The sequence below is a fragment of the Plectropomus leopardus genome, chromosome 12 (genome assembly GCF_008729295.1).
Source record: "Plectropomus leopardus isolate mb chromosome 12, YSFRI_Pleo_2.0, whole genome shotgun sequence".
In the NCBI taxonomy this organism is placed as follows: domain Eukaryota; kingdom Metazoa; phylum Chordata; class Actinopteri; order Perciformes; family Serranidae; genus Plectropomus; species Plectropomus leopardus.
The window spans coordinates 30,695,889-30,767,977 of NC_056474.1; the positions used below are offsets into that span (position 1 = coordinate 30,695,889).

Below are 72,089 nucleotides of genomic sequence, written 5' to 3' on the forward strand. Positions count from 1 at the left end.
GTGAGACTATAAAGACATGTCCACCAGCCCAGACACTTTTCTCAAGCTGCAGTTGTCCTTCCCACAGCACTCTACCCTTTGCCCCACAGATACTGCACCCAAGCCCGATCCATCACTGAGCAGATATGAACACACAAAGTAATAAACCTGTGCTGCTTTAAGCTTCCTAACTGATCTAAGGCTGTTTACACCAGCTGTTATCATGCATCCTTGGTGATGTGATCACAGGAGGACAGCTCTTACTCTGTCTGTTCACACCTGGAACTATATGCGTCTTCACATGCTTCTTGAGTGACCACTTGTGATCGGATCTCACTTCCTGCTCCACATGCAAATACACAAACATCATTTACATTTACCAAATGTTGTTTTTAAATGGCATGAAGTTCTATTGTGTTAAACTGCTGCATCAGTGTGAGCTCCACTCTGGGGACAGCTGGTGAGAGTTCCCTTCACACACACAGTGGGCGCATCCCAAGTCTCGGAAATTGCATCCACGTTTCCTTCACCTGTGTCTTTACCTTGCTCCCTGGGCCACGTTTAGACAAGAATGGCACCATTAGATATGGAAAAGTCTTTCCTACGTTTAAAAAACAAAATCTGTGTTCATATCATAACATTGTGCACATTTACAGGCTGACAAGGGGTGGAGTTTTCCAAAAATTACACTCTGGAACCCACGTTTCAAAAGATTGCGTTTTCGGGCCCCCAAATGGTGTGGTGGTGTGAATGAGAGGCCAAACCACAGCAAAAGTTTAATGTTCTGTGAAGAAATGTTGCCATGTATTGTGTTCCTAATTCACACCTGTACTTCACAGCTGTCCATGTCTGACCTGATCACAGAAGACACATGTTAATGCCAGGTGTAAACAGGCCCTGTGGGTCACAACACAAATGGCTGTTTATCTGCACACAGTGTTATCAGCAGGAGTGTGTGCGTTCTGTCTGTGCTCTGTAGTTACTGTGTCCGTGTTACATCACAGTTCATAGATAAATGCAGGAAGCCTCTACGCTATTACAACATTTTTAGAACATTTCAAAAGCAATCACATATTTAGTTAATGGCAAAAAGGTTGATAATTAAAATAAAAATTAGTTTAATCCAAAAATAATTAAAAAGTCAGTGCTGACTTAAAGCGTGTGCTGGGATGCAAGCAGTTATTGATGTTAAGGTTGAGCTTGCATTGTCATTATCATGTGCAATGACCTGAGTGTTTCACCAGTGTGTTGGTTTCATTAACATTAACATGAAGTTAAAATTATTGTTAGTCAAACTAAAACTGGACTTTTAATACAATGATAACAGGGACATCGGAGGGTTTCTGGTTATAAAATCAACAACCTGAAATCCTCCTTAATGCTTTCCATGCGTTCGACACTTTAGAACAGTGGATACTTTTGATTATTTATGCATCCATATTGTTCCTGAATTAGAAGATATAGCAAATGTCAACTATAGTCCAATGATGGCATCTATTTATAAAGCAGCTAAGAAATTGGTCAAGTCTGCCGATATCCCTGATTGGTAGGAATAATATACTTAAAATGAATATCCTCCCCAAGCTTTTATACCAGAATATACCCTTGCAGCCTCCACCAGATTTTTTTCCCTAGAATGAAGGAAATGTTTAGTCATTTCTTATGGAATAATAGATGCTCAAGGCTTAGTTTGTCTCTCCTATACCAGCCTTATGACAGGGGAGGGCTATAGTGCCCTAATATGTTGTTATATTACTGGGAAGCCCAATTAAGAACATTAATGTTTTATCACTCTACAGACGAGTCCTTAACATGGAGGGATATTGAATTACACTCTTTAATGCTCCCATTTCCCACTTATTTATACTCAGATGAACCCAACAAACTCAAAAGGATCTCATCTAATCCTTTAGTCAAAAATATGATTGAGATCTGGCTTAAAGTTTTTCTCCTGCTTCAGCCCAATTTGGGATAATATTTTTTTAAGCCACGCAGAGCTGATGCTGGTTTTAAATTATGGGCCAATAGAGTGGTTAAACAAATAAAAGATGTCTTTGGTAGGAATGGGAATATCTTAGCATTGAGGAGCTGATAAATAAGCTCAGCATCCCCCGTAAACATTTTTTTTTTTTTTTTTTTAAATATCTTCAATTAAGGAGCTGTGTTAGGGCTAACAGAGATCAGTCCATGTTGTGTCCCCCAATGTCTCTTTTAGAAAAAAGTCTTTAAAAAATGCATTTGGTAGAGGTATCGTTTTTTAATTTTATGCCCTGTTGTCGGCTCATTCCCTGGACTCCTCTGACTCTAAACTTTCATGGAAAACAGACCTGCAGGAGGAACTAACATGGGATCAGTGGCGTAGAGCATGCAAAGCAGCCCAAACACAGACAGGTGATACTCGCTTAAAACTTTTACAGTTCAGTTATTTGATGAGAGTGTATATCACACGTGAAAAACACACCTGATTTATGCACCAGATGCAGTGAAGATACGGGTACACTTTTCCATAGCTTTTGGTCCTGTCCAAGAGTTGGGGAGTTTTGGGAAGAGGTTAAATCAACAATTTAAATCAACAGGAGAATTTATCAATTAGACTAGAATGGGAGCCATTTTTTTTTACTTGGTCTTAACCCGGAGGGGCACAACATAAAACATCAGGAAGGAATTTTTCTGAACATGTGCTTACTACAGGCAAAGAGGGTGATTGCCTTAACATGGAAAACGATGGGCAAACCGTGTATTGCACAGTGGTTTAAGGAATTAGCTCTGTGCCTACCCCTGGAAAGAATTACATGCACTGTTAAGAATATATAAGAGGTGTTTCAAAAAGTATGGGGATGTTATATACACTACATTTAGAACAATGATTTGTCTCACCTAATGAGCAAACCTGGAGCAGAATAATTATACCCTCGACATGATCATGTCCATCTACTGCACATTCATGGACTTATTTGCATTATTCGAGTGAGCGCTCATGGACTCATGCTTTTGTTGAATGTGATCCTTTGGCCGCCATGTTTGTTGTGTTTGTGTGTCAATTCAATAAACATATTGATGAAAAAAAAACTGGACTTTTAAATCTAATTTCTCGAAACCGCGCTAACACACCCAGATAATCTTAACGGAAGTCGAGCTGTTCAATCATGTACACACCTCAGTCAGACTATCTGGACTTGTTGTTCTGCGTGTGCTCCTAGTCGCTGCACTGGCGTCTCTGAGTGGTTAGGGATAAGGACTGTTCATTATGAGGGGGTAAGTGGTGGTGCAAAACAGGCCAGTTTTTTTGGTTTTTTTTAAGCACTGAGGAGGGACTTTTGGCTTAGGTGAAGGACATACAACTTGAAAAGGTAGTATTGTATATTTATTTAAATATTTATTTTAAATTTGAAAAAGTCACACCCCAGCCACCCCACATAAATAAAGTACAGTCCCTAAGCAATGTCCTGCTGTGGACAGCAGCAAGACATATTTTAGCCAGCAAAAAAAAAATCAATATCATTTTAAGTGTGCACTATATTTGAATATTGGCCTTCCACAGCAGCTGCAACAGCTCAGCTGTTCAGTGGAGTAAAATGATTCTCAGTGGAGTCTGCTGTTTTTGATATAACTGTGATATATAAGTGATGAAAATATTCTAAATATAGCATAACATTAAATGGATATTAACTTTTTTGGTGGCTTGAAACTAATCAATGAAGGCAGAGTTTGCTCAGGCTGTTTGATCATATGTACATAACGCAGTGGTTTTATATCTTGAAATTATTGTAAATAAACTGTTATGATTGTGGTTCATTATATATATACTTATATATATACACATATATGTATAATGAATCACAATCATAGCAGTTTATTAACAATAATTCAAAGATATAAAAACAGAAAGAGAAAGGCCCATATACAGTATATATATGCACATCACCGGCACTGCTGCTGGTCATGCGCACATCCACACCATAAAATTGCACTCAAACCTGTATAAATGTGAATTTCAATGTAAATATCAATATATATCTTGCACTCCAACCATTCTTTGTATATACTTTAATTCCATGGTTCTGTTTCTTGTTTCTTGCACTGTTACACTGTTACTTGTGTTACTTGTTTTGTTTTGCACTGTAAGACTCGTACTTTTTATATTTTATATTTTATATTTTATATTTGTATCTTCTATTTTATCTGTTTTCTTTTTCTATATTTATGTTGCACCAACCCACCAGAACAAATTCCTCGTATTGTGTTAACTATACCTGGCAATAAATCTTTTTCTGATTCTGATTCTGATATCATAGACTGTATAAATAATTTGGCTTATAGCAACTAGCTGAAAGGGAGCATTTCTGCACCTGCTATGGTGGAGTCAGACATAAATCTGTCAATAAATGTATTCTCCCCCAGCGCTTGTATACTAGGACAAGGACAGGAATCCAGTTAAATGGCTAAATCGAGCTGTAACCATAGTTCAGCTTAACTGTGCATGGACATGTAACAACAGTGGTACCAGAACATCCTGTATTAAAAAAAGCCATTACATTTCCTCTTAAACATAAAACCCAAACTGATCATTGAGTATTATTTAAACTATAGGAGACAAAATACAATCATGGCATTTGTAACTCCCTAAAATAAAGCCAGTACAGGAGGCAGGCAGGGGTTTCTATCATCACAGTCAACTTGTGAGTGAAACTACATACACTCCTTACAAACATCCACACCCAACAATCATGCAAATGAATTTCTATTCAGGTGATTAGATCAGTCACAATTAAAAAGCCCTACTCCATACAGCGATTGGGTTAATTCACAGCTCTCCTTATTCACTCAACCACACACACAGTATGTGAGAACAGCACACACCCTTCTCCAAACACACACCCTGGGGGCTGTGATGTTTACGGGCTGACCAAATGTGAGATACCTCTGTGAGATAATCAGATGGTCAGTGCTCTGCAGGAGGGCACGTGGTGTGGAGAGTTTTGCAGCTAGTGGTGAATTTTGTAAAAGAGCAAACAATTTCACCTTTGCTTATATATAATAGGCCTACATATATGCTGTTAGTCTTAAGGGCCTAATTACGATGATGTTGGTTTTGATGGCTGGTCAGCAGGTCGTCAGCATACTGTATTGTATTGTCTGTTTGAAGGTACGTCAGTGAATCAACATTAACAAAATCATTGTATAGTACCGGCTTTCTAAGCCTTTTCCATTTGTTGTTATGTTGCACATTGCCATCTTCCCATGTTTTTTAAAGAAATCAAGCATATTTGCTCATGTATCAAAAGGTTAACCAATAAAATAGAGTTTGGCTGCTGAATAAGGATATGATCAACAGCAGATTACAGATGTCTCATGTGTCTCATTGTCGCGGTAGGAAAAGCACAGATGCAAATACTTTATTTTTGCAGAGTTTTCATTTCCAGGTTCGGTTTCAGGGTTCTTTCATCATGCATCACTCATGATATAATTAACACATGTCAGTCCAATGATGAGAGTTCAACATACGTGCAATGAAAAGACCTACTGGCTACATATTTTAGTTCATCCAGTACATGGCACATGAATTCATGAAATAACCCTTTAAAACCTGAGTAAACAAGCTGGATTTCTTTCAAAGGTATGGGAAGAGGGCAGCAAGCACAAGGAATTGCTAAAACAAACTGCGTAAAAAACAGTAAAAAGTTGCTTTAAATTAACCTGAAAATAATAATTTCAAGCCCATAGTTATTGAAGTATAGAAGAAGTCTAACTATATAACTATAAAGATCTACAGTTTTTAAGCCATTTTTGCAATTAGCAATTATGTTTTGCTTCTCCCCCATCTTTTTTTTCCTTTATAAGATATCAAACCAAGTTTCTTTCTGGTTTAGAAGGTTAAATTCTCATCTGAGCATCTGAATGCAACACAGCAAAACTGATGTCAAGCCAGATGTAAAGGGCTAAAAGTCCATGCATGCAATAATAGAAACTGAAGTAGTTCTGACAGTAAATTCTGCACTTACAGGAAAACTTTTCAAACTTGTTTTTACTCTGTTTTTGAATGCAAATTCAATGCAACGTTGTGTATTATTCAGATTTTGGTTATTTATATGCATACCCATATCCCAAAAGAAAATTAACGGATATTTGAAAGCATTTTTTTGACTGTATTACATTTCTGTCAGTTGTGTCTGAGTTGAGAATTTTGGGATTTAAATAGCAGGAGGTGTGGATGGGGCAGCAGCACGTTGTCAGGTCTACCATCTTGCCACGTTCCAGAGGAGCGGAGGGGGCGGGGCAAAGATAAGACTATCCACACGGTTGAATAAGCTCAACGCCTCTCGAATTCCATTGGTCTGACACTCCTTCTGCTCCGCCTTTGTTTGTGTGACGCGTCTCTCATTGGTTCAGATGGCTGTCAGTCCGAAGGTGGACGGGGTGTTTCTGAGTTTTATCAGGCAGGAGAGAAAATTTGATTTCTTTTCACTGGTAGAAGTACAGTGTCCGGCCGCTGCTCTTTACTCTTCTGTCAGAGCTCTACCAGCCCTCCTGACTCGCCATGGCTTCAAAGAAAAATGCGAAAGTGCACGTGAAATCCAAAGGTGCGTAGCCGCTTTTGTTTTCTGTCTCTTTCTGTGCTGGGTTTGCAGTGGCGGGATGATGCGTCGCAGATTTCACTGGCAGGCCTTTCAAAGTTAATCGGGTGTCAAGCTGTTACTTCATTCAGGGCCCTGCTCCTGGGTACGAACTAGCGTTAGCTTATTTTAGCTTTAAAATGTTGTCGACGTTGCTCGTGCAAGTGACGGGGTTTAACCGTGGGTTTGTAGGGCACGTGAACACGTATTTTAACACATTATTCGTCGTATAAATGCGTCAACACTACGTCGCGTTGGTCTTTTAAAGCACAGGGCTTACGACGTCGTCACAAACGATAGTTACCAAGGCTAGCTCTGCCATTTTAAATATTTATTTACCATACGCAATAAAAGCTCGCGACGTTTCTCGCAACACCACGTAATGTTTCCCTCAGCATCGTTGCGCTAATATTGCAGGGTAGGCACACACCAGCTGTTTATCCGGTGTCCAGGCTGGTTGGCCATGGCGACTCCCACTCGTGGGATTACGGTGAACACCGGCTTGCACGAGAGGGATAACGCTAGCTTCTCGTGCGGGTTTAAAGCTCTTTCCCCCCAGCCTTTAGGCTACATAGCTTAGCACAGAAATGTAGGCCCAGATTCTTTGGTTAGAGAAGCAGAGTTGTGCCAGCTTTGCGAGTTATTGTGTGCACCCTGGGGCGCCACGCACCCCGCCCCCATTTCAGTCGAGTCACCCTTCCAAATGCTCACGTGTCAATGTGAGAAGCTGGGGGGTGGGGTCATACGTGGCTCGTGGGGGTCTCCATCGCACCCCATACTCAAAACTCTTACTCGGCGTTGTTGTGTTGGCTCTCGAGTAGAACAGCGCGCGCGGTTCCTTTTTAAATGTCGAGTAATACTGCATGGATATTTGACGAAATGGCACGCGACGTTACTTTTTTTTAAATAATTAAATAAATTGCTTGTTTGTTAAAAATACTCAAAAACGCTATAACGGTGCTAAAGCTAACGGTGAAGAGTACTTTGACTACTTAGATAACGTACAGCGAATTTACGTAATGTTATATAAATTCTCCCCACACTGTACTAAGTGTACTGATGCTCGGGTCAGGAGTAACTTTGATCCCATGTTGTGTATTCATACAAACTATAAGAGGCAAGTAGTGAACTTTGGGTACACTCTGTCCTATACCGACTTCATTGCCCCCATAGTGCATCTGAATAGGATGCTATCCAGAAATACTACATACTATTACTAGTTACCACATTAGTCATAGTTCACATATATGATACGTAAGGTTGTTTGTTAAAGCTTTTCGGCTGCTTTTGTTGAGATGCAGCGTGCGATGTACAACTTTCCACGTGAAACGATGGCAAACAGGAAAAAAAAACAAACACTTCTGCATTGTTCGTGTTGTTTTCCATATGATTGGAGTTTGATCTGAAGAGTTCCTAATATTATGCAGTTGCAGATCAAAGGGCATTTTAGCGTTAGAATAGACCAAGGAACAAAATGTTCAGTTTTCTTTTTTTTTCCTAACCCCGCCCACCACAGTCCCAATGCATGCAGGCTGTATGGCTCAACGGTCTGTGCTGGTGATTACAATGAAACATACTGGCAGTACAAAGGATTTAACATATGCAGGAAGGAATAGATACATTGTCCGAGGTTGTGGTTTATTAAATTAAATTCAGATGATTTAACTCAGTGGTTTCCAACTGGTTGGTCACACATCCATTTTAAATGTACCACAACTGAGTTGTGAATGTGTTGATTTTTTGGTCGAAATTAACTTAGTCTAAGTTCAGCTCTACAAAGGACCCCAATTATCATGTAAACATGTTTTTTTTACCAGTACAGCAACTCTATTATTGCTCCGTTCTTGGGATTACTTGGTCTTTTAACATGATGTGCCTTTTAGTGTTTTGATGTCACTAGACTTGAAGCAGTGATATGCAGATTTGGGGTTGCTGTGCTGTTTATTGACCAATTTTGTAATATGCTCCTGTGTGTACCTTGTGTCTGGACCAGTTGGGAATCACTGATTTAACTTATGAGGCCACCATTCATTCCATTGATGCATGGCCTCTATGGCCAGATGTTTCTTTCTTTCAAAGAAAAAAATGCTACTACACCAAGTGCTTGCAAATGAAAGAGAAAGGCCCATGCACTTGCCTGTATTTATTTGAGTGACATCACATGAGCACACACTGAAAGTGGCTTATCAAATATTGATTTTGGCTTACAGCCAGCATGTTAGGAGAGTGTAAACAGTGAATTTGTCAGGTGTTTTGAACACTCTGCTCAATTGTTCAGAGACATTCAGTCTGAAATATCTCAAGATGTGCTGATCATACTCACTGAACAATTAACGTGGAACGCATGTTAAATAAATGTCCATTGCACATGTGTTTAGACATTTAGATTTGTTTGATTTTAGATGTTAAATTTTGGTAATTCAAGGTTGAAAAGTTTAGTGGATGTCTAATCTTAAAAAAATAAACATTCATTATGTAAACACGGGGATGTGGTACTCTTGTTAATTATTTACAGGGTTTTATGTATTTAAATATATCTTTAATGAATAATTTAATAATTTAAATGGTCTAAATTGGGGATATGTAGCTTATAAAACATGGTCTATGGAGAGTTAAACCTAAGAGACAATGTTTAAATGATGTCTATTGCCCAGTGGGTATGGTGAGTGAATCATGCATCTGTGGGATTACATGTGGGTATTTGTTATCATTTGTTGATATATTTTCACCTCACTGAAATCTTACTTTCATAATCTGTGTACCCCTCGTTCAGTCCTTGTTCATTCATAAACCAGCAAACAGAAGCAACTGCAGTGCTGTTTTAACCTGGTCTTACCTTAGCTAATTGTCAAATATTGTATTAATTAAAGAGCCAGCAGAGGGTGGAACTCTCAGAAGTAACTTTTTTTTTTGTAATTTCTTAACAAAAGCTCTCACTCTGTGGTTAATGAAAAATATAGTAAAATCTCAGAGTAGTAAGAATTTGTGACTCTTCTTCTTTTGATATAAAAAGGAACATTCTTAATTCTGTAAACTGCTTATTTATTACCAAAGCATTTTTATCAGTTATACAGACACAATATGAATGTGTTGACTTTCATGTTTATTTAAATGTGCTGGTGCTCCTGGAATTGTTGGTTGGGTGCACCAGTGCTACTAATGAAAGTCATTGTGGAACCCTGTAATCTGAAGTGCTTTCTTTGTGACTTTTACCCACCTGAATGAATAAATATAAAAACCTAAAAGATGAACAATGAACAAATGAATACACACTTAAGCTCACTGCGTCACATTAACAACAGAAGAATGAAAGCATGTCACGTATTGCTGTGTTTAAAAAGAACAGCTCATAGAAAGGTTACAGAGGAATGCATGTGGATTTTCATTTGGACTGTCGGAAAGTGCATTTCAAAACTCTGTGCAAAAAATGCAAACCAAAAGCATAGAATTAAGATGTACAAATGCCCTTTCCATTCACACATCAAAAACTTGTCCACACATGCCTGCTCCAAACCTGTAAATATAAGAAAGATATTCACTACTTTTACATTTCATTTGTGTGGAAAATAAATGAGTTCACAGATATTTTCTTAATTGGGGTATTTTTTGTATTTGCGGATTTGTTTTTTGAGTTTACAATTCTTTTTTTTCTTCTTATTTTTTAAGATGTTTTATGATTACATATAACACACTTACACATGGATTGTCGATCTAGTCACCTGAATAATAAATCAGAGTTAGGGCTTTTCTTATGACAAGACAAAGAGGTTACTGTCTGAGAGTTCTGGCCCTCCCCTCGCCCTTGTTTATTTGACTGATCTGGGAAGGTAAAAAGAGAAAGCAAAACAAAAAGAAGCACTGCAGTAACTTTGTTTACTGCTTTAAGAAAGAAAAATGATTGAAATTTAGGTTTACAGATTCTTTTTTATTTCACCTAGTCACCTTTTTGTTTTTCCCCTTGTTTGTCATGCGTTCTTCTCACTTTTTCTACATGATGCATCCATTTCAGTCCCTCAGGCCTCCTCCTCCCTTCTCCAAAGGGCTGGGAGTTGATGAAGTATGCCCAGCTGAAAGGGTAAAAGCTACGTCTGTTCCTCTGGGACTGATGTGTGAAGTGTGTTGTGTTCTTTGCATGTGCAGAGTGTGTTAAAAACTAAATCTTTCAGATAGAAACATCGTCATGTTCTGGCCTGGTTCTGCACAAGTTCAGTATCCTCTTCTAACTGTTTCTAGTTATGAAACAGATCTTTATGATTATTTGTGTGAGGATTTGGTGACAATGTGACATACTAGATTAATTCTGTTGTTGTTTTGTAATTGTTGTTGAGCTGTACTGCCATACACCGCTTACAGACTGGGATGGGGGAATTTCTGATACATCTGAGGAGTGCTGATATTTTTTCCTCTAGTTTTTTAAAACGTTTAATAAATTTTAATTTAATACATATAAATACTGTGTTGCAAGACTTGAATACAGTGTGCATGGTGATAGCAAGGTGTGAGATTAATTATTAAATGAAACTCAGTGGCACTGTGATACTTTCCTATAGTTAAAAGTATGGAATGATGGAATGATCCATGTGTCTCATTTAGCATTGCAACCTAATATGTAGCCACCCATTTGCTTTGCTTTAGTGAAATTCTTTTAGAAAAAATCTGGTCCAGTGTTGGAAAGTTGGATAAAATGTAACAAAAAACGACTGAGCTAATGTGTCTCATTTTTCTATGAATGCACAGGTACAGGCTAGGGTTGACTAGAATACTCAGATGAAATGAGTATGGACAGTGTTCTTTATAGGAGTTGCAGTTGATTGAACAGATGCAGATAATTGTGCTGGCCTACTCGCTCATACTAGTACAGAAAGTTACTGGTAATGTGCCAGTATCTTATTCACTATAAAAGTAGAGTGATTCACAGTGGGAATTCTTTTTGTACTTTTAGTATACATAAAGTGCCAGACGTCCTAGCTAAGCCCCTAATTCCCTAAAATCCTTGGAACATCACAAACTCATTGAAATGTTCAAAATCCCATAGCCGTTCTGAAAACCTGGAAACATCATAACATCCTGGAAATATCCTAAAGCCCTGAAATGTCCTTAAATCCCTAAAATGGTCAAAATTCCAAGAATTTACCTAAATTCCTAGAAACGCACCAATGTCCTAGAAATATCCTAACATCTTAGAAATGTTCTAAAATCTTAAAAATGTATGTTGCTGCTTAGACTGGCCCATGGCAAGTAGAGTATCCCTGATCTGCAATGAGTGTTGTTTTAGATTGGTGATCAAACTGCTGCTGGAGCCATTGTTGAAGTGTTCTTATAAAGGCTAGATTTTATTGGATACCTGACAGTAAATCAGAAATTACAATACATCATATTACCCATTAGACATGTTGCATAGTTATCTGAAGTCTAGCAGTCTGCCAAAGCTCGTTCTAAAGTATAATTACTATTCTCTGTGTTTTTGGAAACAGTTTTGAAGTTGTGAACTTTGTGAAAAAGCTGAAACTATTTTGCAGTGAGCCAGTGATGTAATCTTATAAGCTTTACACTAGCTCAACAAACATCAGAGCCAGCTAATGCTGATGATTTTCTAGGGATTTTCACAACAAAGCCTGGCATGGGATTTGTTTCCTGGCTTTTTGTTTCCACCTCCATCACTGGAATGTACCGTGCACTGTCACAGGTCCTGGCACCATGAAACTGAAATCTGCCAGTTTACTGTCAGTAAAGTGCTACACTGAAAAGGTTGGTGTGGATGTCTGTCATGCAGATGTTTGGGTGATGGATTTTGTACCCTGTAGTTGGATGTGTACCTGCTCTGTGTCAGGAGACCTTACTATAATGATTTCACCAACATAAAGGCCCATTAAGTGTGTGCTGATGACATTTGTGAAATAGAGAACTGCTCCAAAGCAGCTGATTTCAAGTTTGCATGAAGTTGCCATGTCTAAGCTTGGTGAAAGTGAGTGTGGGAAATGTCATCAAACCTGCAGTTGTGTGCTTGCACATGCACACTCTTAAATAGCCAGAGGGAAGAGAAGCAAGTTTGAAGGCGGTGCACAGCAGTCCTTACATAAGACTTAAGAGGAGCTGCTGAGACTGAACAATGTGTACTGGGCTCCACAGAGAAGACGCTGTGCAGAGAGCCTTTCCAATTGTTTAAAAAGAAGACTGTGCGTGTTCATGCACGTGCGCGTCTGTGTGTGAGTTAACTGCCGTGCTCCTTTGAGAATGGAGTGTATAGAAGAACAGAGTGGTATGTTTTTGCATGATTTTATCGTTCTGCACAACCAGTTTTTTTGGTGTGTGTGCATGTGTGTGGAGGCGTTCGGTGACTTTTTCTCCATGTGAGATGTGTCCATATTAGACTGTGCCAGTGTTAGTTTATAAGGCTACTCTGATTAACACAGTGGGAGTTTTACATAAGTGATGTAAGCTGTCTTTATGCAGCAGGAGGCTTGTTTTGCATGCTTAAAAACACCTTGTTAAACCACTTTGGCTTTATGAAGTTTCATGTATTTATAAAATGTTTTCTGTTTTAAGTTAAAATGGTTTGGGTGCAGAAGAACTCAGCTCAACCCTGCTTGTGTTCACTCTTCTATTTATTGTGTTGCTATTTCGAATAACAATGATTGCAATGTGCACACAAAAATTTCTTGCTGTGGCAAATATGTCACCATACAGGTAGTACCTTCAGTTACAGAACCAGCCATTCAGTTTATTTTGTAGCTAGAATAACACTGGCATAACATATGGCAGACGAGTGCTCACCAGGAAGGATTGCAGTGCAAACAGTTTTGTTGATCAGACAGGGCACGGCACTTCTGACCTCCCCTCTAGCACATCTGTTCAAGTGAGAAGGGCTGATGCTATTTGAGTTTTATCACACTTTTATCCTACTGAATGCAGTTTGATGTTGCTGCACTTAAAAAGAAATCCTCTTTCCCAAATTGATTCAATCTCTTGTCAAATAGGGACAAGGAACTAGTTTTAGCCCTTTGAAACCCAGAGTGGCATCACTTTTCTTGTGCTACTTTCAGATTCTTGTCACGCAAGTATTTAAAATTTTGAACCTGTATCAAACTGGTGTGTTTTCTTTCAAAAACATGGGAAAAAAGGCAATAAGCAACTAAGTAAGACATGTTCCACAAATGGCAAGAAATAAGTAGATGTAGAAAATTATTACTTTGAAAAGCTAGGGAGAAATGTCTGGAAAAAAGCTTGGGAAAAATGTCTAGGGAAAAAGAGAAACGGTTAAAGAAAACCTTTATTTCTAATTGTCTTAACAGTCAAAATTAAACTTTTTTGCAAAGTCTTGTTTACCATAATTACAAGGTAATTTTCTTTTAATTTTTAAAATTTTGTACTGATTTCACTTCTTTCATTGGCCATTGCTTTCTTCCCATGTCTTTGAAAGAAATCAAACCTTAGGTTCCAAAGGGTGATGTGCAGTCATATTCAGATTGCCAATCTCTCTGGCCTTTGGCTTTGTATGGACTCACTTGTAAAAAAAAAAAAAACAACCCAAAAAACCCATTAACTTAAAGAGGTTTATATTTGGTGGTTTAATCTTATATTTAGAGTGAATTTACCTCTGTGAAATTTAAAGCTCGTGTAAATGGCTATTTTGGCTGTGTGAGCATGTGTGTGAGTTTCACCTGTAGAGCACCAAAATATTCGCTATCACAAGCCTCGCCCTCCCTCTGCAATGTTAATAGCTGAAGCTGTTTGGGGTGGGGGAGTGCCTCAGGCCACAGAAAGAATGTGTAGATTTCTGACATAGCTGTGAGGCTTTGAAGAGGTTTGACTTGTCAAAAGTTTTCTGCAGCTTTCAGTATGTGTATATATTATGCACATTTTATCAATGCAGATGCCCCCTGTTACATATGACAGGGTTCCCAAAAAGTCATCAAGGCATTGGATGAGTCAATTTTAAAAATAAAGCCGAAATTGATCAAAGATTCTTAAGAAACTTGAACATGATATGGAAAGTATGATTTTATTGACCTTTCTTTTCTGACATTTAAAGCAGTAAAAGTCAGTGTGAACATGGCTCGGTGTGTTTTATGCAAAAGGGTTTTTCCAAACTTGGCACAATGGGGATTAAGCCAGTGGAGTCCCACATGTAGAGTAAGAAACAAAATTGCTCTGTTGTATGACTCTGTTTAGAGCTGCAATAATTAGCTTGAACAGTGGATTGATGAAGTAAATTAAAAAGTACATAGGAATTGTCAGCATGCGAGGAATTAATCCTTTTTTTAATTTAAATTTTCACTTGACTTTTAAAAAAAAAGTTGCTGGGAACTAACATTGCAGTTTTGATTAAACATTTGCTAAAGGCATTCTATTCTAAATTTTTTTATACATTTTTATTGTAAATGCTGATTTGTTCCAAATATATCCATCTCATTAACTACTAATAATCAGCTCTGAAAACCAGTATTGGTCAGCCCCTAATTTTCATAATGGATCACAAAGAGGTGTGGTTATGGGCTATTTAGTGAACACGTGCAAATGGCAACTACATCTCCGGTTACCTCTTGTGTACGATTTTGTAAAAAAAACAAGCAAAAAACAACTAATTTGGCGAGTGGACCAACTCTTCAAGGATTCCACCTTTAGAGCTGGCAGTGCCCGCTCAGTCTGTTGTTCTCTCTCTGTGTGTCAGGGCCAGCTGGTCTAACAGCAGCACTATAAATAGCTGTCTTTGACCTCCAGCGCCATATCAGGCTCAGAGAAAAAAGTGACAGAGAGCAAGGATTACTGACAGATGAGCAAGAGAAGAAAGCCAGTCAACAGAGAAAGAGGGGAGGGAAGCAGAGGGAGAGAGACAGAGAGAGAGACGAGACAGAGACAGAGAGAGAGACAGAGACAGAGACAGAGAGAGAGAGAGAGAGAGAGAGAGAGAGAGACAGAGAGAGAGAGAGAGAGAGACAGAGAGAGAGAGACAGAGACGAGAGACAGAGAGAGAGAGACAGAGAGAGAGAGACAGGGGAGGTGAGAGCAGGAGGCAGAGGCACCCTCTCCCCTTAGCTTAGACTGCATGCTGTCTCTGTGGCCAGTACGTCTTTTCTCCGGTTCGTTGGAAAGCCAGTTGGCAGGGATGGGTGATCCAGCGACCCTGGTCGAATCTGTCGCCTCTCCTGTCGTCACGGCGATCCCCACAGTGATAGCTGGGGAAATGCAAGGTGAGGAAAGCCTTCGTTCAAGGGCAACCGAATAGTGCTGCGAAGGACAAAGGAGGGAGTGTGGAGGTCATTGAGTGGGCCTGGTGGGTTGAGTGCAGGCTAAACGAAAGATTAAGTTAGGAAAAAGTAAATATGTCACAAAACTGAGAGAATTTACAGCTTCCTGCGCGCCATTGTCTTTGACGTGGACCCATGGTTTCAACTTTCCGTCTGAGTACTAGTTTTCTGTCTTGTTAGCTTAGTGAGTGCTGTCAGTTGTGCATTACGCTAACTTAAGACCAGACCCAGCTCTGTAATAGAGGTGTAGAAACTAGGCTGATCTGGTTATTCTCACTCTGGGTAAAATGACATAACAAGGTCTTCATGATGCTGGAGAATTCCACAGACTTAAATGTGTTTCAGGTTTCTTTCAGTGGAATTTGAACCTAAAAAAGGTGTTCTTCAAACTTTGATCTCAGTGTGTTGCGTTTATCAAGGAGAGAATCAATGGATGTAGTAATGTGAGCACTCTGAACTATGCTCTTTGACTGTGTGTCTGAATTTGATCTTGCGCCATGTAACAGGCTTCAACACCTGTTCATTCTCTCTGCCACTATTTTCTCCCCTCATTCATTTTGGGATGTCAGCGGCCAGGAAATAGCTGCCTGAAACTAGTTTATTTTTCTGTTTCCATCACCTCTGCTCCTCTGCTCAGAGGGACTGGTGCCAATACAGCAGATGACATGATCCTAACAGATTTGCTTGACATTTTAAAGAATGTTTCTGTTCCTTTGCAGCGTTAATAAGCGCTGTCGACCTGACACTCTGTAGTTCTTTTTAACTATGCAGCAGTTTGAGGAGTTGGAATTAACAAGGTGGATAGTTGTTGCAAATACTTTTACCCAGCTGTTAGAATTACAATCAGGTGATGCCGTCATACATTTGTTATTGGTTGTGTTCGTAAAAACTAACCATAGCAATCCAAAATTAAAACATCCAGTTGACTTTACCCATTCTAGGTTTTCATTTGCGTTTGCCATACTAAGGGCATCGCTGTAATAGCTCTACATCTGTTGGCTTATTCAACTTAGGGTTTCCTGCAGTCATTTGTGACAGTTCACCACAAGTTAAATGTCTGCTGCTTCCAACAGTATTGGAATTAATTTTCTTGTTGGTTATTCATAGCACCACCCTCTTTGAGCACCGAGCCTACTCTGGGTGCAGACTGAGCAGCAGAATGCCTGGCACAATTGAAAGTGAAACTTGCAAGTTTATTGCGCTTGGTCTGATGTGATCAGCTCTGACCCGAGTGACAGATCATTTATCAACTCTGTGACCCCTCAAACGGCTGCTGAGGGGAAAATACTCATGTAGAGTGAAAGGGACACACACAAGATAAACAAGTTTAATTGTTGTGGTTTTGATTGTTTTGTTTATTTTTTCCTAAAATTAGATTTTAGATCCTCCAGCTGAAGAGGTTTTTCAGGTTTAGACTGTGTGTGGTTGATATAATGGGTATGATTATATTCCACTCTAAGGTATGTGATGAGACTGTAACATTAGCTTCCTATCTAGTTCTGACAATTTGGTAATACTTAAATTGGTCATAAAAACTTCCGGCTTCTCAAAGTCCAACCACTGACAGTATTGCTAGTAATGCAACATGCGTGCATGCACATGATGTGTGTGAGTGATGCTTTGCTGAGCTTGTTCTTTGCTGTTCTCTACTTCATAGACATGAACAGCATGACCTCATTTGAGTGTAAAAAAAGAGGATACCTCTAAATGAATTTGACATCATGAATTGTCTTTGCTTTGCAGATGGCACTAAAACCCAGTCAGCCAACAAGAATGGGAAGAAGGCAGACTCTGGGTCCAGCGGCAGCTTCTTCACTTGGTTCATTGTCCTGGCCCTGCTGGGTGTGTGGACGTCTGTAGCTGTGGTCTACTTCGACCTGGTCGACTATCAGGGAGTCCTTGGTGAGTACTTGTGTGTGTGCAGCACACATACACTTGGATGAAAGAGAAGCTCTGTGTATTCTTCCTTTCTATAGCCTTTTTCCACCTTATGTACCTTGCAGAAAAGGTGTGTTAGCAACTAGTTTGGCGTTCACATGGCCTTCACATTTCTGTTAACCCTGAATAACAACCAGCCAACCATTAATATTCACCAAAGTCAGATCACCAGTTGGTAGCCACCTGGCATGAGTCTGTTAAATCTGCCGTCTGAATTATTAGGAAAATAGGATGCAAATCAGCCACCAAGATGGCTGCAGCAGAGTCATTCACATCAAGAACAGCCAAAGAACATCCATTGATTTAAGTAGATAGTCAGTGTTGTGCTGCTGTGCCTCCTGTTACAGACTTTGAAAAATCTTGAGCATTTAACTAATTGTCATAGTGTATATATAATATATTACAAATTGTTTAGGTAAATAGATGGTTACATTTAGTGCAGTACCATTTCTTGAGCAACATACATTTAATAAGGACGGACATTTGAAGTGCCTTCTGTATTTAAGTACTTGCATTGAGTTATAATGGAGTACTCGAGTTTTTGCTAAAAAATCTCTTAGAATCGGAATAGAAATTGGCTGAAAAACGTCAAACAGTGCAGTTTATAATTCATTCGTGGAATCACCAGGCTTGGCCAGTTAAATTGAGAGTAAACATAATAAATCAGCAAACTTTCTGTCATTGCTGTTAAAGTTACAGGTTCAATGCAGCACTGAAGGACTTTCTCCTGAGCCGCTCTCCCCACAGTCAGTTTACCACCTGCCCAACAGGAGCAAACAACAGCTGCAGCAGCAGCTAACACTCAGCTGAGCTGTTTGACAGCTACAGTACACTCACTGACACAGAAACAGCACAATTCTTAACAACTGTCAGCAGTTTTATGCATTTTAAATTTTAAAGAAATTAAAAGTCACTGTCATGTGAGGGAGGATGGCAGCGAGGGCTCTATACTTTGAACGAATACTGACATCCAAACAAGTACTTGAGTTCTCATGCTCAGTGGTGGATGAAGTACCAGACTTTGACTTTGGTAGAGGTTAAAGTCACCTTTTAGAATATTACTTGAATAAAAGTCTTAAAGTATCATTCACTCTACAAAAGTAATTTAATGCTATTAGAAGTACTTAAGTATTGAAAGTAAAAATCAAAGTAATTGCTGGTTATTAAAAAGCAAGTGGTAAGAATTTTGAGAATTATGAAATTTTCTGTAACATACACAAGCTTAAAGAGCCTTTAATACACTTACAGTTTTTACTTCCCTCTCTTTCATTCATTCATTCATTCATTCATTCATTCATTCATCTGTCCATCCCTTCCTTTCTTTCTTCCTTCCTCCCCTGTTTTATAGTAGGTAACATAATGCTCAGCGGAGATGTAGTAAAGTAAAAGTATACATTGTATTTACCAAATGTAGTGGAGTAAAAGTAAGTTGCCAAAAATGTAAACTCCAGTACAAGGCACGTTTACTCCAAAAAATGCTTCAGTAATGTAATATAGTATTATTACTTTGTTACATAACACAACTGCTCATGTCCGTTCCTAACATATAACTAGCAAAAAAAATAACAACCTAAAAATTGTTGTCATTGGTCTGTAGCATGTGGACCACAATTGCCAGGACAACTACCCCTCAACAATCTGTCTTCTTTACTGATTTAATGCATGTCTGTCATCTTTGAATACTGTATACTGACTGTCACTAACCTGCATACTTAATGAATAATGTTGAACATTGTTGTCTGCACAGGACTCAATGATTGATGAATGAATTATGATTCTCTCCTGTCTTTTTTTCTTAATCTATTGTTCCAATATGTATGTTTTGTGTTTGCATGCAGACAAGGCTAAGGGCTTACAAATTAACCTGTCTGAGGCCTTGCAAGGTAAAAAAAAAAATCACAAGACATATTACTCTTACTCCTTGTATTGAGGATTTTTGTCTTATGTTGATGTTCTGTCAGGATGTTTCCCTCACTCCTTTATGCACTCTCTCAGAGCCCTGGCTCTTAAAACCCAAGGCAATAAATTCTCCACTATCAGGCTAACTGCTGCCATCAATTGTTTGTTAGTAACATACACACAGGCCACAAATGTGCAACTTCTCAACATGAACATATGGACTTGTGAAAACACAATGAAGACACATTGTTTTGGCCACTGTATTTTCTTCTGAGGATTTAGCTTGCAGAGGAATCAAACCTTCATGTTCAAGAATGTTGGAAGAGAAAATTTAATTGCATCAGCTAGAGGATTACAAGACCCTGAGATATTTTGACATGATGGCCGAATTGACATTTAAAACGACCAAATCAATGTTCTGTAGTCTTGTAAAGCTTAGATTCACAGTTGCACAAATCAAAATTGGAGAAATAATGCAAATATTTACAGACATTGAAAGTATTTTTATTCTGAACTGTTTTGAAATACAATGCTTGGTAACTGTCATCTCAAAGAAACTTCATTTTCTTTTTGTAATATCAAACAGAACAGACATTTAAAGAAGTTGGTCAGTGATATAATTTAGCACAATCCATGTTAAAAATCTCATTTCATCTTTGGTAAAGCTACAATTAGTAACTTTATAAAAATAACTTTTTGACATATTTGATGAAACTCACTTTATCCTCACAGTAATACATGAAACAGATAATCTAAAAAACAAAAATCATGTTCCTCATCCAAGTGCTTCTGATGGTATTTGCAAGAATGCAAAGCGACCAATCAGAGCTGAGGAATCTCTAACGCAGCTATCAATCACGTCAATCTCGTGATCAAATATAATTCCAAATGCTGTTACTGCATTGCCTGTTTCCCAACACAATGTTTTCAGCAACATATTTTAGTGTACCGTCAAGCTGTAAAATGAGTCTTTTTTTCACAGATTATCTGCCTCATACAACTGTCAGGATATAGTGACTGATTAAGCAAATATGACCAAAAGTTATTTTTAATAAAAGTTGCTAAGTGCAACTTCTAATTAATAAAGTTGTGTTCTAGCTGGAAGGTGTGGAGAATCTACTGTCTTGATTCTGAGCAAATCTTTTCTCAGTTGTCTCAGCTGGTTTAGATCCAGGGCTGCTGTCTCACCTCATGTCCCTCATGTCCCTCCTGTCCGCTGGTCCAGTTAGTCCCGTAACTGGCAGACAGCAGCTTTACTATCCTAAACCTAGAACCCAAGCTGGAGTGAACAACAGACAAAAACTTGAACAAGCTTTTGTTCGTTGGACTTCTCCAAGTGTTTGTTACCGTCACTTAAACCAACCTTGTTTGGCCAAATATCCCAGTGTCAAATAGTTTTTGTTCAGAAGTCCCAGACTGTTGCCATTTCCTGTGTGACACACCTCGTCTCACTAGACAGGTTTCCGTTAACCCTCAAATTGCGCAAATTGAAATAGCAAACATAAAATATGCCCAATGGAAACACGTCAATTTCGAGAAAACTCCTATTTATGGCAAAAAAGTATCCTCACATAAGATTTTGGTATTTTGAAAAAAGCCAGATTTCCCCAAACGGCAATGGAAAGACTTCTTGCGTTCATAGTCACATGATGTACAAAACAGTCACATGACAATTTTAAAAGTTTTGAATACAAAATTCCTTTGTGAAATCGTGGACTATCACCTCCCAGAAATCCCTTTTTAAGTGGCCACTCCCACATATAAGGTGCTTTCCTTTCCATTATCGCTCCATAACATCCCTACATGGCCTTCAATTGGAAATAATCATGTCTGGGGCCATGGCTGCAGAAATAAAGCTGCTAATGTAGTCACATAACATCACTCAGTGGAAATGCAGCCATCTCACTATTGTGTTTTATTGACTTTTTTTGAAAATTTTGCTACAGTTTTGCGCAAATCTTTAATGGAAACCTGCCTATTGTATCCCATATTCCATTACATTTAAAGATATTCACCAAGCTTTAACCTTGGTCAACCTAGCCATCCAAGGAGAGCACACACACAAATTGAACTAGTTCCATGCAAACAAATAAAATACTGTAAAAACAGGAGGTGATAAGTGGCCAGTTTCCCTCAAGCTTGGTGCATGTCTTTAATCATGTGTCTTTGTTGAATGATGCATGTTAAAGTATAGTTATCTTGCCTAGTTGTCTTTGTACTTCCTGTGAGAACAAATATAAATGTACATGTGTGTTTATCGCTGCTGTAGGTAAACTGGTGGCATACGATACAGATGGCGATGGTGATTTTGATGTCGAGGATGCTAAAGTTCTGCTAGGCAAGTTGATTTATCTCTAATTTCCTACTCATTTTATGGTTTACTATCAGTGTCTTGCATGAAGGAAAAAAAGGAATCTATTCAGCTCTAGTGACAACATCTGAAAATTCTCACTGCATTACTGGTGACATTTGAGGTAAATGATCTCTTCCTCAGAGCCCAGTTTAAGCATTCATGCAGGTCACTGATAAAGTGTGTTTTGTGTTTGTTAACAACATTACATTTGGGTTTGTTTTGTATGACTGACAATTATATAGCTGACAGTAACCATAGAGACAATCTCAATCAAAAAACAGAAAAGCTGAGTTTCTCAGGTTTTCTAAACTGGTTTGTAATCCAAAATAAACGAAAAATGAAAGTCCCCGCATTAAAAGAGTAAAGTTTAAAGTTTAAGGGTTCTTTCACACCTGAAAGTCCGGATCAAGGTGCAAACTAAGGTTAGAGTTTTGTTATATTATATACATTTGGTCCAGTTGGTTTTGGTTTCACACTGCAATTATACAAACGGACTAATGGACTTAGCATGACAAACCTATGTCATCAACTGCGTGTGTTGCAAGTCCCTATACTTTACACTTGTAAAGTGTTGTTATTTATTTCGGCGCCCCTGTTATCAAGAGCATCCACACTGCCTGAGCAGTGGTGGTCAGGAGCGTCTCAGTTGATTTTTTTACCCGAAACATTTACAGGACCATGTTGTTGGCAATTCAGGAGATGCACGACTTCATAAGTGAATTTGTGCTAATAAATGTTGAAATACAGGATTCATAGCAGCAGGCAGCGCCACAGCAGGCAGCGCCGCAGCAGTGACGTTACAACAACGCTGCATGTGTGAACACTGCAAGCATGAAGCACGCTGCAGCTCTGCGAGGCTGCTGTCATGCACTGCATGTAATGGGCCTATTTCCAATACTGCTGAAAAAAGTAGGCTATCTTTGCAGTATGGTTGAACAAATTTGAAGTACAAGGAGGAATAGGTGGAATCAGGTCTCCTCTTCCATGTGCTTCCGCGGCTCATTTTGTTTTGGTAACGTTGGTGTTCCTTTTTCCAGTTAGCCTGCCGAAATTTCCTCTCATTGGTGCGAAGGTACGAACCTTCAAAATAATGCTTTCACACTGGACATGAACTGAACTGTGGTTCAGTTTGATCTGGACCGAGACCACCACCTTTGGTCGGACCAAGGTTTGGCTGTTTGGTCCGGACCATGGTCCTGGCGAGATTTCACACCTGTTATTTTGGTTCGGATCAAACTAAAAAGTCCAAAAGTGTGGACCAAACTACATAGGTGTGAAAACACCCTTAATCAGTCTAAAATTCCTAAAGCTTAGACCCCAATTTAAGAAGGTAGGTGCTTCGTTAGGGCTTTAACAAACCGATGGTGTAGTGAAATAACCTTCAGATACAGCAGCATCAAGGGCGGTCTTATATACTCTTTTACATAATAAGTAAAACTTAAAAGTAACTTAAAAGCAACTGAGGTGTTGAGTTGCCTGACTGGAAGGTTAATTTCCAAAGGTCCTCTTACATTGACCCCTCCATTGACTTCCTCTTGAAATGTTCCGTTTCTTCTGTTTTAGTAGTGCTGAGAGGTTATCTATATTTTTGTTGTAGCAGTATAGTCTTTAGAACATATCTCCTAAGTGTGAAGCTCAAAGCATTTCAGACAGCTGGGGGCCTGATATGCGACTGTGTAGTTCCAGCTGTCGTCAGTGCTGTTATTCCCCATGTGATGTCCGCTGCATGTTGCATGGTTTTATACGGGACCAGCTTCAATTCTTTGTTTTCTTTCTTTCTTGTTTATGTAACTCCCAAACATACTGTACACTAGTTTGGACATGTTGGACCACAGCTGTAAGGAAACTGCTCAATCCCAACAGATGAGTCAACATTTTGAACTTAACATCACAGGGTGCTCTGTGTAGACTCTCAAAGAACCAAAATACTTGTTTTTGTACGACTTATTTTGTGCCTCTCTCTGGCTCTGAAATTAGACCAGAATTAGAATCACAAGTTGCAGTTTGTTTTTGTTCACATATTTTTCCCTGGAGGCTTGTGAGGATCGAAAACACACAGTGTGTTCTTGCCTGAATCATGGATGAGAGGGATACACAGTAGTTATTATAAATATTGATAATTCCTCCTTTTTCTTTTTTTAAAACGTAACTGCCTGATGCTTGGGCAACACTGCCTGCATGAGCAGATTGTGTTCATCACAGACCCCTTGAGTTCTTAATTTTTATTTTTTCCATGCCTTTGATAACAAGTTAGAGCAGCCATACTGCCCTCATGAGCAGCGCTTCTTAGGCGCAGCTCGGCTGCTGCTCAGCTGCGGCACATTGAGACAGTAGAAGTCTCAATGTGCCTATGTTTCCAGTAAAAATAGACAATGAACAGGTGTTTTTATAATCTTATTTACATCATACCATCTTTCACTTCAGTGTCAATGTCTATCCGTCAGGCATGAGAAAATATGAATATTTACATCTAAACTCATTGCCTCCTGTTTTGTTTCAAAATAGAAACTCTTCTACAATGATTCTCTTAGCAGAATTCCATCATTATTTGCCCCAAGGCTTTTTATTTTGAAAAAAATGGTATTAACCTACTTAACAGGCAGCGCCCCAGCATCAGTGCAGTCTGTGCGAACACCACAAGCGTTTTAGGCCTAGCACTTCAGCAAAGCAGCCATCACACGCTGCTCATGATGGCATTGTGGCCCGGCATAAAGGATTATAATTTGACAAATACAGAGTATGTAGTATTCTTGTACTATGTGTGAATCTACAGGAAACACCAAGCTTTTTGCAGTATTTTGCTCTCAAAAGAAGCATTTAGGATGCTATAATTGCGTGCAGCAATCTTTGCTTCAGTCGTCCTCTTCTGAAGATCCTGCTCTGTGCTATTGGTTATTTCGACGCTGTAGGCAGTCTGATCTGTATCAACAGTCCATCCTTCTTCAGGAAGGTGCTTCTTTTTGACAAGCCCACCTTTAGCTTTTCTATCCCACCAGCAATACATCATGCATATCTCCATACCATCCCTACTCAAGTTAGCTTTGATTTCTTTTTGTTTGCTTCCTGGCATTACATTGCATGCTCCCATGCATATGCTGTCCCTCACCATTTATTTTGATCCCTTTTGAATTTCCACTTTGTGTCCTCTTCTTTGTCTCATACTCATCATGTGTTTGTCTCTCTTGAGCTCAGTATCTTTTAATTTTCCATATAGTAGGTGCTCATGACGACACAGAGACAGCTGTGCATTGCTAAGTAACTGATCTCTGAAACATTTGAACATTTTCTAAATAGTTTACAATTAACACCTTTTTTTGAGACCGAAGTATCACCAGATCACTGTTTATTAGTTTAACATGTCACTCCAGCTTTCCATCTGCTGACAAATTCTTGCTTTTTGCTAGAGGTGGGAATCACCAAAGGCCTCCTGATTCAATATTATCACGATACTTGAGTCGCGATACAATAAATTGCGATTTTATGGCTTTATGCTGAGTATTGCAAGAACATATGAACCAATTTCTAACTGTTTTTTTCAATTGCAAAATAAGGAAAAGCTTTGTTAACAACTATTTTCATCTCATAAGAAAGTGTTCACTCATTTCTTTTTTCACTGCAGCAACATGTATCTAGTGGATACTATGTTATTATTCTAGTTGGCTACCAAAAGTTAAATTTGTATTTCCTATATTAAAAAAAACCCAGAAAACTCTGCATCCATGCGTTAATCCTGTATTGCCGTGCAAAATATTACGGTATGCTGTATTTATTTTTTTCTTTTCCCCACCCCTACGTTTCAGCATATCTTTAGATTCTCTTATCTTTGTCAGAACTTTTTGTATATAATTCCTGAAGGCTGTCTCCACATGATGAGCGGAACTGTTTAATCTTTAGGTGCAGAGTTATATCAGAGAGCATGGCTCAAAACTTGTGTTGTCATGATTTTATGAACAGGGGCTGATAAATTTCTCTTCATTTTAAAATAACGGATCAAAAAGGCAAAGTCATTTTGTTGGTGATCATGTGGAGACAGCCCGACTCCAGCTGCTTATGATAAAGCCTAAGTAGATCCGACGCTGCCTAACATGCGCTTAAAACTTCTCTTACCTTCTCCTCTTGTTTCTTTCCTCCTCTGCTCTTAACCCACTTTCATTTCATCTCGTTTCCATTTGGTTTTATCTTTCTTTTCTTCCTGCCTTTTATTAGTTTTCCCCACTTCCTTTCCCCACATTATTCCATCTCACCTCCACATGTTGCGACCCAAAACGGTACCCTCCATCCACCCATGTCCCCACCTCCCCTCCATTTCCCTCTTTGCATAGGCCTGACCAGTGAGGGCGATGGTCAGGGTCAATCCGAGATTCTGGATTGGTTAGAAGAAGTGGAGGAGGGCGGCTCTGATTGGTTAAACGGTTTCTTCACTTTCCTGTACGGTTTGATAAACCCCCTGGAGTCCCTGGAGGAGGAGGAGCACAGTGCCTTGGGAGGACTCGTGGAGGCACAGGAGGAGGACGAAGAGGACGAGGATGAGGGAGGGTTCAGAAAAAGAGGAACGAAAGATGACGGGAATCAGGGGCAGAGTATTGTTATAGTCGGCCTCCATAACCAATAGCCTCAGGCCAACTGCAGCAGCCCAATTTCCTCCAGTGCACTTTTCAGTCGAAGGGCCTCAACATCTACCAGCCCAAGCTACAGTGTCTGGAATTTGGTCCCTACAATATCATCCGTGTGGACTTTTGTGGGTTTTGGCACCTTGATCCAGACACTGGCTTTAGACATGAATAGCTTCAGTCCAGTGTTGTGTTGCAGGCCTCACCCAACCCAGGTTTCTCCTACTGGAATTTCCAAATGTCAAGCTGGACTAATAAGCTTCATCAGCAGAATCCTCATGTGAAATCCTTTTGAAGGAGTTTTCGATGATGTCGATCCCTGTCCTGGGTCATGGACATGATACTCAGGAACACTTTGAGAAATCCTCTCCAATTTTTTCAGAATCTATTAACATTTTCTGCACAAACATGTTGGCAACAGCCAGCAACACAAAATAACACAATGCAAATATGATTGCACTTTGACAGCTGCTTGGTTGTCCCTCTCTGCCATTTCTTTTTTCCTATTGCTGCATGCCATAAAAATGGATCCTCAACATTTACTCTGGACTCTGGGACTATAAGCATGAATTTGTACTCTTTTTAAACCCCGTGATTAAGGATTGTGGTTTTGTCTTGGACTACTTTCCTTCCTGGTATCATTGTTTTTCATTTATTATTATTCAGGAAAAAGTAACATCAAATGCTTAAACTCAGGATGCAATCTGTATCTGAATAAGCGGAGGATGCAATCTGTGTCTGAATAAGAAAAAATGCATTGGTGCAGGTCCAAGTGTAACTCATTGAGATCTTAATGCTACCAGAACATCCAGAACACATCTGAAGGTAGTCTTGCTCACATTCTTATTGGATCTCTGCCACATTTGTCACATTACTAGAATAATAACCTCTTGAAAATTGAAAGCTCACTGAACTCTTCTGTCTTGGCTTCACGTCAAAAAACCACAGACAACCTCTTGGCAAAGTAAAACAGAAGGACTCATACAGCAGCATGACTTTGGAAGACTCAAAGACGTGTGTCACATGACAGACAGCGGTTGCTCATGTCACACTGGTGCTAGCAAGCTTCTCCACAGGCACTGATCACCTTCCCAAATCAGGATATACTCAACAGATAGCGGTCAGTCCCTCTCTGATGTGAGTAGATTACTAGATTTGTTTTACAAGAACCAACATGGCTATGTGGACATATATACTTAAATAGTAAGTTTTACTTCTGTGTCTGCAAGGCTTGGGAAGTTCTGCGACTCATATGTCATTAACTGCCCATGTCCGTGAAACTCTGCTTGAACACAGATTTACAATCACACGTGTTCTACATGTGTGAACTGTATGTGCTGACAGGAAGTAAACATGACATACAATAGATAATGCAGAGGAGAGAAAGCTGCGACTCCATGTCAGTGAGTTTTATGGAACATCTGCCCCTTCACAGTGTCAGTAACATTAGCATACTCAACAAGGTGACTGGTACCTCTTTTCCACCGACTTACTACGGGCTCCATTCAGTTCGCACCTAATTTTGAATTGCTCCGATCATTTCCACTTAATTGGTTCAGACTCTGAAAGGCTCGTTCCCTGCTGGTACCCCCCAAAAAAGCTGTTTTTCTTTTGACCTGAGGTGAAGACCGTGACAACATTAGTAAGTGTGTCATATTCCACAGTTTGGAATTAGAAGATGGAGAAGTCAGGTGAGAAATTACTATAAAAAATGGCATGCAATGGTCTCATTACTAGTTGGGCAATGCTTGTGATTTAGATAAAAATCAAAAACCTCACAAATAATTAATGTGATCTCCCATCTTGTTGCTATTTTTTACTTCCGTCTTGCATTATACAGTGCCCTCCATTGATGACACATCCTTGATTACAGCGGTCTGGCCTCAATGCTACTGGTTTAAGAACCAGTGCTAATTTGGTGGAAACAGGTATGAGATTGTAGCCTTCTGATGCCTTCAGTTTGCTTATGTCACATTTTGAATGACTGGCACAGCATGGCTATGCAGAGGTCTTTGTTTTGGTGTAGGCAAAAATTGAGGATGGTACCTGGTACTTTTTTGGTACTACCTTTAGGTTTCACAAAAGCTAGATCAGTAGTAGAGGGTGGTGTTAAAACACTGTGTACCACGGATTGATCAGAGAGAATTGTCACTTCCATGACATCTTGCACAAACCTGCCATTTTTAAATAAAAATAGCCAAGTTTTCTTCATTAGCGCCGCCCATTTTTATAAAAAATTCACAACCAAGATTTTTTGTTTTGAATGGCAGCTCATGAAACTACACCGTAAACTCCTTACGCCATGCCATACATCTGACAAAGTACAGACATCATTGCCAATAAAAAGATCCAGTGAGTGTCTCATTGAAGATGATATCATGGCAGTTTGACACGGCATTGCTATGGTGTCAGATGAGAGTAATACCTACACTTAGGAGGCACTATAAGCAGTGGGCAACCAAAGAGAAAAACACCTGGTACCAAAAGTGAGTCTTATTGTAGTCTGTGTAGAGGGCATTACCTTACACACTTAAGCAGTCCTTTTCAGAGTACACCACATCACTTCCCCCGATGCATCACCTTCGACAAATCTGCCCACTGAATTTGCAAATTGGGACCCAATCACAATGTGGACAGATTGAGAGAAGAGAACATAGATGCAAAAGCAGAGCCCTGTGATCCAGGTAATATATTCACATAGAGAATGTTTGTTAATACCAGGTGGAATTTAGAACTCAAATGGCACTAAAAGTGTGTAGTATTGCTGTTGTCAGTATATATGGAGCCAAGTTGGTGCTTCCCATGTTCAGATTTGTGTTTGTTCTACAGGAACTGTGCTTCATATTGACATTTTTTAGTGGTCTTATGTCTTATTTCTTCCCAACAACAGTGTGTAGTAGTGTATAGACCTTTTCATGGCAGCATTTTGACATGCCATGGGAGGAAAAGCACAGGTGTAATATTAATGATGGTTGCATTCCACTTTGGGGTGGTCCTGGTGTTGTCTCACTGGAATAGTTTACTGGGATGCTTCATGGACCTCAGTTAATATTATCAATTTCTCCTGTGCTTTAAAGTCCACATGTCTGCTGTGAGAAGGTTTATTAGCTTCATACACCTCATCTTCCTTGAAACATTCTTCAAATGTCTTAAACTGTTATCAGCCATGAAGTCTAAAACTTGTTAGTTGAATCCAAGGTTCAGGTTTGTGACTATGCAACGTCAGAGTCTATTCATGCCCAAATTGTTGCCATTCCAGTTAGTTTGTGTTTTTGCTTAAAGGGAGAGGAGTGTACTGCAGTGAAAGGTGGGATGTGTTAAGAGTCAGAGGGCTGAGGTGAGTGATGCAGCGAGGAGACATGTTTGATTCGTTATGCTTGCGTCTAGTAATCAGTGCTGCAGGCTTAGACAGTTGAAAGCAGCTGCAGGTGTATTGTGTAGCGCATGTGACAGAGGGTGTGTTTCTATGTCAACAGGTTCGCAATATATTTAATGGCTGTAATGAATGCATGCAGTGCACCTGATTAGAAACTGGCTCTTCCTGCTCTGGGGTGGAGTGACTCTAGCTTTGGCTCTCTAAGAATGAATTTGTATGGTGCTATTGATGCACAGAAACTCCCACTGAGAGATAAAGGACATGCTCATACAGGACTCCAGCACTACTTGAACTCAATAAGTAATGTTTGAGAGAGCCCCCTTCTTTCAAGCTTCTATTTTTCCACTTTGCATTTACATACTGTAATTTCATTCTTTTTTTTTAACCCTTTTTTTGGCTGACCCCAGCTTTAGTCTTAGTATCTGAACTTCTGTGGTTCTGTATTTGCGTACTGACACAAGCTAACAGGAAATCAGATGAATTCTTTCTAAAAATCTTGGTTTTACATATTTTGAAAGCTATACTTGTTTTCGACTATCTTTAAAGCATTTTTCAGATGAACTTTTAAAGGTGATGTAACTCCACTGTTTGCACTTAGTCCCTTTTAAGTTGACTGCAAGAACTATAACTTTACTGCACTGCGTATTTCCTATTTTTGTTCCTTCGGGATTTCACAGGTCTTTTTTGGGGGATTGTTGTGGCCTAAAATGCCTGATTTTCATGGTGGCTTTTCTTAAAAATTGAGATGCTTGTTGCAGTGTTTTAGTTTTTTTTTTTTTACTGCAAAATTGCAGGAGTATGTACAAATTGCAAAATTAGTTGCAATTTTTAATATAATTTATTAAATATCAAAGGCAGCTTGTCCAGTGTAAAACTGCACTGATCTAAGTTTGTGATTAATGCTACACTATTGTTACCACTTACCTTGCATATTTGATTGGACTCACCTTGATACTTTCAGCACTTGAAATAGATCTGAATGTGACAGCCATTATCAAAGTGATTTGTCTGGTTGTCATGTTTTAGCCATTTTCTGTTTTTTTTTTTTTTTTTTTTTTTGCAGTAGAAAACATTTTATCAGTCCATGTTGTTTGTGTTCCACCGTAATTTTGCACAAACATTTTACCCCCGCTTTCACACAGAATATCAGAGATTTGCCTTGCACAGTCTTTAGCAATAATTGTTGGTGAGTTTGAAACGTTTGTGTAACACATGTCTAACGTCTTCATGACTGGAAACAAATAATTGAGTCTGATGTTGTGTGAAGGTCTGCCATGACTCATAAAGGAACTCATAAAGTTGGTTTGATTTTTCAACTTTGCAGTGATTGGACAGAATTCATGGAGATTGGTTGAATTTATGTTAGTTGTTGTATTGTGACATTACATTATCCTGGAGGGCACCAAGGGAAACAAGCTGGTCAGAGTGTGAAATGTTAAACTGTCATTGAGAATCAGAATCAGCTTCATTGGCCAGGATGTATACATACACAAGGAAGTTGAATCCAGTGTTTTTGTTGTTCTCAGTCAGCTGATGTGTATGAATCCTGTAGACCTTTTTTTACACACAGCACAGGCTGGCTTACTGAGAAACTCGATGGGGATGCAGAAATTGGTTAGATTACTGTCATGCAGCATTTCTAGTGGACTTGATATGGAACTGTGTAAATGCACATTTGAAATGATGAAGCATTCAATTGATCACTTCGTGGTTTGTGCCGCTGACAATCAAATAACCTGTAAAACAGCACAATGACGCAGCTCTTGTTTTGTTTGTCAGATGAAAAGCCTGGAGATGCAGCCAGGAGAGGAGTTAAGAAAGGTATCGTCTTGCAGCCACATGCATGAAGCTGTGCTGTGTTGCAGTGTGGGGTAGACTAATGGATGAAGTTACAACTACTTACAATACAGTGTGACCTTCAATCCAACTGCGTGTTTATGTGATAATCCCCTGCTCCTTCCCCAGGTTTATTTACGGAATGAGTTATTAATTCATTAGGAAAGGGCTGTTTTGGGGTTTTTTTTGCAGTGATTTGCAAATTTTTGACTTAACCATATGCTTGATTATTACTCTGCTCAGTCTTTACTTGAGAACCTTCATTAGAAGAAACTGGTGTAAATAATGTCCGCTGTTTGGAAAGTATGCAGAGTATGGCATGGAATCGGTCTAAGGTTCTAATTGATCCAGACATGCACACGCCTGCCTGATGTGTGATGCGGCCCAATAACAGAGTGAGTTTGAGCATGGTCTTCATCCAATTGAAACTCATTTTACGAGTGAAAGACCAAACAGTGTTGTTGCTCATCCATCCCAGAAACGTCTCCAACCAAGGATGCGGGCTGGAAGCTCCGGGAGGCTCTAAAGCAGCAGCTGGCCATCATCCACGAGCGTGTGGAGGCCAAGAAACTGGCCAAGTTGGCTCTGGCTGAGGTCAGACAGCTCCTGGCCAAAGAGGAGGAGGAGAAGGAGCTGGAGCTAGGGAGGAAGGAAATAACGGCCAGGGTGAAGGAAAGAGTAGCCATCAGGCTGCAAGAGGAAGAGGTCAAGATAGAAAAAGAAGAGATGGAGAAGGCTCTGGATAAACTAAGGAAGGAAAAAGCAAAACTGAATGACACGAAGGAAGAGGAGAGCAAGGAGGAGAAGGAAGGAGAGAAGAAGTCAAAGAAAGGAACGGAGAAAGAGGAGAAGACAGAGAAAAAGGTGGAGGGGGAGGGAAAGAAAGCTCAGGAGGAGGACAAGGGGAGAGGGAAAGAGTCTGCTAAAGAAAAACGAAAGAACGGCAAAGCTGATAAATCTGACAGGAGAAACAGGAAATGAAGTGAGATGATGAGGATACACAGTAATATTCTGATCCCATAGGAAGCCAGTGATAATCATTTCAACTTCAGGGCTGATGTAGGCCCCGGCCAAAATGTGTCTGATGTACCAAGTATTGAAAACTGCCAGAGGCTAAAAGCTGCAATCAAATGTTGATTCAGATTCAGAATCTTGTTACTTCTTTGTTTTTCCAAAATTAGATTTAAAAAAAAAAAAGTGCCAATTTTAAACAGATTTTAGCTTGTGTTTTGACACCATGCAACACAACGGAGTAGAATTTTGGCTTCTTTTCTCAAGCAAAGGTAAAAGGGAATTTGTAAGAAAAAAATAATAATTTCAATATAAGTTTTGCATGAAAACTTGTCATTTTGGTATCTTTACCTTGCGTTTTATCAGCAGTATTTTCAAAGGATTCAAATGATACCTAGCCCTATTTGGCCTGTGTGTAGATGAGTGGTTAGCAACTGATCCATACTGGTGAAAGTAAACACATCGGCTAATTCACCACTGACTGAATATTATTTGAGAGAAATTAAAACAAAAATAATGTTCAGTTAATAAATCTAAAAGTATTGTTGCAAAGTATTTGTTAATAGGTTGAACACCAACAGCAGCAATTGAACAGTTGCTTTGCTGAAAAGACTGTAAAGAAAAGTATTTTGCAGTTAGACAGGCTTGTTGTTTGGTAAATTTATTATATATATTAAGCACCATACTTTCTCATAGCCATATTCTGGAGCTAGCTGGCTACTTCTATGTCCATGAGAGAGACTCTTAATGGCAATTGAGCCCTCCAGGGTCGATGTTGTTTTGCAGGCTGATGTGGAAGCTGGTTTTGCCCTGGTTCCCTTGTCAAAAAGCCTGTGGGATTTTTCCATTGGATTTTTTTTTTTTTACAGAAAATTCTCTCCATAACTAAAACATTTATGATACTTACACGTTTTATTCAGTATGATAATCTTCACAAATAAACAAGCAACAAGCAAATCTGGGTTTTAGGACTCACTCCTGGGGCTACTCAGTGACCTATAAACCCACGGTTGTGTAGTGGATGGACACCTTTTAGCACAAAGTGTCATGCTGGAAATTTGTTACACTTTAGGTTGTGAAGTAACCAGTTGGGAATCAGTGGTATAGATGTTGGTACAGCTGACTCTGTATCAGAATTTTTCACAGCACACATAATCAGTACTTTTAGATCAACGGTGCGGAAAGACTGGGATGATTAGGAAGTATGGGAGTAGTGGCAAAGGATGAAATTATAATTTCAAGGGTCGGAAAAAGCACGGAAAGGTACCGCATTAGTGTTGATATCAAGTGTAATGTAGTATTAATAATCATGTTTAAATTTAGCTAGACCACCAGTGTCTTCACTGTTAAAAACTTAGGACTAAATGTGAGTTTTTCTTAAGTTAGGCAGATTTGTGTTCCACTATCATAAATGTGTTATTTTCTTTTGTCAATAAAGTTTCTGGATCTCTGTTAGTGCCTCTTTTCTGACACGAAAGCTAATCCTCTGTGTGTAGTTCCACCACAATACATGTTGGGAAGAAATGGAGACCAGACTAACATGAAGTTTAGTTCTGCGATTAAGAAAAAAGTGACCTGACTCGTCTCGTTGTGCTGAACCAACATGACTTTATTCTCACCCGATATGAAGAATGCAAAAAAAGGAGGCGCTTTGGGAGCTCCTCTGTGCCAGACCCCGTCATCTGGCCCATTTATTAAAAACATAGGAACATGTACTTTAACATTTACTACAACAAAGTACTTTTCAGCGCTTTGCATTAATGACAGTTGATCGAAAAACAAAATTACTTGTAAAAGATAGCACTAACACAAATGTTTGTCAGCTTTACACAAACAATGATTTGAACAGTTTTGTTTCTGAGAGATCTGATTAACCCTTTGAAACCTGAAACGCCATCACTTTTCTTGTGCTGCGTTCAGATGCCTTTCAGAAGTATTTTTACCTTAGTGAATAGCAACTTAGTGTTTTACAAATTGCAAGAAATTAGTAGATATAGAAAATTATTTTAAAAAGTTAGGGGAAAATGTCTAGGGAAAAACTATGTATTTGATAATTGTGATTGCATTTTTAAAATTTTGTTCAAAATGTATATTTTTTCAACACATTTCCAGGTCAATTCTTTTTTCCAAATTATTATTACTATCACTAATTCTCAGGTACTTTTCTTGTAATTTTCATGAAATTCTTCCTGATTTTTTTCATTTCTTCTTCTGTTGCTCATTGCCTTCTTCCTGTTTAAAAAGAAAAAAAAAATCAAGTGTATTTGCTCAGGTATCAAAGTGTTAAACTTGAGTCAGTCAGCAGAACAAACCCCATGCTTGTGTCACATGAGTTAATAGCGAATGTTAATTCATGTGAATGATGTCACTTTTTGATACTTTGTTTGCAACTCATATTTTTAGTTACTGTTGATGTACATCATATACATGCCCCACATATCCAGCAATAATAGCTACTCGTTGTATGTATTGTATCTTCATACATTAGTGCACGACATGAGTAATATTTAATATGTCAACCTGCAGTCATTAAATATGCATTGCTAAGTATGGGTATGATTAGGGACATGTACATCTATTTTTCCTGCCAGCAACATGTGCATTCATCTCATGTAGGGCTGAAGGAGAAGGCTGTGGCTGTCACCGCCCGTAGTGAAGAAGCTGCTGCTCCAGTGGAGACCCCAGAAGCTGAAGCGGCACCAGAAGGTACCATACATGCTCACTATACACACACTTTCCCTCCTGTGTCACCACGGCAACATGTGGATAGAAGATGATGAGAGGAAAGGGAGCACAGGTGTGGTGTTGTGAGGGACATCTGCAGGACAGTCAGTGGTTTTATTATATTTGGCAACAGTATGGCAGCAGCTCATAGATATCAAACCTCCCGCTGGCTGCGGTGTGTACTGTGAATACACTCATTAGGTGAAAGAGAACTTCAGTGACAAATATTTATTTATTTTTTTTGACAACAACATAACAAACTCGATTAACCCTTAGGGCCCGCTTTAATAGTGCACACACTTGTGTCGCTCTGTGTACAAAATGTGCTTTTCAAAATCAATCTTTAAAAAATTATACATTAATATTATTTTCTATTTTCCATTGAGTTAATTTTTTTTGAAGATATTTTTTTTAATTTTTTGGGCTGGAGTCTAACCCAGGGACGCTGCGGCGAGGACACAGCCTCTATCCACTGAGCCTCCAGGTGCCCCCATTGAGTTAATTTTTTTTTGAAGATATTTTTTTTTATTTTTTGGGCCGGAGTCTAACCCAGGGACGCTGCGGCGAGGACACAGCCTCTATCCACTGAGCCTCCAGGTGCCCCCATTGAGTTAATTTTTTAACAAAACATCACTCCTATATATAAATATCAAATATTATGATTTTTGTCATGATTCCACTATGTTTTTAAAAAAAGCACACAAAAAATAAGTTATTTTCCATATACTACATGCTAAATAGGTTCTGTTTGATTTTCACAGCCCATGACATGTCAGTGATTAGCATCAACATTTATTTTTCTAAATTATTTTTTTGTCCAGTGTCAAATACTCACACTTGTATAGCTGTGCACAAAAAATTTACTTTTTAAAATCAGGCTATAAACAGCACATCAGTGATTTGGAGACTTTTATGTTACTTCCAGGACAGTTTTAAAAATGATGCTAACAGAAGACAGGTGGACTCTGTCCACCCTCTCTCCCCCCTCAGCAGTTGTACTGAAAAGGCATTTTTACCACACAAAATCTCATATAAACTGTGTAACATGGAATTTCACAGAGTCACTGAGAGAAAGGCACATTTGTCAATCAAAACATGAACGCCTCCAGCCTTTTTAAGTTTACCAGCATGCACAACACTAAGGGTTTGATGGAGTGCAGAAATGACTGATGTTGTCCATCACACACAAGCCAGAAAATCAGTTTGGCCAAACTTAAACATGTGGTGATGAATTTGTTTTAATTAGAGAAATTGAAACCATCATAAACCAAACACAAAATGAAAGTAAACAAAGTCAGAGCAGCACACTTTACTATATTATTCTGTGTGATGGCGCTGTAATAAATTAATGTTGGCTGGTTACATTACAGTGGATCAGATGTTCAGCAACTGAAGTGCTTATTTTAATGATCTGCATGGCCAGAAAAGAAAGCTGTTTGAATGTAAGAAATGGAATCATTTTGCATTGACTGCCCATTTATTCTCTCACATCATCGCCTTCTGTCCTCAGCTGTGTTTGAGCCTGAACCTGTGCCTGTGGAGGATGTGATTGAAGCTGCTGTTGCAGAGGAGGCCTCTGCACCCCCACCAGGTACGTGTGTGTGTGTGTGTGTGTGTGTGTGTGTGTGTGTGTGTGTGTGTGTGTGTGTGTGTGTGTGTGTGTGTGTGTGTGTGTGTGTGTGTGTGTGTGTGTGTGTGTGTGAGGGATGTGATGTGACACCAGGGAGCTCCAGGAATGATGATTTTATGTAGGCTGTGTAGGCTGATGCTGAAGTTAAGCTCTAGTTACATGTTTAGTTCAGTTAAAACATCACTTCAAAGATGTCTCAAGCTTAAATTAAATACCTAGAGGTAAGAGTTAAAGTGAGCCACACACAATGAGGCTGTTTAGCAGCGTTCAGCATGATTACGTTCTGTAGTCCCACGTCAAAGTTTACAGGTGGGTATTTACTGACATATTTTATGTTGTAGAACAAAACGTGAAAGTCCTTTCAGCTTGTCTTAACCACGGACCTTATTTCAGACATCTAACTTAAAAACTAATTTAAAAAAACCTCAGACTTTGAGACGAGGAAACCGGGAAAGTTAAAATGCTAACTCATTTCCAGCCTTAATTCAGTTCAATTCAGTTTTATCTATAAAGCCCATTATCACAAATCACAATGTGCCTCAGAGGGCTTTACAGCATACAACATTCATCTGTTTTTGAACCCTCACAACAACTAAGGAAAAACTCCCCCCAAAAACCCTTAAACGGGACTCAGTCCTGCAGCACCTTTATTGTGCTAGAAAACTAGCCGTCATCTATGCAGGCAGACAGTTAATAAATGCAGAGGAATTAGGTCTGTCACATTCAAATATCTGGTCAGACGACAGAACAGCTCAGAGGTGTTCTCTGTGCACTCATTTCAAATATGAACCCTGTGTTGTAGCACAGCACAGTCATGTCAGACACATGTTGCAGTGATGTTGGGCTGAATGAACTTTTGAGTTATTGGGAGTGCCTTGATGAGATGGTATGCCTGTGGTTCTGCGCTGCTGTGGGAGGTGACAGTAGTTGGGTTCGATGTTGGGCAGGTTTCACTCTCAAACTGAAGATGTCACAAAGTGACGGTCGGAGGCTTGTTTTTGAAATGCAGATCATCCTGTGACACTGCCAAGCTGTGAAGAACCTGTCCAACTCTCTGCTTCTCCCTCCAGAGCCTGAAACTGAGGTAGCAGCTGAGCCTGAGGTGGTTGCATCCGAGCCAGAGCCAGAGCCCGAGCCCGAGGCTGAGCCTGAACCAGAACCAGAACCAGAACCTGTGGAGACCCCTGAGGTTTGTACATGCCAAGCTTTTTATCAGAAAACCAATAGAGAGGTGAAGGGATGACATATTTTTGTAGGCCAACCAGGAAGTTAGCATCACACTAGTTCCCTCGTCAAAACCTTATGGGACTTTTGAATGGCATTTTTAATTATTGCCAAAAATAAGCTCTGTGACAAACACAAGTTCATGATACTTAGACGTTTTGTTCAGGATGATAATCTTCACAGATGAACACCACGTTTGTGTGTAAATGAAATCGCCAGAAGCAAAAAGCTATTGTTGGGCTATTCACAAGCTACATCATGATCACACGACTTAAACATCACCACCCCGAATCATCCAACTTCTGATTTGATTCAGCGCACACAATTGAAAAATATCATAAACAGATAAATCTACAAGCTTGAGTGCGACTGTTGCCGTGAAGCTGTAAAAGGTCGTTTGAATGAGTTTCTGTGCCTGATGTGATGACGTCCAACGTCCCCGACAAACACTCTGGTCCCATTTAGCCACTTGATGGCAACCGCCATTTTTAAGACGTGTCAAACCTTAAAAGTTCCAAAATTGTGCTAATGTCTAAAAATCTTTAGCCCGTGTTAAGCACAGACCTTATCTAGGCATTTTACCCAAAACCCATTCAAAAAACCCAGAGTCTTTGAGACGAGGGAACTGGAAGTGCAAGAAATGCTAACGGACTTCCACGTTTCACGACTCATTACTTCACTACTCTATAGGACCTGGGGCCAACACACAACACAAAGACATTTTTTGATGCTCTTTGAATCTTCAAACCAAAATCATCTCCACCAAAATATGAACAAGAAGCTTGATAATTAATCAGCAAAACACTTAGTCCTTTATGGAATCTGTTGCCTGTTGATGACATTTGAGTGGTGTGTTCCTTTTCAGGTGATTGAGGAGGAGCCAGAGGTGCTGGAGGAGGAACCTCCTGCAGTGGAGGAGGAGGCGCCTGTGGAGGAGGCTCCTGTGGAAGATGCTCCTGTGGAGGAGGCTCCTGTGGAGGAGGTATGTAGTTTTTGTCATCTTGTGTTACATTATAACTACAGATGTGTATCATAAACACTGTGCTGCACTGGCAAACTGAGATGTCTTTATCTTAGCATGAGATACAGGTGGTAGAAAGGGCTCCTATTTCCTCGGACCTCACTTCATTTGTGCTTCCTGCTGCTAACGAGTGTTTAACCAGCAGTTTTTTAATTAAATTTTTTATAGCTGCAGTTTTGTTTTGTTCAGCTTCAAAATCCGGTAATCCGCCTGCAGGTGTAGTTTATCTATTGGTTTTAGTTCTTAGAGGTGTAATGACAGAGAAAAAGTTGTTGTTTCTCTCACTGCGCCCTCAATCAAAAAACCTCATCCCGTTGGAAAAGCCAGTCTGTTTTTTGCTCCAGTGGTTCACAATGTCTAAAATCAGTCAGCTGTAACTTACTGGCCTGCAGTGTGGCTGATGATCCACCAGCAGCTCATTAAAACCAGAGAGCAGTTCACTCAAATAATACAAGCACAAGGTGTCATCATCTGTATCAGTACAACTCCAGCTAATGGATTTTACTGTAAAAACGTTAGTATCTTCCATGATGTGACAGTCAGGAGCACTCACTCCGCATTGGAGACCAGAACGTCCCCAGAAGCATACTGAGCAGCAAGAAACGACTGCTCGACACGCAGCAATCTCAGTCAGCTGAGGGGTCTCTGATTGATTAAAATCTCAGACTTCAAAGGGCCTTTTAGCTTTCAGATTTTGATGTAATCTAAAAGCCAAAAGGTGCTGTTGTGAGCAACTTTTGGACAATATGGCAGCAGGAAAATGTTTTGTTTCATAATTGTTTAATGTCTGATAAAAATGTTCAAAGCTGTATTTTTTTCTGAGCTTTGATATTACTGTTTGATTCAGGCTGTTCCAGTTGAGGAGGTTGCAGAGGTGATGGCAGACCAGCCTGAAGAGGAGGCAGCAGCTGAAGAGGAGCAGGCTGTGGAGGAGGAGGCTGTTGACGAGGCCGTGGAGGAGCTTGCAGCAGAGGTGGAGGCTGCAGTGGAGGAGGCTGCTGAGGAGGTGGCATCATTTGTTGAGGCTGCTGAGGAGGAGAGCGCTCCTGCAGAAGAAGCTGTCGAAGAGCCCGCTGAGGAGGAGGCTGCACCTTTGGAAGAAGCTGCTGAGGAGGTAGCCCAAGAGGAGGAGGTAGTCCAAGAAGAGGAGGTAGCCCAAGAGGAGGAAGCTCCTGCTGAGGACCTGGCGGAAGAAGAGGCAGCTGAAGAAGAGGAGGCCGCTCCTGCTGAGGAACCTGCTGATGAGCCCGCTGAAGAGGAGGCAGCTCCAGCAGAGGAAGCCGTGGAGGAGGAAGCAGCAGAGGAAGAGCAGGAGGAAGCAGCAGCTGCAGACGAGCCTGTTGAAGAGGAGGCAGCTCCTGCAGACGAGCCTGTTGAAGAGGAGGCAGCTCCTGCAGACGAACCTGTTGAAGAGGAGGAAGCTCCTGCAGACGAACCTGTTGAGGAGCAGGCTGAAGAGGAGGAAGCTCCCTCAGAAGATGCAGAGGAGGAGGCTGCAGACACAGAGGCAACTCCAGAAGAAGTAGCAGAGGAGCAAACAGCACCAGGTAAAGAGCAAAAGATAAAAGTCATCAGATGAGGCAGAGCAGATGTATTAAAATGTTGTCAGGATGTCCACTTTCTGACTTTGGTCCAGCATTGAGCTTAAAGGAATCACTAAACATTTTGGGAAGTTTGCTTAATTACCCTCTGACACCCGGGCAGTACTAATGCATATGTAAAAGGCCTTTAGTGTCTCCAGAGGAGCTGTGTGACGTCAGATTAGTTGCCTCCAGTGATGTCAGCTTTAGTCATCGTCAGCTGGGTTTGAACACTTCAAGTGTGAAAGTGAAAGAAATTGGTGGGTGTGGAGAAAGAGACCTCAGTATCCAGCTCCTCATCGGGGGGTAGTGTGCCAAATTATTTTATGGCAGTGAAATGGTTACTTCCTGGAGTCTCTACTTATTGCTGCTGCTCAGAGCCAAAAGTAATCTGGCACACCAGAAGACATCTAATTGTTCAACACTTCGTTTTTTGTGTGGATTAAAGAAATGAGATAAAACATGTTAATCAAAGAGCTTCAGAGGAGCAGGTGGGCGGGCTCAGTTTACAGAGTCCGGTTATCTGTTTGCTTAGGTTTCCAGTGTTTGTGCTGGCAGGAGCCGTAGATTAGACAGAAACACATGACAGCGCTATCTATCTTCTCATCTAACTCCCAGTTTCCCTAAAATTTCACCCCCAAGCTTGAATATCTAAAATTCCAGTGTATGACCAAGGCGAACAGAAAGGGAAGTGATGACTCATGGTGTGGGCAGCTGCAGGGTGCGCTCACACATGAGCGGCTCAGTGATCACTGCCTGCTGAGCCGCTGTCTGTGCTGAACGTGCACGGTGCTGGATGGGAGGCACAGGGAAAGCTAGCATGAGTGTTGGCTAGCTTGCTAATTAAAGCTACTTGGGCAGTTAGCATTTTTCATGGTCAACATTATACAATATGAATAAGAGAAAGGTATAAAATGAGTACTGTGGTTTTGGATCAGAACATCCACAGGTAGACAGTGGGTGGTGACACTTCAGTGTGTTTCTGATACTTGCTCACAGTCAGCTCTGCTACTTGAAACATTCACTATGCATCTTGTCCAGTTTTCAATAAAGGTCCCGTTCTGGGCTTTCAAACTAAAAGTCATACTCTCCACTACATGAATTCTGTATATTACATCAGTCCATCCATCAACACTGGGTGTTTCTTTTTTCAGGCATTTCTTGGTTTGGGATTTCTTGCAGGCCAAAAATAATATCCCTAACATATTTGTCCTTTTTTTCTCCATTCCACTTCCTCCAGTCTAACCAGATAGTTACAAGTTTGAAGTAATTTTGGTTGAAAAACACCTTTGACTTCTCTACGTCCACTGTCAAACCCTGACAGGAGCTGTCTAGTGGAAATATTCAGCGGTCACCACGACACTGAGGTTCACTTTCTACCGCTGAGCTTCCACTGACAAACAGGAAGCTTTATTAAGCAGGAATAACTCAGCACTGATAATGACCCATCAGGACAGATCAATGTTTTTATCCTCCCTGACAACTCCAGAGCCCGCGACTCTACCAGACCTGCAGCATCATTCAGGGAAATGAGACGGACTTCCTCTGTGATGCTGAAGTTTTAGAAATCTATCAATTAACAATCAGTTTCACACTTTCAAATGCTTTGTGTTCCACAGAGACAGAAGAAGAAGTAGCACACCAAGCAGAGGAGGCATCAGAAGAAGGTGAGCTCGCACGCATGCACGCGCACACACACACACACACACACACACACACACACACACACACACACACAGAGTACATCTGATGGGGACTAAGTCTTTATAGGGGGAAATGATTGCAGCGTTTTTATGATGTTGTGGTTTGACTTGTGTGTGTTTGTGTTTGTGTTTGCAGTAGCAGAGTTTGTGGAGGCAGAGGAACAGAACCAGGATGAGCCCACAGGTAAATCTGTTTTTAACTGACTTCCTGCTCTGCATCAGGACTCACTCTGTATGAGGTCTGAGAGTGACTCCAGACTGGGATGACTCAGTCTGAAAACACACCTTTCTCCTGTTTTAGCCTCCAGTCCATACTGAGCTGATTATCAATTCATCTGCTGATTATGCCTCCATCCAAGCAGCTGAATCTGAGTGAAAAACTGACACAAGTGTGTGTTTTGTTTAAAACGTCTTTATTATTATTATTATTTTTACATTCGACACAAATAATCTAACTTTTTCACAGGACCAAAGACATTGTATGTTTTATATCATACTAAACATTTGAGCGAAATAAAACTTCGAAAATTAGTCTTACAATTCATTCCAAGAGTCACTAAAAAAGTCTTAAAAAGTCTTAAATGTAAGCTGCTGGAACCGTGTGTGAACTTAAACTATAAAATGAACCGCTGATGTTGAATGTAAAACCAGTACAGACCAGCACAGACACAGCTGCATCATTCCAGCCCTGAAGACTGAACTTCCTGTCTTTGCTCTCCATAGAAACGTAGAGGCTGCAGCGGTCGTCGTGGTGACGGAGCAGGGACCCACTGACCTTGCATCAGCACCATCTGAGTGTGCTCAGAGCGATGATACACCTCTCCACCTCCAGAGAAATGATTGAGTCGTCATGACAACACTCTGTCCCCCCTCCTCCCTCTGTTTCCACCCCTCCTTTAAATGCTCCTTTGGTATAAATGTGATGATGGATGGATTGTTTACTAATATGGTACTCTTCTTTTGACCCCTCTGGTTTTTCTTTGTCTTCACCTCTCTGTTTTTGTCTTTCAGTAGCGTGTCCATCCTTGTGTGTGTGTGTGTGTGTGTCTGTGTGTGTTCATGGTGATGTTGCGTGTGTGTGACTGTGGCCAGACGCTCGGGGCCACATCAAATCTAAACTTGCAGCCAGTCTGGAGCTGTAACATTGAACCAGTCTGGAACTTTATTTTGAAGTGTCTCAGTGATGTAGTCCGGCTTCCTGAAGCTGAACTGTGTTGCCAAGGAAACTGAGGCCAAAGTTCATAGCTGAGCCGTCATTGGTTAGATCGGAGTCGTTCTATGAGTCAGCACATTCATGTGTAAACAGTGACGTGTGCAAAAAGTCCTGATTGCAGGCGGTTAAAACAACAAATTGAAATCTTAGGAGTCCAACAAAAGCATTTTCCGCCCCTCTGCGTCAGTGTGAGTTCAGACTTTTGAAGACGATCTCCGTCAGCTGTCTCTGGTCACAGTGCCGTAGATTCTATGCAAAGCTGTCGTGCTGTGTGTCCCCTGCCCCCCTGCCTCCCCCGCCTCACCCAGCCCGTTTATTTACCACTCAGTATCTGTCGACTCCAGGATGAGCCGTGTGCTAGCATGTGGATTCAGAGAGAGTGTGTGATTGTGAGTGCGTGCGTGTGTGTGTGTGTGAATTCCTCATGATGAGCATGTTCTTGTGTGTTGACAAATCTCTTCTTCTAATCAGTCCTCTGTGTGAGCCGTAGACGTCGTGCAGTTTTTGAGACGGTTTTTCTCCTTGTTTGTCCTCCACCGCCCTTTAACCTCTGAGTGTGTGTGTGTGTGTGTGAGTGTGTGTTCTCTACATTCCTAGTTCTTTTTTTTTTCTTCATACGTTCAGATTTGATAACTGAGACCATCTATCAAATGATTTTTGAATATGAAGTTGTAACTTTAAACTTCAAGTTTAAACTGTGATGTAAACAAGGACATCATGGACGGTGCGACGCCGTCACACTGTTGTGTAAAGATTCTTTATTTCTAAACACACCATTCAGACAGGATGATTTAACCCTTTGAAACCTGGAGTGACATCTTATTTCCTGTGCTGCGCCTTTTACATGCAGTTAAACCTTTGAACTTTGAGCAACTGGTGCGATTTCTTTAAAAAATGCAATGAGCAACTGTATAATAAATGTTCCACAAATTACAAGAAATCAGTAGATATAGAGCTTTTCCAGACATTTATTTACTTTTTTGTGTTTACTTTAAAAAAAAATTCAGGTATTTTTCTTGTACTTTTCCACTAATTTCTTGGACATTTTTGGGTCATTTCCTCTTTGGTTGCTTATTGCCTTGATCCCAAGTTTTTGACAGAAATCAAGCTTAATTGCTCAGGTTTCAAAGGGTTAACGCTGTGATCCAGATTCCACTCTAGCTTCAGTGTCTCAGATCTCTGGCTCACAGAGGGTTAAATAGATTGGGCGTCACATTCCTGTGGAAGTGGGCTGCACCCTGCTCACTGACACCAGTTTATGACCCACCGTCTTTGCTCGTGTCATCAGTGGCAGCGAATTTTATTAAAGGGAAACTCGGTGACACGTTTCCTTTTTCTCTGTGACGTCACTATTTGTCCTGGTGTTTTTTTAGTCGTTTCCATGGTAGCAGGGCCCTCTACCCCTGCAGACCTATATAATCAGAGAGCTAAACATCATGTCACACATCATTCCGTCACAGTGCTAACTAACATGGTCGAGTAAAAAAACAGCCAAATGATTGCGTTATGTATCTTATTTTGAAGGCTATGGCAAATCTCTAAACATTTTACCCTTTGAAACCTGAGCAAACTGATTTCAAAAAAACAAAAAAGTGAAAAAAGGCAAGAAATATCCCACAAATTGTGAGAAATTAGTATAAAGTGAAAAAAAAAACAGACCTGAAAATTGTTTTTTGCAAAGCAGGAAATTAAAGATATTCAAAGGAAACAATGTCCAGAAAAGGATATCCAGAATTATTTGGGTCTTTTTTTGTGTGCTAATTTTCAGGTAGATTTCTGGTAACTTTTTACTAATTTCTTGCTATTTTTTCAGCCTTGTCTTGTTAATTTGCTTCCTGTGTTTTTGAAAGAAGTCAAAGCAGTCTGTTCAGGTTTCAAAGGGTTAAGCATGACACTAAGGTCGTTTTGGGCGGATGGCAGTAGCACCGTGGATAACACGTCTGTGTGTTTTGATACTGACAGTAAACGGTGTAGACGTGATGTTTGGGGGTTCATTTCAACACTACAGTTAGTGGCAGCAGAACCGAACCTCTCTGATTCTCTCTCGTGGTGTCGCGGTCCCACCGTGTGTCTCTAGTCCTGACTTGTTGTAACTAGCAGGTTGTTTCGATGGTGTGCAGTAGTCGTTTTTTTTGTAGGATGTCTCGTCCACTAGCTGGTCTTTTCTACTTCCTGACACTTTGTAAGTCAGTGTGAACTGTAAAACCTTTTTAACATTGAAGATTACAATCTTTACCAAGAGAGAGCTTCTAGATTTTTAAAAGGAACATTTTTAAAAAGGACTCGGAGAAATAAATAAAAAAAAAAAAAGAACACATTTTCTGAAAAATGCTTTAAAAGCTTTTTATAAAGCCATAAGCTGTTTGTGACAGGCAGGTTGAAGGGGCTGTGCTACTTCAGGACTCATTTTATTCTCTAACAATTAAAGAGCAATAAAATCAAACTGCAGAGTGTCACACTGCAGCAACCCGTTGGAAGAGATTCTTTCATCTTTTCATGTAATGCTGGAAAAGGTTGTGATGGCGTGAAGAGCTCTGCCTCCACACGGAGGAGGGGGCTCGCGTTAACTGACAGTCTGTGAGCCGCAGTGTGTGTTCCAGGGAAACTGAGCTGTCGGTTAAAAAGTGCCCGTCTCTCCGCCTCAGTGTGCTCTGGCGATTTGAGTCTGTCCTGTAGAAGCTGACAATGGGAATTAAATTATTGTAAAGTAATGATGAATTCTGGAGATTTGAAGAGTCACAGTTTTCTGTAAATGATCTGTTGCTGCAATAAAGGTTTGGGACAACACAGCAGTGACTCCTCGTTTTTTTTAATTTATTTTTTTTTTTACACATTTTGTCTTTGTTTAACAAAGCAGGTACAAGTGCACAGTGGTGTAATGTAACAAAGTAATACGTTTATGAGTACTGATGCATTGACCTAAGATGGACGAGGAGGAGGAAAGAAGACTTGTCTTTCCTTTAGAAAAACCAGCAAAGCCGAGCCAGTCCACAGCTGCGTCCCAACAGGTCACACAGGCAGGACAGGACTCGTCCACAGCTGCTCCAGGATCAGCACATTTCCAGCAGTAACCTGTTGTCCAGGCGGGCCAAAGAAATCCAAGAAATCCCTGTTCTAATAAATAAAGAACACTCCCTTAGGCCCATTCTTATTTTTTAAACTATATTCATATGTAGGACTGTTTCTAAAACCCTCAGGGCTAAAACCTATGATGGACAGGCCTTCTGACTCCACTGAGGCTGCAAAGACGGTTTGACTCAGTTGCCTGTTGTACTGAATGTGTCCACATGGTGTCACCATTTCTCTGAGCTCTAAAGATGCATTTCTCAGGAGGGCAGAGTGCAGAGCTTCAGCATGCACAGGGATCAGTCAGCATGTCTGTACATACAGACTGAAATACCATCACAATGTATTGGTATAATATGCCAAAAATAAAAATAATTAAAGGGATTTATTATTTCTCTACACTTTGCTTGAACTCTTGCCAGACTCAATTACCATCAGGTTTCCTCTGATTCCTTCATTCTTGAGTGTACAGTGATGCCAAAATGTTGCTTATACATCTGCTCATGTGCTTTTATTTTTACTGTCTTATCTTTTGCAGTCAGTCTTACCTTGAGTAATGGCTCGAGTTCATCTCTCCGTTTCTATCCTGAAGTTGCAGAGTGGATGATGTCCTCCAGAATCTCCACCTGACAGAAAAGATCCAGAGAGACGCTTTCAGTTGTTTGTCATGTGGGCCGACCTCCACTTATCCACATCACTGAGCTTTTAGACGGCATCAAACTCCTCCACGCTAATGCACATTAACACAGACAGCAGTGTGTCAATCCAAGGGGACGTTTGTGCCAAATTCGTTAAAATTTTTTCCAAATGTTTTTTAAGATATCACTTTCACAAGGTTGAAACCAACGCAAAGTCAGTGGCCTTCAACCTCTAAAATCACTGATTCCAAGTGGGCTTTTGTGCCAAATTTGAAGAAATTCCCTTTGTGGTGTTCTTTCATTTGAAAGTCCAGGGTTTACCTCTTGTCTGAAGGTGATGTTTTTTTTCTACACCTCACCATGTGCCTCCTTCCCCTAAACCCAAGCATCTAAGGTAGCATGTGTGTTTGTTGGCGTCCTGGCGTTGGTTAGCATGTGCTTTTCTTGAGCTTTTCCTTGTCTAAACATTTGTTGACATCACTGTAGCGTCATCCCACGACGTCAGCAGCAGATGCAGAAGGATACCCAGAGCGTGATATAAAGATGCAGAAGGATACTCAGAGCACGATATAAAGACGCAGGAGGATATTCAGAACGTGATGTAAAGACGCAGGAGGATACCCCAGAGCGCGATATAAAGACGCAGGAGGATACCCAGAGCGCGATATAAAGACGCAGGAGGATACCCCAGAGCGTGATATAAAGACGCAGGAGGATACCCAGAGCGCGATATAAAGACGCAGGAGGATACCCAGAGCGCGATATAAAGACGCAGGAGGATACTCAGAGCGCGATATAAAGACGCAAAAGGATACCCAGAGCGCGATATAAAGACGCAGGAGGATACCCAGAGCGCGATATAAAGACGCAGGAGGATACCCAGAGCGTGATACAAAGATGCAGAAGTCCACTGCAAAGCGGCAACATGTCCCGACTTGGGATGAGAAGATGTTGAGAATCCAGCGGCAGGCTCCCGTCCCTCACTCTTACCTGGCTGCTCTTTCCAACACTCAGGTTCTTGAGCTTGTAGACCGTCACTTGTCCATCACTGTCTCCCACCAGGACACAGTCTGTCTGTGTGGCAAATAGCAGGGACGTCATCTCCACACCAGTAGCTGCAGGCTGCACAATGACTGGGTCCAAGCTGAGGGAGACAGGTGTATGATTATGGACAGTTTAAATCAGAGAAACAAACAGGGTCAACGACCAGAGCGTCCCCACAGTCTCACTCACATGCTGGAGTTCAGGTCCCAGATCTCCAGCTGTTTTTCATTAACAGCTCCGAACACTGTGGCCCACATTGGGGACCACTTGATGTCACACACTGCAGTCTGAGAGGAGGTGAAGCCTAACACGGGGTTGGGGCAGCCCTGCTTCCACAACTGCATGGTCCAGTCGGAGGAGCAGCTCAGGAACATATCAGGACTGAATGGACTCCATGTGATGCAGCTCACAGGACACTGAGGGACAACATGTGACTGTTACTGTTACTTCTCTCTGATTCCTCAACACAAATAACCCAAACAGCAGCAACTGGTCCCAGAAATAGATTTGAACATCTATCAGAGATAATGTACAAATACTGCAACAAAATGTGTTAGAGGGATCAAAAAAAAATCGAAAAACACATCTTTCCTCTTGCCTATATAGCTATTTTTCAATCAACAAAGTTTTGGTGTTGGAGATATCAGCTGTAGAGATGTCTGATTTCTCTCCACGCTCGGCTTGCGGTGCTCAAAGCACCAAAAATACATTTGAAAAACTTAAGAGCAAAGTCACTTTTAAAATGTCATGACCCAGTTACTCAAGAGAATCCACAGAGCTTGTTGTGAGCTGTTTCATGAAGGAACTATTTTATGCCTCCGCCCTTTAGCTGGTCTGGGGCATTATGTCTTCGGGTTGTCCGTCTGTGTGTCACATTCTTGTGAACGTGATATCTCAAAAATGCCTTGGTGGAGTTCCTTCAGATTTGACACAAACATTCACTTGGACTCAACGATGAGCTGATTAGAATGTGTTCGTGGAAGGCCAAAGGTCAAGGTCACAGTGACAACATGTTTTTGTATATCTAGTTTTCTATCCAATGGTATCTCCTTGCAGAAGGAAGTGATCAGCTACTCATGGCTGAGAGGAGCTGTTCTCCTCAGCTGAGCTGTAACATTAGCTAGCTCAGCGGTGCAGCCCGACACTCTGCAACTCAGGGTGAACTGTTCCTTTAGTAATAATCAAAATACTTAAAGAGATGGATTTTTAGCCTTCAGCAGAAAAGACGAAATGATTCTGCAGTATGGACCTCTACACTATGATTAGTTTTATAATTGTCAAAGGTAACATGTGGAAGACTGTCTCACCAAAAAATGTCTGCATTGCTTCCACTGGCTTACACTGGGGTGTTGCTTCAGTGTTTTGCCATCAAATATCAATATATGGATCTGTTTGTTTTTGATTTACTTGCGTTAAACTAATGCGATTAGAGGAAGGTGGTGACTTTTGTTTTGATGGACTCACAAAATGCTTCCTGTAAGTCTCCAGAAACTGCAGGCTGTTGGAACAGGAGCATTTGTGAATGAGACCTTCCCACGTGCTGACCAGGTAGACACTGGAGTCCTGGTGGAGCAAAGAAATGCTGCTGAGATGCACGATTACACTGAAAAAAAACAATCAATTATGAAGTCATTTACGAAACAAGCATTGAATTATTTGTTTACTAAAATTTTGAAGTCAGCTCTAATTGTCTGCTGTTTCACAGACACAGCTCTGCCTGAGCAAAAAGCATTATTTGTTAATATGTACACAGAAACACACTTTTAAGCCCAGGAACTGCACTCAGCATTAATGTTTTGGAATGACCAACTTACTGATGGATGGAAGTCCAAACACAGACCGGGACTCACAGCTGACTGAATACTTTCTGTCTTGGTTTCTGTTTTGGTTTCTGTCTTCGTCCTTCCAGGCCTCTTCTTTCTGTTTTTCATCTTCTTCAGCTTCATCAGATCTATGGTGAGATGGAGGGATGGATGAATACATTACTTATCAACAAAATACCATATTCATAAACAGCAACGTCAATACAATTAAATGTACTGTACATAGAACATACATTTGTGAGGTGGACTCAGTGCAGCAGTGCAACATTCTATGCAATTTATTCTATAGTTGTAGTGCAGTTATGGATCAGATTGTTTAAAGCTGGGGTAGGCAGTTTTATTTAGTCCCATAATAACCTCTGTAATTGAAGTGATCTGAAAGAAAACTAGATTTGTGCACCTTCTCTTAGCTCTGCTTTCAGGCTTTAGAAAATCTAGCTGCGATGGGAGATTTTAGCCAATTACAGGTCATTTCAAAGACAGGGCGTTCCTATTGTCTGTTCTATTTTTTTCAATTTTGAACATTTTTGGGGTACTTTCTCTTTTCTTTTTGTCTTCTTCTCTTCTTCTGTTGGTTTTCAGGTGGTTTTCTTGTAACTTCTTACAAATGTTTTGCTCATTTTTGGGCCATGTCTTAGTAAGCTGCTCATTGCCTTCTCCCCGTGGTTTTGCAAGAAATAAAACAAATTGGCTCAGGTTTCAAAGGGTTAAACTGCTGAGAGCATCTTAAAGTTCAAGAATCTACAATGTGTCTTTATATCTATGAGTTCATAATCTAATTAAATTGTTAGAGAGGTGTTTTTCTCTTTGTCAATGGGCCACATTACAATTCTGGTTGTCTGAATAATTCTGGTTCTTTGAATTTAGGTAGAACTTCGGAGTCTTTGTGCATGTCGAGCTGAAGTGACGATGGGAAAACGTGGTGCTGAGCACAGTACCGATGCAGTGGAGGCCGTTGTTGCAGATAAACCACTTGGTGACCCTGCCGTCAGCAGCCACAGAGAAGAGAGATTCCACCTTCTCGTCTCCTGTCAGGCTCAGCTTCTGTTGGATCCACCTGAGCTGCCATACTGGATCCAGGTGCTTGTTGGGACATTCACTGCTCCAACACAAAGAAGTGAAGATCAATAAGATGAGTCACCATGAAACATTCTTTTCAGCGTGCAGTGGAAGAGCTGCACAGTTCACTCTCTCTCTCTCTCTCTCTCTCTCTCACACACACACACACACACACACACACACACACACACACACACACACACACACAGTCCTCACCTGCTGCTGATAACACTGGACTTGTTGTCTTGACTCCTCACGTCGTAGATAGTGATGCTGCCGTCCTGCATGCTCACAGCCAGCTGCGCGGGGTTGTTGGATGAGAAGTCCAGTGAAGTCACCGCGCTGTCACAGTGGATGATGCGCCCAGGCCACTGCAGAGGGGACAAGTGGCAACAATCAAAAACATCTGGAATGGACAGCTTGCACTGCTCCTCAGTTAACATTGTGCGTGCTGCTGTGGAAATATTGGGCACTGGAGGTAAATTAAAGTTAAAAGCAGTCATACCGTGGGATTTTTGACAGACCAGCAGCACACCAGGCCTGGTTTCTGGTCACCGTAGCCAAACTCACCATAGCCCACCGCCAGAAGGTCCTAGCAGAGAAAGCAAAGCACAAGCACATCTGCAGGAAGCCCTGTTCACATAGGACTAGTGAAAGCTGGGGCCCTCATGTGAGGATGAAAATGACTCCCACAGGTCTGTTTAGTGCCGCACATTTGCACTAGATAGGCCAAGTTTGTTTTTTAATTTGAAGTAACTGGCATTTTCCTCTATGCCATTTGGACAATATACTATACTATGATGTTTTTGTGCACTTTTTAAAAATTCTTTGACGACATATTATGCTATGACATTTTTAGGCAATACTGGACGACATACTACAGTATGTCTTTTTATTCTATTTTGGACGACATACAATACTATGCTCTTTTTATGCATTTTGGATGACATACTACACTAAGTTTTTTTTTAGACATTTGGGAAAAACACACCATACTACACTATACACTGTGACCGTTCTATTCTATTTTGGACAATATACTATACTATGACATTTTTATGCATTTCTGGACGACACTCTATACTATGAATTTTTCGTAGTATTTTTGGACAACATAACATAGTATGACTTTTCACTAGTATTTTAAATGACATGCTATAGTATGACTTTTTTATGATATTTTGAATGACATACCAAGGTGACATTTTCACGCTGTTCTGGACGACATACTATACTGTGACTTTTTTATGGTATTTTTGCCGACAAGCTATAGTACTATAGTCGTCGTAGGTGCTCTTTATTCTTCTTGCTCCTCTTGCAGTAATTACAGTGTTTCCTTCCAGTGGCAGTTCACTCACTTAACCCCAAAAATGTGACTTCTCTCATGTATCTGACTGTATGTCATTTAACTCAAAGCATTTTTAACCTACAGGCAGCACTAATTGCACCAGTTCTGTAATGTCACCAAATCTGGGGTCCTAATACCACTGTGTTTTTGATATAATCATTTAATTACCCTTTCTGCATTCAAGCAATTTCACTCACCCAAGTGACATTCTGCTGGGGAAAGTAAGAACCACAATGTGCAGTACAATTATAAAATTTACTTACTCTTGTGATTCCATAGCAGTTGCCAGCATTTTTTTTTCTTGTCTCTCGCAAGACAGCATACGCTACTTTATCTCTAAATGCTACCAGTCTCTGCAGAATTTTTTTTACAACTGCCTATAGTGGACAATACTTCTTCCAGTACACCTTATCTCAGAGAACGTAACCTCCCTTATTTTCCTTAAAATGTATGCAATTATAAATTTAGTATAGTGTAGGTGCAAAAATATCCTTTACCTTATATATTCACTTTAATCATCTTATATTAACTTATATATTCACCTTAATCATCTTATGTTCATTTTTAATTTGAGCTTAAGTTAACTCACACTGTTTGCAATTATAAATTTAGTATAGTGTAGGTGCAAAAATATCCTTTACCTTATATATTCACTTTAATCATCATCATTTTAATTTGAGCTTAAGTTAACTCACACTGTTTGCAATTCTAAATTTGTGACTGAATGTGATCCTCTCTGTGAGACTTACTCAGTACACTCTATGTTTCTGAGTTCTGTACTTTCAGCTGAAATAGATTGACTCTGTTAAACCATTTTTATTTTCTCTTTTATTACTTCATCGCAATGTGCAGACAGCTGCTTTTGTTTCATCATGTATTTGTTCACTTCTTTGAATGAAAATGACGTAATTTCAACCAAAATGGCATAGTACAGTATAATGCATAAAAATATCATAGTATAGTATGTCGTCCAGAAATGGCATAGACAGGTCATAGTATAGCACATCGTTCAAAAATACATAAAAACCTCATAATCTAGTATGTCGTCCACAATGGAATAAAAACATCATAGTATAGTACGTCGTCCAGAAATGCAGAAAAATGTCATTGTTTACTATGTCATGCAAAATGCATAAAAACTTTATAGTATAGTATGCTGTCCAACATGGCATAAAAACATCATAGTATAGGTCACAAATTGCAATTTCAGCTCCTTAAGCAGGAAGTAGTGTTTCACACAGGTAGAGACTCAGACAAGCAGAGAGAAGCAGGGGATTCAAACAAAACCCTGAAAACACTTTCACATCCTCCTGAAGTTTAGAAGACTGCAGAACCTGTTTAAAAGAACTTTTGATGGAGGTGGTGAGTTTTGTCATCATGTTGTATGTACATGTGTTTGTACTGATTGCTGCAGCTGTGATCAGTTAAGTGTTAAAGAGATTGTATGTAAACTTGAAAATGTGATATTCAAATGATATTTAAGTGTTTAATATGCTGTTTAATGATTCATTTCGATGTGGAAACATGTTTGTAAATGTTTATATGTATTAGCAACTAGCAGTTATCTCTTTAATGCTAAGCTAATGCTAGGCTAATGCTAAGCCAATTTGAGCTAAAGCTTTGATTTATTTTGTGGATTTGAGTTCATTTTATGCTAACAAAGAACAAGTAGCTTAAAGCTCTGGCCTTGTTTCACACAGGCCAGGTTTTTCACCCTGCCCTTCCTCCTTCCCACGGATGGCCAGCAACCCAACAACAAGGAGCATCTTCAATAGCCCCATCACCAATAATCATCTCCATTCATCATCATCAGTCATCCTGCCAACCTGGTAGGCTCAAACGTACCCTTTCCCCTTTCCCTTTTTATTTTTATGGACTTTTTCAACCCCTAAGTGGTGATTTTGGTTTACAACAGATTGAAAGAACTGAAACAAAGTGTTAAAGTTAAAACAAAGTACTTTATTCTTGTTGAACTTAGTTATTTCGAACTGTTTACTGAACAAAGAATTTAATTTGTGTATTTCTATTTATTTTTATTTCTGTAGTTTCAATACAAATTATTTTGTAAAACAAGTTCAGGTCTCCTGAGTTTGAGTATTGGTATCAGTTGTTTATTCCTCCTTTCGAACATAAGATTTTTTCTGATTTCAAATTTAGCCCAAAATCCTATGTCCTATCCTATGTTGTTACATGTTCATGCTAAATTGTTTTATCTAAAGGTGAACAAGTGCTACATAAATCATTGCGAGCTAGCCAGGAGGAAGGCTCTGATTTTTAATATTTAATATTTCTCTTTGTTCTCGTGTGTGTTTAGTTACGGAAGTCTTTGAGAGACTTGGGGTTGGTAAAAGGTCTTACAAATATTGAAAAAGATGAAAAAGTTATTGATTTTGCCGTTAACAATCACCATGAAATGAAAGGTGTATGTGATGCATTAACCACACTTATCTAGCAACTTACCTAGCAAATGGCAGATATCCAACGACAACTAGCATCTCTAACAACAAAATGGCAAAATATGTTGTCCAAAAATGCATAAAAATGTCATAATCTAGTATGTCTGCCAAAACAGAATAAAAACATGATAGAATAATATGTCGCCAAAAAAACCAAGAACACTTTAATCATCATATAACTTACATATTCACCTTAATCATCTTTTATTCATGTGTCTGAGTTGTGTACTTTCAGCTGAACGACTCTGTTAAAGCTTTCTTTTTAATTCTCCTTTATCACTTCATTAAAATATACAAAAGATGGCCAGTGTTGTTTCGTAATTTAGTTGTTCTCTTCCCTGAATGAAAATACTGTAATTTCCACAACTGCTATTTTGAATGAAATTCTAGAATGACTTTTTATAATGTTTTGGACAACATACTATAGTTTGAATTGTTTATGCTATTTTTGGACGACAAACCATAGCATGACTTCTGTATGCTATTTTGAACGACATCATACAGTATGACTTTTTTATGCTACTTTGGACGACATGTTACAGTATGATTTTTTTTATGATTTTTTGACAACAGAGCATGGTATGACTTTTTCATGCTATTTGGATACATATGATACCATGACGTTTTTGCTATTTTGAGCGACATACTAAATGATGACTTTTTATGATACTTTGGATTACATACTATAGCATGACTTTTTTATGCATTTTTGGATGACATACTATTGTAAGAGTTTTTTATATTTTCGGATGAGATACCATAGTATGACTTTTTTATGCATTTTCGGATGAGATACCATAGTATGACTTTTTTATGCTATTTGGATTACATACTATTATTTGACATTTTTATGCAATTTTGGACAACATACAACAGTATGACTTTTTTATGCTATTTTTGGTTCCATACTATAGTGTTACTTTTTCATTCTGTTTTCGATGACATGCTATTGTATGACTTTTTAATGATATTTTTGGAAAACATACCACAGTATTACTTTCTTAAGCTGTTTTGGATTCCATATTATAGTGTTGCATGCAATTTTGGCAACAAACTATAGTATGACTTTTTTTGGATGACATTCTATACTAAGACTTTTTTATGCTATTTTGGACAACATCATTTACTCGTGTGTCTGCATACGTGTGTGTGTGTGTGTGTGTGTGTGTGTGTTACTGGGTTTTTCTTGTTCCATGCCATGCTGCTGACACTGCGTCCTCTGCTGAGCTCACAGCTGAAAGCCCAGAGACACTCCACAGCTGGAGATGGAGGGCTCGCTGTGTCGTCTTCCTTTAGCTCCACCGTGCCGGGGTTCAGCAGACTGTCTGGTTTTGACACAATCATTACATTTACACTTAATCTTTCATTTAATCCATCAGTATCCATCAACACTTTATCTGCCATCACCCACACATGGGAGGCAATACATGTGTCTTGTACCAGCTATGAGGTATAAATGACACCAGTCCAGACAGCATCCTGATCCACCTGTATTAGTGAAAAGTGAAAAAATTGCAGCCTATGTGATATAATGAACCATTTTACCTTCTATGGTTGGCAGTCCTCTGTAAGCAGCCAGTTTGGATTGGAAAATGTTTCCCACAATGCTTCTCTCCATTACCAGTAAGCACTGATGAAATGACTCTGACAGCATTAACTGCTGCAGCTCTGACTCAGCATTTAAACCGTTTCCAAATGCTTCTGCTTCTTTCAATGAGCTGGCAGCACTGGCTGAGGAAAAACATAAGAAAATGATACGTGTAAGTTATTGCAGAGCTATGCATAACTAACCCTTAGGGCCTGTTTGGCTCATTTTACGGGCTTTTCATTCTTTAATTAAATTTCACTGTGTTCATGCATATGGCATACATTTTTGGCAAGGGTGTATATTTTTGTTTATTCTTAGGATTTCCAGCTCAGCTCCTACAATAATTTATCCCAGGCTATCATAAACAAATGCATGTACTACATTTAAAATGATTCATTTTTGTGTTTTTATCTAAAAACATAGTGGCATCATGACAACATTTTAAAGGGTCAAAATTATGAAAACTAATGAATATTTGATAACCATGATTAGGACTGATGTTTAAAAAAAATAAACTCTACGTAAGTAGAAAATCATATTCATTATATAATTTTTATTCATGTATATTTTTATAGTCTGATTTTGAGTGCATTTTGTATGCAGAGCCGTATGATTGTGCAAATTTAACACTGCACAAAAAAAGAATCATGTATAAATATTGATGTTGCTGCTTATCACTGACATATCCCAGGCTGTGTTAATAAAAAAAAATCGACATAGCATGTAGTATATTAAAAATAATTAATTTGTGTGTTTTTTCACCAAAAAACACATTGGCCTCATGACAAAAACCTGGCATTTAAAGGGTTAAAATATTTAAAATGAATGAATATTTGATATTGATTATTAGGACTGATGCTGGTTAAAGAATTAACTCAATGAAAGAAAAAATAATATTAACATATAATATTCTTTAAAGCTTGAATTTGAAAAGTGCATTTTGTGTGAGTGTGCGTCATTTTAAAGCAGTAAACATTTTAATATCATAGTTATTCACACTACATCAGTTGTGAATCATGGAAGAAAGACTATAGATGAAGTGCAAATTGAAACTGAAGCAGAGTGGATCCTCTTCAGCGTCTTTCGTTGTCACCTGTGCTTGCTGAGCTGCCCACTGACGCGCTCCTGTCTCCACCTCTGCTGGTGTCCAGCACGGACTCTGGATAGTCAGCCCGCCCTCTGTCGGAGCTACTCTGCATTTCGTCCTGCTCAGGGCTCATCAAAGTGTCATAGATGTCCCAGGTGGTAGCAGTGGTGGCTGTGGGTATGGAAATATTTGTAAAGTCTGTCCACTTTTAAAAGCTGAATACTTTGCACTTTTCACCCAAGGATTGCTTCCATCCAATAAACTCTCCACCATCTGAAGGTTATTTTAGTAGAGCTGAAATATTTAATCCTTTGACAAGAAATTGATCATATGGGAATTCTGAGAATCTATTAACTGTATTAACTAATTTTTCAATCAAATAAAAAACTAGATCCAGCCTCCTACATGTGAATATTTTTAGATGTATTCATTTACTTTTTTATGATAGTAAATGTAATATCTTTATGTTTTGAACTGTTTGTTGGACAAAGGGGACATTGTCATCACTTTGGACTCTTTTGGACAATATGATAAGCACAGTTTGCTGTTATTGACTGTAAACATGATTGTGGAAAGTGCATCCATTTTTATCCATCCAATAATCAAAAATAAAAACAGATTTTTGTGTTGCAATCCTCCTCGGCGCTTTTTCTTAATGTGTTGTGTTGTGAGATTTGCAGCACGTTCTTCAAATGCTGTACATGTGTCTTCAAATTGATGAAGTCATTTTCTTTATCTGCTTGTGTATTCTCTTTTAACATGTTGCATGTTTTCTTAAGTTGCAACATGTTTGGTCCTTGCCACTGTAAATAACAGCTTTTTCAGTGGGAACATGTGTCAGTGTTGTGCTTTCAGCTGCTTCTGCTGCCCCCAGCTGACTGAAAGATAAATCAATTCATGCAGCTTTCAGTTTGCAAGCATCAAGGGACAAAAATGAGTCTAACCTGCGTCCACCATGACTGTGCTGTCGCTCTGGACTGATTTGTTTTTAGCTGCTCCGTTCAGTGTCTGCATAGATCGATCCACATATTTGTCATTGCCCACTCTGTTTCTGCAAACCTCAGCATACTGCCTGTTTCTCTCTCTGTGAAAACAAAGTGAAGATGATACCAGCTTGTTAAAACCACAGAAGAATATACACTTTGAAATCACTGAACACAGGATAGAACTCATGTCACTGCATTGTGTGTCCAGGGACAGGACCACAGAGAAAGACATCTCACTCTTGGTCTTTTCTGCAGATCATAAAGGTTAAGAATGGTGTGTCTTTCCCGTGAATGACTGACACAGATTTCTCATCTTGTCAAATAGTGGAGAACATCACTCACATCACAGCTTCTGCATCATCAGCATCCACTGACACGAAGGTGCTGGGTATGTCCAGCAGTGAAATGCTGTCTGTCTCAGAGATGAAGATATCTTTGACCTCTTTCAACATGTCTTCTGTCACATGTTCTTTCACGGTGTGTCTTTTCCCCTGCACATCTTGCACACAACAAAAGACATGAGACAAAAACTTTCACAGAATACCACAGATCTGTCACAGCTATCTGCAGCTCTGACATTCAGTCATAGTCACATGTTGTACATGTTACTGTGTTTAGTTATATAAACTAACTGCCATTTACTAACATTAAAGCTACAGTTGGTAACATCATTTACAAAAAAAACATTTTTTTTTTGTCATATTTGCTGTCACTTTCACCACATCCACACAGGAGTACATGAGACAGCTAATCTGGAAAAAAAAAAAAATTACGTTCCCTTCCCACTCCTTGTGCTTCTAATGGTATTTGTGAGAATCCACATGCTGGGAAACTTGTTATGAAGTCAAATAAGCACTAGAAAAAACAGCATTATACATACATAAATACATACATTAGAAATGCATTAAGTAAGAATTAAAAGTAATAATGTTTTTATGAACCTGGGAAGTTGATGGGCATGTCCCGTTTGGAAAATGTGTCCTCAATCTCCTCGTTCATGGACTCGATGGTAGACTGGCTGGATATTCTACTGCTTCCTAATATCGACCTGGAGAACAATGTCAGAATACACGAGGTGAAAATGCAGCAACACATGCCCTTAATAGGCCACACTAGGCGCAAAAAGGGACGACAAACACTGTTTTTGGATATGATACAGAGCCTTCCAAAACACAAACATTATATACTATCTAGATAAATATAAAATTATCCTATTATTTTCCTATTTTCCTGAGAAAATTGGTTTGGATTTCTTCAAATACACACAGAGACACACAAAAACTGAAAAGAAATGTTCTGCAAAGTGTAAAAAAAAATACAAAGGTGTCAAAGAAATAATATATAAATTACAATAAATTAAAAAAAAGGGATAAATGTCCAAAAACTATTTGTTGTTACTATTTATAATGTTATTAATTATTTATTCAAAATGTTGCTACAGAAAAATTAAATATATATATATTTTTAGCACTTTCTTGAGGTCATGCTCCTGTTTTGTTTATTTGTTGTCCGCTACTTGCTGGTGCTCTAGACTTTCCTAAATTCATGTCATGTTTTCACACACAGGATGCACACCCTACCTGGAGAACGGCATGGTTAAGCTCCCGGTGGCTGTTGTCTGATCTGACCCAGATCCAGCAGAGATCTCATCCAGAAACATCCTGCTGGCTTTGGCCTGAGCGGCTGCGGGGTCAGCCTGGCACAGCGGCTGAGGAGTGACGTCATTGCCTTCTTCATCAAACACCTGCACACCGGAGAACAGTTAGCCCCGTGCGTGCTGCTGTTAGCCTAATGCTAACACCCTACAAATACACAAGGGACGGGACGCCGTGGCCAGTCGCTATATTTTACCCGAACAGGTTGTCTCGGAGTTTGAATGTTGCTCTTGTCAAGAAGTTTGCTTCCTCCGCCCAGACTCAAACTTTTCCTGCTCGGCGAACCGACGACGCTGTTCGTGCTGTGGTTGATGCTGCCGGAAATTGTTCGGGAGGAACTAGAAGACAACAAAATAAAACATTAGCATAAAAGCTTTTTTTTGATAACGTTGAAAAAAACGAGTGAAACTTACGGCCTCAGCACCAGTGTCCGTCTCTTTCTTTCTTCTTTACCCACAGAGGACGACATACTGTAGCGTTGTATGCTTCTCTACTGCGTTGCCATAGCAACAGCTGTACGCCTCGCGCCCCGTCGTTGTAGCAGGGGCGGTTTCTAGAATTTGAGGACTTTAGGGGCTTAGTATTACAAGGAGGCAGCCGTGGGGGCGGGGCCTCATTCATTTCTATGAGAGCTGCTCTGTGCAATAAGGAAGTTATAAGGAAGCTTAGATCAGAGTCAGGGGAATGTCAGTATTCTTTGTCAATGAACAAGCTCTATTTTTTTTGTTTGTTTTGTTTTTAATTCAATTGAAATTCTATTCAAATCAATTCTTAAAACTCATCTCTTGAAAAAAAAAAGAAGCTTTGATCAATTTTAGCACACAAACATGTCGTATTTTATTGTAATTATCTTATACTTTCATTGGGTATTGTATTCTTTTATTTTTGTATTATTATATTATTGTTCATCTTCTCCAGTTATTTGCTTAAATTCTGCATAGATTTAAATCTGGGATCAATCATGTAAAGCAAAATGTGCTTTATAAATAAAATGTTATTATTATATTTATTATTATGTTTTTTATGCACTCTTTTTTATTTACCCTTAAAACCTTTTTTTTTTTTACTTTTCAGCTCATGAAGTGATGCTGAAAATAGTAGTGGATGTTAGTAATTAGTTAGTAATACTAACTGAAAACTGAAACTGGATAATTTATAACTGCTATCATGAATTATTGATTAGAGTTGCAGTTCAGTGGGATCCTTCCACAGGAATTTCTTTCTTTCTTTCTTTCTTTCTTTCTTTCTTTCTTTCTTTCAAGCTCTATTTTGGGGCTTTTTAATAATACACTCTGGCACCTTTTTCATCCTTAAAAACAGTAAAAAAATAAAAAAATGAATAAAAAAACCCTTTTCAGATAATTATGAATTGTGATTAGAAAAAGATATTAGTCAAGTAATTAATAATGTAATTAGTATATATTCATGTAAACAGTTATGAAATGTAACTAAGTACAAGTTAGTGTTCAAGCATGTAATGACAAATTATTAGACCTGGGTCATTTTTTTATTATTAGGCCTATTTTTATAGTAGTCTATTGTCTATATATAGTGTATTTAAATATGGATTATTTATGAAACATTCAGGGCTGAAGCCTTGGACATGCAGAGCCTAACAAGGCTACTGGCCTGAGGTGAAAATGGATAGCCCTCTCTCTCTCACTCTCTAGACTTGAGACGTTTTCTTATAAATTAGCTTATTTTTAACTTTTATTGATTAATTTCTGTGCAATCAGTATGAAATAATACTGGAATTAGATGTTTGGTTTGTTTTTTTGGCTGGACTGAAGTGTTTTAATTTAACCACAAGATGGTGCCATAATATATGAAGCAGACACAGGAGGGTGCTACATGATGAGTTGATTACTCATTGTGTGATAGGATGTCTTGTTAGATTTGATAGAGTGATTTAGTTTAGTATAGAGTGATTTGCAGCATTCTTGTTTGGCCCCAGATGAAGACATACAGTGTGAGTAAACAATGGGCTTTTGATTCAAAACAAGGCTGTTTAAAATGAAAGAGACTAATGAAATGAACAGGTCTGTTTGCAGTCCTCGTCCTGTAACCAAAGTGAAAAGGGAAAATATGGAGTCAAACAAGAATGTAAAGTTGATGCACTCTTTTTGATTCATCAGTCAACGTTATTAATTTTTGCATTGTAAAAAAATTCTACAGACCATATATATGTTGCATTTGTACATTATTATACAACTTTATGTTTCAACTACTTTGACATTAAAAAAATCAATAATAAAAATATATAAAACATAATAACCTCGTGGCTAAAATATTTTAGTGTGTGTGTGTCTGTGTGTGTGTGTGTGTGTGTGTGTGTGTGTGTGTGTAAACAACACTTTTGTGTTGTATACACACACACTTTGGGAGTTTTTCCTTAGGTGATGTGAGGGTCTAAGGGCAGAGGGATGTCATATGCTGTAAAGCCCTCTGAGACAAACCGTGTTTTGTGATAATGGACTTTATAAATAAAACTGACTTGACTTGACTTGACCTTTCCCCCCTTGTGGCAGTATTCTCTCTTACACACCAGAAAAGTGTATAATGTTGACACTGTAATGCTTCAATGTAAAAGTCATGCAGTGGAAGTCTTGTTAGACTCTCCTCTTTGTGTGTTTTATTAGTGACAGATCATTTTTACTCTTTTCACTTCTTTGTATTCACTATTTGTATGTAAAATTAGACAACTAGACAAGACTATTGCACATTTCTGCCTCCCAAGTTTCAGACAGAATTGCACCCATAAATGAAAATTCTGCGATAGCCAGTCAGGTTTCAGAGGTGGCCAAAGCCACTCCAGGCCACTCCCTAGACACGCCCCTGGTATCACCTGATACAGATTAGTAACAATCTGATCACAAAATACAAATAATTATAGTTTGTAAATAATAACTTCTTAAATAGAAACCAGTGATTGATATTTTATGATAGCTTTTAATACCATAAAAGCATCAATATTTATTATTTTGGTACATGAGCTTCTAGTGATCTGCCTAAGCATTGTAACACACCTGTTATTCGGGCTGATGTCTCACTCATCAGCTCACTCACACACACACACTCACCTTGCGGACAGAAGGAGTCCTGTATTCAGGATCAGTCTAATGTATTTAGATATTGAGGGAGCGCAGAGACGTCCATCAGCCTGTATTGACTCAATCTCTGGGCATGGCACCTCTGGGAGTGTGTGAGACGGGCCAGGGCACTTAGGATATTAAACTAGATGCCAACTTCAGAGGACTGAAGCTTTTAAGTGATGCCATCGATTAAGCAGCATTGTGTGTGTGTGGTGCATGTCTGGCAGTGAAGTCAGACAGAAGGGCAGCTTAGGTAAGAACAAGCATCGCTGCCAGTGATGTCATGCCACTGAGCTCCCAGAGGGACCAAGAGTTCAGGAGAAACCTGGTGCAGAACCACACAGATTCCCTGCAGTAAGATATATCATCTGAGCTGTCTTAAAGCTACAGTAGGTAATGTATTATTTAGCGAATGTGACAAAAATGGACTGTCACTATAGTGGTACATGAGGCAGAACATTTGCGAGAACAAAAATGCTCTTCTGCCTCCTTGTAGTTATCCTAATTGCATTTGCAAGAAACATAAAAACAACCAATCAGAGCTGAGTCTGTAATGTAGTTGTCAGTCTTGTCAAATGCTGCTCGTAAACTGTGGTCCCATTTTCAATCTCAGCAATGCTGATCAAATCTGAATCAAGATTCTGGTACTGCATTGTCTCTTTCTTACCACAAATATTTTCAGAGATGTATCTTAGTGTACTGTTTAGCTGTAAAATGCGAAAGTTTGTGCCCCAAAGCGACCTGCCTTAGCAGATGCACTCACTTTACATCTAAATTGCACAATGAAATATGTCTCTGAAAACATTTGAGGCATGAAATAGGCAATGCAGTAACAAAATCTTTATTCACATTTGATCATTAGGAAGGATCACTAGGAGACTGGAGAAAGTCTATCTCCTCAGAAGCGCGCCACAGTATCATCAGCAATGACGAGTAGACATTTAGGGGGCATTACCAGCACCTGCTGGAGTGGTGCACTGACAACAACACAAGAAGACCAACTGTGCTCCTCAGAAAGACCAAAGACAGCACACACCAATGCATATCTGCATCAACACGACAGAGGTTGAGTATGTCACCAACTTTAAATCTCTGGATGTCCACATCTCTGAGGACCTCTCTTGGATTCTTAACACACTGACCCTGCTCAAGAAGAATCACAAGCATCTCTTCATCCCAAAGAGACTAGTGAAAGTCTATCTGTCCCCAGATTCTGGTGAACTTCTTTTGCAGCATCTTTGAGAGAGTCCTTACCCAACTGCACCACAATATCATCAGCAATGATGTCTTACAGGGAGGAGGACCAGCACCTGGTGGCGTGGTGATCCAACAACAACACCAAGAGGACAAATTGCAGATCTCAGGAGATACACGCATGCCCATTAAGTGTGTCCATGTCCATATCTCCAAAGACCTCTCTTGGACACTTAACAAACTCAGATTCTGGCAGCAACAGGTAGCAGGTAGCAGGTAGAGGATTTGAAATACGTCAATGGACAAGCAATAAACCTGTGAATTATGGCTCTCACACAGTACTAGTGACCCCCAAGAGCCTACACTGGGACTCCACTGGAACTGCAACACAGAACACAGAACACTTTCAAGTCAATATGATCCCCTTGGCTACATTCTTCCCTTCACCACTCACAACTTCAACCCTGCAGCTTCTCTTCGTCCAAAGGACACTGGTGAAAGTCCATCTGTCTCCTCAGATTCTGATGAACTTCTTTCATGATGTCTTGGAGAACATCCTAATCCCACTGCATGACAGTATGGTACAGTAACTGAAACAAACAGCAGACTCCTCTGTTAAAGCGTCTTTGAGTACTAGTTTATATAAGTCCTATCTATCTATCTATCTATCTATCTATCTATCTATCTATCTATCTATCTATCTATCTATTTTAACAAGGTTTAAAAATGAAATTTCATTTGTCCTTGATCCTGCTACATCTTTGGAGTTGAAGGACGAGTTGATTAAAATCATCAGCAACTTTGAAAATTACATCCGGTTGTTTGGTCATGTTGCTGCTGATGGCATCATTCAATTCCTGCAGTGCATTTTTTAAATTTGCATCAGAGTCTTGTGACCTGTCCGCTCTATACAAGGGCCACCCATCCAGTGCAACAGCCTGATCCGGGATGCCAGAGGTTATCTTGCTTGTGTTGTACGTCGCTTTGGATAAAAGCGTCTGTTAAATGAAATTGTAGAATTGTAGAACCATGTCTCTGTGAAGATGTCGACAGAGCAGTCTCTGATTTCCCGTTGCTGAGTAAGCCTAGCACTGACCCTTGGTCAACCCTGACCTCTCCCCTTTTTGGCTCTATCGTAAAGTCACTTCCTCCTTTGCTCCCATCATATTTACTGCAGCCTCCAGAGACTTTTTTAGATTATGTTTAAGAGCATTGGCTGAAACAACTGATGCTTTTGTTCTGTTGGGAGGACAACCTCTGCAAAAACTGGATGGAAAGAAAATGTGATAGCTAAACTCTATGAATAATTTTTCAATTCCCAGACTTTGTGTCTGCCAGTGTAGAGCCAAGAACAGAGAGAGTCAGAGGTGTGGGATCCATGTCAGCTTTATGAGCTGCTGGTTTTATCGTTTAAGTGAGGTAATGATGTGAGGTTACAGACAGCGGAGAAAGATGAGTGCTGACGCTCTGTCTCACACCAGTTAATGACCAGCCGACACTGGGGATAGGGATTCTCCTGAGTTTATATGGCTGCTGTTAGGAGGTACTTGAGATGAGTGATAGGTAGTCCTGAACAGTTGTCTAGGTGTCCTTGAGACGCCCCATGCCAACTCATCAGCATCATCCATAAAAAAGAAGACATGGTCGATAATTCTAAAACCATATATTTGATTTAGTAGACATTCTATACCCCACTCACACACCACTGTTCTTTTTATATTGTTTTGAGTGCCTTGCTTTATTGTATATCTAAATTATATGTGGCATTTCGACAGCATTTTGAGAACTGATTGAAATAAAATGTCCCCTGATAGAAGCGATAAAACTGAAGCATGGATGCTTGTAAAAGCATCTTTGCTTGAGGAGATGCTTCCATAGTTAACCCCTTATTAATCATGTCACTTTCTGTGCATGAGCCTCAACAACCCATCATGATATAGTGTATTTCCTTTGGATCATGAGATGTGCTAAATATTGTGTGACCATCATTAAAAGATTGATTTTCCACATCAGTTTGCATTTCCAAGTGTTGGGGAGTGCTATTGCGTGTTACAAAAAAAGTTGTAGAGATTGTTTTGTGCCTCTAGAGGGAGCTGTGTGTAGTCCAGTAAAGTGATGACTCAGTGTTGGTCGGGGCTGAGGACTACAAGTTTGCAGGACCACAATAAGAGGGCTTGCCAGACCTCTGTAGGGTGCTGCTCATCTCTGCTGGAGGCACCACGCTACATTAGGTGCTACTAACTCTCCTAACCTGATCTCACAGAAATATGTTTAACAACCCGAACCTCTTAACACCCTATGACATGGCAGTGGCACGTATTGTGTTGAAATTGTGTGGCAGCATCATGGAACCAATGCAAATGCAGAGTCAGTTAGGATCTGGTGGGTACACAAATTCCCTGGTTCAACAATGTACCGCAATAGAGACCCAGATACAGCATTGGAGGCTGGACACCAATAATTCCTATGAAAGTTGTTCAGTGAAGCATGAAACCAAAACAGCTCAATTTTCGCAGTATGAAATAACCCAGATGATTGCCACTGTGTCTTCACCATTGAGCAGAGCAAGGGTACAAGAGAATTCAGATAGCTTAGCCCAACATGTTCTCATCCCAACCCTTCACATTGTGCCGCTCTGTCAGTGACCCTCCGCGTCTTCTTATGATGTTTAGGTATCCTTTTGCATCAGCTGTTTATGCTTTGGGGCTATCAACAAATGCACATGGTGAGATGAAGCTGTATGATCCTAATGTTTGCACAACAGTGCAGACTGTCATGCTGGCTGGGATTAGGCAACAAAGTCACAGACGGTTAGGTTTAGCTACTTACTGCTCTAAAAACTTGTCACAGCTTACACGCTTTGATGTCAGCTCATTTGACACAAGTTTCTTTTTCCTGCATTACAACAGCATTCATAATTGAAAAGTAGAGCAACAAATTGAATTTTCATAACTGACTTCAAATTTGCACTACCTACATACATATTCATCCTTTAGGGGGCAGCTGTGCTTGCTTTACCTTCCATGTAGCATAAAAAAGCAAAAGACTAATGACTAACTACTGGTAATGGTACTCCTGGTTCACCAGGATGGGGTTCGATTCCCTGCAGCATCATGCTGATTGTTATGCCTACATGAAGGCCAAAATTATTTTCTCTTATTTACCAAAATTTGTGACCAATACCATGCGTCTCACTTGCTGACAACAGATTAAGCCAAAGAGGCACATGGTAAAATGTAGGGAAAAAAACACACAATCACATGGGAAGCAAACTGCGGATTTCCTGCGGTTGTCCTGAGTCATTTCGTGGGGGCTTGGACGTTCAAAAAAATTTCACCATGACTTACAAATGTCTTTTTCCTGGTGTCCTAAGTCTATGAAAAAAAAGTCTCTTTGGGCTCATTGCATGTATAATATGTAGGCATACAGAAATTAAAGTAATCTTCTGGAAATAATCTAGGTAGCACAGTATTATCATAATAATACTGTATATCTGAATGATTTAAGGATATTTTACTGAGCAGACCGGTGAATGGGATCTTTGTTGTCATGTCGTTGACGCTGATGTTGAAGTGAGAGGTGACGAGGTTCAAGCTATTTGTGCTGCCCTGATCCTCCGAATGGTGGCTAGAGGAAAGATTAGGAAATAGAGAGAAATCTCATTAGTGGCTAGATTTAACACTAATTCCCATACACATTTCCCATAAAATCCTCTTTTGCCAGTCCAGTGTTGGAACCTCATGTTGTTCCCACTGGAGGTCGGGATAAAGGGACCGTTCAGGAGACCTGAAATTACCCAACCACCTCCATCGCAGCAGCAGCCATGCATATAACTTGAGCACTGCTTTCAACTGAGTATGAACCAGTCATCTAAAACATACACAGAGGGTTAATAAAGTCTAGTTATTTTGGCGCTCACCAACTTTGACCTGTTAGAGTTGGTCAATGTAGTGCTGATCGGGTAAAAGTTCATCTTGTGACACAACTGCACAGCTGATTTAAATACAGCAACTGCTGTTGGTCTCAAAGAATACAGTATAAATACTTATAGAGGGCAGCTGGCATCTGCATATTTGAGTCTGTTTGCTAAATTATTCCTCTGCAACTCTTGCTCTGCAGCAAACCTCAGCTTTTGCCTTGATTTTAAGTAGCTTTTCTCAGAATGGTGTAATCTTGGCTCAGCTTTTGCATAACCATAAACTGTTGTAATATTGTTCAGGTTATAATATGAGCTGAAACTGAAATGTCTGTTCTGCAATTAGTCCCTGAGTTCTTATCATGTTCATATTTACTATTAATAGTAATAGACTCTACCTGCTGAACCGAGTCTACACTCACCTGGACCAGCCAGATTATTGACTACCTGACTGGCAGACCACAGTATGTGCGCCTGCAGAGCTGTGTGTCAGACAGAGTGGTCAGTAACACTGGGGCACCTCAGGGAACTGTTCTCTCTCCCTTTCTCTTCACCCTTTACACCACGGACTTCAGCTATCGGTCAGAGTTCTGCCACCTTCAGAAGTTTTCTGATGACTCTGCCATAGTTGGATGTATCAGCAGGGGTGAGGAGACTGAGTACAGGGCTGTGGTGGAGGACTTTGTCTCATGGTGTGAGCTGAACCACCTGCAGCTCAATGTGGCAAAGTCTAAGGAACTGGTGGTGGACCTGAGGAGGACCAGGCCTCCTGTGACCCCTGTTTCCATCCAGGGGGTCAACGTGGACACTGTGGAGGACTATAAATATCTAGGAGTCCACATAGACAATAAACTGGACTGGGCTCGGAACACCGAAGCCCTTTATAAGAAAGGACAGAGCCGCCTCTACTTCCTGAGGAGGCTCAGGTCCTTCAACATCTGCAGGACGATGCTGAGGATGTTCTATGAGTCTGTAGTGTCTAGTGCGATTCTGTTTGCTGTGGTGTGCTGGGGCAGCAGACTGAGGGCTGCAGATGCAAACAGACTCAACAGACTCATCCGCAAAGCTGGTGATGTGGTGTGGGTGAAACTGGACTCCTTGGAGACAGTGATGGAGAGAAGGATGCTTCTCAAACTACGGAGCATCCTGGACAACAACACCCACCCCCTCCATCAGCTCCTGGTCCAGCACAGGAGCACACGGACCAACAGACTCAGACCACCCACCTCAAAAACTGAGCGTCACAGAAGGTCCTTTCTCCCAGTGGCAATAAAACTGTACAACTCATCTCTGTAAATTCACTGTCATCCTTCCACACTCACTGCACAGTGTCAGGTTATTTCATAATAACCTGACACTTATTGTACAGTCTTATTTATTTCTTGCGCACTGCTCTTTGCACTATGTATATAGTTTTATTCTGTCATTATGTGCACTATGTGCATTGTCTTGTTTTTCTTACCTGTTTGTTGTTGTTGAGCGGAGCACTGTTACAAACAGAATTTCCCTTGGGATGAATTAAGTATTCTGATTCTGATTCTGATAATAGCACATTAATGATCTCAGGTCAGTGCAGTGTCTGTGTTAAGTGCAGATGTTGGCGTCACTAGGCGGCTTTCCATTAACACTCAAATAGCGCAAACTGAAATTGCAAATATAAAATATGCCTAATGGAAACATGTCAATTAAAGATTTTTTTTTTGCTTGTGTGAGGTGATATTTCTGTGATTAGAAAAAGCCATCTTTTGCAAAACTGCAATGGAAACACTTTTTTGGCTTTTCTAGGTCACATGATGCTATGGCTATATGCTTGTCAGAAGGAACTGACTCCCTCATGATGCAGTAGGAGCTACAAGAGCTGTTTTTGTATCACATAACTCTTCAAAAGTTGAGCGGATCATCTGGAAGTTTTAAATCCACAATTTGAGGACTACCATCTCTCAGAAATTCCTCATACATGGCTGCTCTCATGTATATATATACATAATACACCCTTTGATTGGAAATAATATATGTACACCAAAACCGTATTTTTAATTTATTTTTATTTTTGTACCAGGCTTTAAACATGTTTATTTCTGCTGTCAAAAAATACTTGAAAATAATTATAAATATATTTTGATAAAAAGTAAAACACACACACACACACACACACAAACACACACAAGGGAATGTCCCCCCCAAAAAGTGCGAATTATTGAAAACAAATTATGTATGCATTTTTCCTTCTAACATCATTTTAAATATATAATTATAATGATTAAAGATTCACTCATCTGGACATTTTTCCTGTTAAAAAAATCTATTTCCCCCTTAAATAATAACAAATAAAAAAAAACCAAAAAAACAACAACACAGTACTCTTCTTGTCAGCTTTTACTCTTACTTTTACTTACTTTTTTTTTTCAATGTGTGGGACATTTCTTGTCAAGTTTCTCATATTTCCTCACATGTGTTTGAAAGAAATCAAACCTGAAACCACAGTTCCCAAACAGGGAGAATTCCAGGCAGTCTGAGTGTGTTTTTTGAGATTCCTTCATCCACAGCGAAGGACAAAATTCCACACTGTCCCTTACCCTTCTTAGCAGGTCAAAAATGTTAAGCAGTTTCCTTGTTGTTTTTTCCCCCATTGTACAGCAGGTCCTTCTAATCCCTGCAGGTTTAAGTTAAACTGCAAGTAAACAGAGTATGGCTGCAGGTCACCGACATGACCAAAGTGTTAAAAAAGAACAGGCTGACAACTGGAGAAAATTAGCAGTTTGCTTTCTTATCATAAGTCAAGATCAATCATTTTATCTCTAATCAATACACAGGCAATACTAAGTTATATGTTTCGCCTAGCTTAGCACAAAGACTGGAAGCAGGAATTGTAGTTATGTCAGGAGTAAGACCATATAAAATCCAGCATATACAATATATAACAATATTAAACTGGCACACAGGTCAAACATGTTTACAGTGTTTTAACACATAACAAAGAACACAAACACATGTACACACAAACAGGTCGGGCCCAATCAGGTTCGAACAGAGAATCAAAGCTCAGGTCCTGCAGAGTCCTGTAGCTCCTCCGAGAGAAGAGGGGAGGAGGCAATAGTCCAGAGTCCTTTTTATACAGATATCACACTTTTGGTCCGCTATAAAGTCCCTTCTTTACTCTGTATTTGCATTTTTAAAC

The 72,089-nt window shown here is 39.8% G+C and overlaps 2 protein-coding genes across 5 annotated transcripts; one reads left to right on the top strand and one right to left on the bottom strand.

Annotated features, from left to right (window-relative positions):
* The first annotated feature begins 6,412 nt into the window (after positions 1 to 6,412).
* Positions 6,413 to 44,882, top strand: asph (aspartate beta-hydroxylase). Of its 4 annotated transcripts, none has more exons than XM_042497308.1 (12): positions 6,413 to 6,560; positions 17,585 to 17,743; positions 19,618 to 19,662; positions 21,948 to 22,016; positions 35,481 to 35,570; positions 37,099 to 37,179; positions 38,289 to 38,407; positions 39,308 to 39,424; positions 40,311 to 41,010; positions 42,663 to 42,710; positions 42,883 to 42,930; positions 43,470 to 44,882. In XM_042497308.1, exons 1-12 carry the CDS (start codon positions 6,518 to 6,520, stop codon positions 43,475 to 43,477), a joined length of 1,527 nt encoding a protein of 508 aa, XP_042353242.1. In that variant the 5' UTR covers positions 6,413 to 6,517; the 3' UTR covers positions 43,478 to 44,882. The 4 variants fall into 4 exon arrangements, with proteins under 4 accessions (XP_042353242.1, XP_042353239.1, XP_042353240.1 ...); XM_042497305.1 differs by lacking the exon at positions 6,413 to 6,560 and adding an exon at positions 15,540 to 15,784; XM_042497306.1 differs by lacking the exons at positions 6,413 to 6,560; positions 19,618 to 19,662 and adding an exon at positions 15,540 to 15,784.
* Positions 44,883 to 47,573: 2,691 nt separating this feature from the next.
* dnai4 (dynein axonemal intermediate chain 4) lies at positions 47,574 to 61,178 on the bottom strand. The gene is made up of 17 exons (XM_042498348.1): positions 61,123 to 61,178; positions 60,906 to 61,047; positions 60,635 to 60,798; positions 59,996 to 60,102; positions 59,397 to 59,553; positions 59,013 to 59,152; positions 58,075 to 58,239; positions 56,939 to 57,124; positions 56,570 to 56,724; positions 52,095 to 52,181; positions 51,806 to 51,960; positions 51,469 to 51,629; positions 50,522 to 50,658; positions 50,172 to 50,270; positions 48,897 to 49,123; positions 48,654 to 48,807; positions 47,574 to 47,651 (listed from the first exon to the last, which is right to left on the bottom strand). Exons 1-17 carry the CDS (start codon positions 61,176 to 61,178, stop codon positions 47,607 to 47,609), a joined length of 2,337 nt encoding a protein of 778 aa, XP_042354282.1. The 3' UTR covers positions 47,574 to 47,606.
* Between the last annotated feature and the right edge of the window lie 10,911 nt (positions 61,179 to 72,089).

What these genes read in the sequence shown, in the direction of transcription:
- dnai4 (XM_042498348.1), bottom strand. Translation starts at nt 61,178, where the DNA reads ATGTCGTCCTCTGTGGGTAAAGAAGAAAGAAAGAGACGGACACTGGTG. An exon ending in GGGCAGCTCAGCAAGCACAG is followed by an intron (nt 57,125 to 58,074) that starts GTGACAACGAAA and finishes GTTTTTCCTCAG; the next exon opens with CCAGTGCTGCCAGCTCATTG. An exon ending in TGGGACCTGAACTCCAGCAT is followed by an intron (nt 48,808 to 48,896) that starts GTGAGTGAGACT and finishes TGTCTCCCTCAG; the next exon opens with CTTGGACCCAGTCATTGTGC.
- asph (XM_042497305.1), top strand. Translation starts at nt 15,640, where the DNA reads ATGCTGTCTCTGTGGCCAGTACGTCTTTTCTCCGGTTCGTTGGAAAGC. An exon ending in GATAGCTGGGGAAATGCAAG is followed by an intron (nt 15,785 to 17,584) that starts GTGAGGAAAGCC and finishes TTTGCTTTGCAG; the next exon opens with ATGGCACTAAAACCCAGTCA. An exon ending in CCTGTCTGAGGCCTTGCAAG is followed by an intron (nt 19,663 to 21,947) that starts GTAAAAAAAAAA and finishes TCGCTGCTGTAG; the next exon opens with GTAAACTGGTGGCATACGAT.